Below are 72089 nucleotides of genomic sequence, written 5' to 3'. Positions count from 1 at the left end.
TTTTAGCATGCAAAACTCCAAGAAAGGTTTTCTATCTTTTCGACATGGAGTACCTTTATCTAAAGAGATGTCTGTTAAAACATCAAAGGAAATAGAGGACATGAAGGCAACTCCTTATGCTTCGACTGTAGGAAGCCTAATGTATGCGATTCTATGTACGAGACCAGATATCTGTTTTACCATGGGCATGGTTAACAGATATCAAAGTAACCCAGGACAAGGACATTGGACTGCCAGAAAGCATATATTAAAGTACCTAAAAAGGACTAGAGATTTTATGCTAGTTTACCAGGTAGATGATTTGCTCCCTGTGGGTTACACGGATTCAAACTTCCAATCAGAGAGGGGCAATAGTAAGTCGACCTCAGGGTATGTGTTTACTTTGGGAGGTGGAGTCATAGCATGGAGGAGTGTTAAGAAGAAATGCGTTTCAGACTCCACCATGGAAGCTGAGTATGTGGCAGCCTCTGAGACAGCCAAAGAAGCTGTATGGCTCAAAAACTTCTTGATAGACTTAGATGTTGTAACGCCCCAAATTTCCTCAATTAGAGTCCTAAAAGTAATTTAAAAATATTTAAAAATGCTATAGAAATATTCTAGAGATTTTTAGAAATTTTTAGAGTATTTTATGTAATTTTTGGAGGTCGTTTGGTATTTTTACAAAACGAAGGAAGTTTTGACAAAAAAAATGTCCAAGCCGAGAATTGAACCCATGACCTTTGACTCAGTCAAAACCCGGCTGACCAGGTGTGCAAACGGATTTTTCTGTTTAGAAAAGGTAGCGAATTTATTTAAGATAGTTAACAGAATATTGGATTATAAAAGGGATAAGTTGATCTTGGATTTGTTTGTTTAGAAAAGGTAGCGAATTTATTTAAGATAGTTAACAGAATATTATAAAAGGGATAAGTTGATGTTGGATTTGTTTGTTTAGAAAAAGTAACAAATTTATTTTAGATAATTAACAGAATATTGGATTATAAAAGGGATAAGTTGATGTTGGATTTGTTTGTTTAGAAAAAGTAGCAAATTTATTTAAGATAATTAACAGAATATTGGATTATAAAAGGGATAAGTTGATGCTCGCTTTGTTTGTGACTTAAACCATTCTCTCCTTCTCTTCTGTGTACGATGGCGGAGCTCAGGCAGAAAATGAAAGGGAGTTAGGGTATCATCTCCGGCGAGCGGCCAAGGTCCTAGATGCCCTTTTTGTTCGGTTGTGAGTCCAAGAATCAAGGTAAGTGCTTCTCACCTGCAGTAGGAGTAGTTTCGGACCTTTGTTCTTCTTGAATTCGAAGCATAAGAAGCGCTTATAGTGCAGATTTTTAATTAAGCTTATAGTGCAGATTTTAATTAAGCTTGTAGTGCAGATTTTTAATTAAGCCTATGGTGCAGATTTTAATTAAGCTTATAGTGCAGATTTTTATGTAGGCTTATAGTGCAGATTTCTTAGAGCTTAAAATGCAGATTTCTTTAGAGCTTGTAGTGCAGATTTTTGGTGGAATTTATAATGCAGATTTTTGGTGGAACTTGTAGTACAGATTTTTGGTGGAACTTATAGTACAGTTTTTAAAGAAAAAGATTATAGTGCAGTTTGGTTAAGTATTATAGTGCAGAATTTATGTTTGCATAGTATGCAGAAATAGTGTAGCATAGAATGTAGAATCTTGATTAGTATAGTATGCAGAATTTTGACTAGCATAGTATGCAGATTTTAGATAAGCTTAGTATGCAGATTTTAGATAAGCTTAGTATGCAGATTTTAGATAAGCTTAATAGGCAGATTTTAGTTAAGCTTAATATGCAGATTTCTATTTAAACTTGTATGCAGATTTTGTTTAAGCATTTCAGTGTTAGAATTTGTTTAAACATTTCAGTTTTGTAAGAAGCATTCTTTTAAAGAAAAGTATAAGAAAGATAAAGGAAAGAAAGAAAAGGCCGAGGCCTTAAGTAGATCCCAAAGTCAAGACTTTAGGGGTTTTAGGCACACAAGGTGCTAAAGAAAATGCCGAGGCATTATATAGAAGTATTAAAAGATAACAAGTATTTTACTTTTATCAGTGGCACTGTACTGGACTCTCTGTCCTTGGGCTGGGCTCCCATAGTCATCCCTAGGTTTAGATAACCTAGTAGTAACGACTCGGCCGACGGTCGACGGTCGACGACCATAGGGTCGCCAAATGGGCTGCCAAATGGGCCGCCGAATGGGTCGGGTCGTTACAAAAGTAAAAGCACAGTTGCCGGGCCCAAGAGAAGTTGATTATTATTTTGAAGTATTATAAGTATAAGTTTTTGAACAAGTAAAACGAGTTTTACATAAACATAAAGTATTAAAGATTAAGTTAGAACAAATGAAATAAGTTTCATATGGTTCTAAAAATCAGTAAGTTTAGTTCCTTATTCTACCATGTTTATCTAGTAGATGAGTAGTTTTCATGTTTACCTATTAGATGAGCAGCATGATTAACTATTAGAATTACATGAGTAGATTCCTTAGCTTTTCTTTGCTATTAGTTTGACATGAGCAGTTATGTTTATGCTTTATTTCTTTTTAGAGCATATAGTTTCTAGTTCTTTTCGTATACATGCACATTCGTGATTTTGTGAGTTAGATAGCGCTTACTAAGCAAATTTTGCTTATAGACTACACTTCCTCTTCCTGCAGATAAAGGAAAAGAAAAGATTTAGCAAGGAAGGCGATAAGGTGACGCAGATGGTGTGTGATGCCAGGACTATGGAAGCCTTGGGACTTAGTTTAAGAATTTATTAAGATTGCCATTTATTAAGAATGTATTAGATGAGTCATTTAGTCTTCCGCTGTTAGTTAATTGTATGTTTTTATTTTGTTTCTGCTATTCATTACTTGCATGATTTGATTTCATTAAACTGCGTGGTGATGTTATTCCTTTTGTGTGTTTGATATGTGTTCTAGCCGCCTGTGGCTGTGTATATTATGTTATGTATTAATGATTATGGCCACCGGTACAGGGGAGACTCTGCCGGAATTTTTTGGTAGGGTTTCCATGTGATTTTTAATCATACCGGTTAAGTAGAGTTAATAGTTAAGTAACGATCATCCTTAGAGAGTAGCAGTAGTAAGAAGGGTGGTCGTTACAGATGTGATTCCTAGTTTGCCCAAAATTATCATAATTTATTGTGATAATAGTGGTGCAGTAGCAAACTCGAAGGAACCATGAGCCCATAAGGCAAGTAAACACATTGAGCGCAAGTACCACCTGATACGAGACATCGTAAAGCGAGGAGAAGTTGTAGTCGCCAAGATTGCATCAGAAGATAACCTGGTAGATCCTTTCACTAAGGCCCTTCCGGCAAGAGATTTTGATGAGCATGTTGAGGGGATGGAGATCAGATGTATGGCAGCATATATGGCATCATAGTCTTTTAGTATAAGTGGGAGATTGTTAGAATGTATACTAAAAGTCTAGCTTTTTGTATAAATATTTATTTTGAAATGAGAATCACATTGGTCAAATATCTGCATTTAGTTAAATGTAGTTGTCCATTTAATTTATATTGTAGATAACATGGTGTGTGGTGCCACATAGAAGATCATGTTATCAGTTCCTTATAAATTATAAATAGAAGCTCACAACCAAGATGGATTGGAATAAACCATTAGAATGGTTGCAGTGTAATTTGGTATTAATTTATCTTGACTATAAAATTACACTAGCACACTATATGTGTATAGAGCAGGACCATTTGAGGTTATTCCTTTTATATTGATTACATTAAAGAACAGTACCTCTGTTATTATGGATGTGCGTACTCTTAATCCCGATATAATAACAAACACATGTACTTAGTATTTATTTCTTTAATTTATCAAAGGGTGAGATTTATTTATTAAATCAATAGGCCCGATAAGTTGGGAAATAATATTATTTATATGGTGTGTTGTTGATTATAGAAAAAATTGTGTCCTATTTATTAGGATGATGATGCCCCCTTGAGGAGCTCATAAGGATTGTCATGTAAACCATGCAGGTGGACTTAGTTCTGACATGACAATGAAGTTGAGTGGTACTACTCTTGGAGCTAGATGTTAATTAAGTGAGTTGTCAGTAGCCTCTATGTATAAAGCCTCGCATCCACCCAAGTCATCCTTATGGCCTGCCACATCCTTGCTTGGTGCCCAAGCAAGGGGTCGGCCACCCCTTGCTTGGTGTCCAAGCAAGGGGCCGACCAAGATGGGTTTAAAAGTGAGTTTTTAATTTTTTTTAAAATCTTTCTTTTTGTAGTCATCTACAATGTTTTAAAAGAGAGATTTTAAATTTTAAAAACTTTTCTTTTTTGAAGTCATCCACATAGTTTTAAAAGAGAGTTTTAAATTAAAAAAAAATTTCCTTTTGTAGCCATCTATAATGGTTTAAAAGGGAGATTTTATTTTTATTAAAACTTTCCTTTTTTGTAACCATGATTTAAAAGAGAGATTTTAATTTTAAAAATCTTTCCTTTTTGTAGCAATCTACAATGTTTAAAAGAGGGATTTTTAATTTTAAAACTTTTCTTTTGTAGTCATCCACAATAGGAAATTTAAAAGAGAGATTTTAATTGTTGTTAAAATCTTTTCTTTTTAGCCATTACCAAGGATTATAAAAGAGGATAGATGATACGTTAGAAATAATAATCATCTACACAATTTCTATTCCTCTTCTATTCTCCTTGTGGTCGACCCCCTCATATCCTTATTCTCCACTTGTTTCTCACCTAAGGCCGGCGGCATCAAGAGGCTTCAACCATCTTGTGGCCTACAGGTTGCAAGGAAGAAGGAAGAACAAGAGGTGGTGTTCCTAGCTTTGATCCCTTGGTGGCTTAAAGTCTTGGAAGAAAGGAGGACTTGGGTGGTTTTTGCATCTTGGTAGATCATCGCCCACACGACGTCCAAGAGGAGGAGAAGAATACAACAAAAGATCAAGAGGTCTTTAAGCTATAAAGAAAGGTATAACTAGTTAATTGTTTCCGCTGTGTACTAGTTTATTTTTCCTTTGTATGGATCCTAAAGTACTAACACAAGAGGCTAGCGATCTTGTGCTTTGATTGAGGTCTCTGTAGTTTAACCTAGGGTTTACTGTAAAGAGTTTAAATATTCAATTTCTTTGAAAGGCTTTGACTAGGAAGTGGTGGATGATCCTATACCCAAGAAGGTCGAGTGCCTCGCCAACGACCTAGAAGCCAATCCTTGAAATAGATATTTAATCAACTTCTGTAATATGGTTTAACTTCAGATGAGCACATGGGTTAAACTTAGATTATTAATGTTAAGTTTCGTTTATAATTCAAGTTTAACTTCTGAAAAGCACATGGGTTGCTAGGAAAAGTTCTGTGTGTATATAAATTTTTGTACAGGGGAAACAGAACGAAATTCCGAGTAGCATCAACAGGACTTACCCTTGCCTAACTAAGTTAAAACTTTTCCTTGCTAGTCATCTAGTCCTAATTAGACTTCTCTCTTCTAAACATCCAGTCCTATTTGATTCAACCCTTAGTCAAACTGACCAGACTTAGGTACATTATCAAACATCAAAACCTTGGAAGTTGATTGCACCGACAACTTTATCCTCTCCTGCTCTGTCCGATCCACATATTTATCAAAGCATTGTTAGAGCCTTACAATATGTCACTATCACACGATCTGATATTACCTTTGCAGTAAATCATTTTTGTCAATTTATGCATGCTTCAACTAAGCAAAATTGAAATAATGTAAAAAGAATACTTTGTTATCTCAAAGGTATTATTTTACATGGTCTTCTTTTATATCATCAATTGTCTCGAGATTTATATGCATATAGCGATGCATATTAGGCAAGCTCTCCTGAAGACAGATGATCTACAAGTGGATATGTAATATTTCTTGGATGAAATCTTATCTCATAGAATTTGAAAAAGTAACCTACGGTATCTCGTTCAAGCACTGAGGCTGAATATAATGCTATAGCTAGCCAATACAATGTTTGAAATTATTTCGCTTCAATCACTTTTTTCTGAACTTCATCTTGCATCAAATATTGAACCAAAAATTTGGTGAGACAATATTGGAGCAACATATCTTACAGCTAATCAAATTTTTTCATGCTCATACAAAACAAGTGGAAATTAATTTTTGTTTTGTTCGTGAACGTGTGATAACTTAACAGTTATTCGTCTATTATATTTCTACTAGAGATCAAATCGCTGATATCTTTACTAAGAAACAAGTTAGCAAGCAAATTTAATATAAAAGATCTCTCGCTAAGTTTGTAGAGGATAAAAGAGAATCACCAAGATTGACCGGATCAAATCACCAAATCAAATTAAATTAGTAAAATAATTCTATTATAATTATTAGAATAATTATGTTATTTATATTAATTGGTCAATTTAACAAGTACTTTTTAAATATTATATATTGTATTATTCTTTAGACAAATATCAATAAATAATAAAATTTATTATTACTCTCCCATTTTGTTTTTTTTTTGTCCTCTTCTGATTTTTCTTTTACATAGGAAGTTCTCTGGCCTCTATCTTGGTGGTAAAAAGATGACTACGTTCGCCCCCAGAGCCCCCGCTAATCTGTCCCAGGACCAACACGGAGGAGGGCCACGGGCTCTCTAGCCTCTCTCTTACGAAGAGGCATGGAGGTGGAGAATTATCCGCACACTACCGACAGGCTTTTCTGATCGGCGATCGAGAAGTGGGTGGAGAAGTATGGATACACCAGATGGAGGTTGACGTGGAATATGAAAGAAAGAAGAAAAGTCTTTTATATATATATATATAGAGAGAGAGAGAGAGAGAGAGAGAATTACTAGAATTGACCGGATCAAATCACCAAATCAAATCAAATTAGTATTTGGATTATTCTTATAATTCTATTATAATTATTAGAATAATTCTCAGAATTATTCTTATAATAATTCTGTTATTTATTAATTGGTCAATGATCAAGTACTTTTTGAACATTATATATTATATTGTCCTTAGGGCAAATATCAATGAACAATAGATCTTATTGCTTTCATATTATTTTTTGCTCTCTCCCTATTCTTCTTCTTACATGGTATCAGAGCCATCTCTTTTTATCTTCTCTCAACTTCTTGAGGCGAAGATCCAATAAACGGTGAACCCTTTTTAATTTTTTTTCCCCTCAGGCCTCTTCTTTTTTCCTACGTGTTTTAATTTTCTTATTCTTCTATATTTTTTCCCGCCGCCAACCCCTTTTTTTTTTTTCTTTCCTCTTCCTTAATCTCTGTGTTTCTCTAAAAAAGTTTCCTTAACGATTTTGTCTCTGTGGTTTTTCTCCCACAACTGTAGCCATAAGGCAGAAGCTCTTTCTTGTGACGCCATCCAACAACTACTGCCAGACAAGTTATTTTTACTTTAGATGTCAAATATTCAATGACATTAAAGAGGACAAAAGTAAAGTTCAAACCGATGTTAGATTTGTTACATCATTGGTCATATTGGAAATATATGCCCTAAAAGACTTGATTGGTCTCGGTTAAATATAAAATTTGTCCCGAAATTGGACATTTTGATATTCAATGTTCTAGTCCATTTAACTCAAATTTCATTGATAGTCCTACAGCCTCAAGACAACTATCTATTTCACAAGTATATCCTAAAGTCCTCTCATCTGTGCCTATTTGTGGTAAAAGCTCAAAGTTTTCATCTACTGATTGGTATATTGATACTGGAGCAACTCATCATGTCACATCATATTATAATATCCTTACAGACGTAATGTCATATTATGGCTCATATACGGTTCAAGTAGACGATGGTTCAGGTTTGCAAATTGCTAATCTTGGAACACATATGTTTATTTATCTAATCGAACTTTCACATGCGCAATGTCTTTCATGTTCTATCTATCACTAAAAATTTACTTTCTACATGTCAGTTTCGTCTTGATAACAATGTCATTTTTGAGTTTCATTTTAATCATTATCTTATAAAGGATAGAGGAACAAATGCTATTGTGTTTTATGGGAGAATAAAAAATGGCCTCTACTATCTTCAGAGTTCTTCAATCAAACATTTTATTGGTGAACGTGCAAATAAACCAGCTTGGCATGCTCGACTTGGTCATCCTTCCTTTCGTATTGTTCAGTCAATCACCAATAGGTATGGTTTACCTACTTCCATTACCTCCTCTCCATCTCATTCATGTAAGGCCTGCATGGAATCTAAAAGTCATAAACTACCTTTCTCTTCATCTGATCATGTTTCTAATTTTCCACTTGAAATAATATATTCTGATGTTTGGGGCCCTGCACCTATTTTGTCTAATCAAGGTTTCCAATATTATGTTATCTTCATTGATCATTTTAGTAAATATACTTGACTCTATCCTATGAGAAGGAAATCCGATTTATTTGATATATTCTGTAATTTTCAAATTCAAGTTGAACGATATTTTAATCGTAAAATACTCTATTTTCATTCTAATTGGGGAGGTGAATATCAAGCTCTCTATCGTCATCTTGTCTCTTGTAGAATTGTTCATCGAGTTTCTTGTCCTCACACTCTAGAACAAAATGGCTATGTTGAGAGAAAACATAAATATATAGTTGAAAATGCCTTTGCTCTTCTTCATCATGCATCAGTTCCACGTAAATTTTGGGATGAAGCTGTTAGCACTGCAGTATATCTCATAAATCGACTTCCTACTCCATCGCTCAATCATAAGTGTCCTTTTGAAAAACTTTATAATCAAACCCCTGATTACACTTTCCTTCGAATTTTTGGTTGCGCATGTTATCCATGGTTACACCCCTATTCTAAACACAAACTTGACTCTCGTTCACTACGATGTGTTTTTCTTGGTTATAGCAATTTGTACCATGGTTATCATTGCTTGCATATACCAACAGGACAAATTTATATTTCATGACATGTTGCTTTTGATGAGTCTCTATTCTCTTTTTCGATAGCTTCTTTGATCTCTTCTCCAGATACGAGTGGCACCTTCTTGATGCCACCTAATATTGTCAGAAGTGATGGCATCCTAGGTCCTGCTCCGGAACTCTCTAATAACTCCCCTATACCATCAGAATCACCTCAGGTTGCTGCTCCAATCGTGGAAGTCTCGTCGGTCGAAGATAATATGCTCTCTAGTTCTGGATCCTCGGATAATGCAAGTCCGTCATCTACATCGTCATGCCAGCCTACTTCCTTATCTCCATCAACAAGTGATTCAGATGATAATGCTCCTCTTCGCATGATTCCCGTTAGTGACATTTATAAACATTGCCCACCAAATGCAACTCGATATCCCCTTCCACAAGCTCTAGTGGTCTCTTCAAAATCTATTGAACCAACTTGTTTTACACAAGCAAGCAAGGATCTAAACTAGCGTAGTACAATGGCTACTGAATTTGATGCACTTCTTCGAAATGGAACATGGAATCTAGTTCTGTGCACTCCCTCAATGAATGTTGTGGGCTCTAAATGGTATTTCGTCTTAAGCATTGAGCTAATTGTTCTCTTGAACGACACAAAGCTCGACTTGTAGGTAAAAGATTTAGTCAACAACCAGGTATTGACACTTTTAGTCCAGACATCAAAATTACATATGTCAGACTATTATTATCAATAGTTGTTAGTACTAATTGGCCTGTACGACAATTGGATATTTCAAATGTGTTTCTCCATAGTCATCTTGAGGAAATTGTATTTATGGAGCAACCACCTGAGTTGATTCATCCACAATTTCCATCTCATGTTTGCCAACTTAAGAAATCCTTATATGGTCTTCTACAAGCTCCTCGTGCATGGTTTCATCGACTATCTAATTGGTTACAAGCTCAAAGATTTTCGGGATCAAAGATTGACTCGTCTCTATTTCACAAATATAATGATAGATCTATGATATTTTTTCTTATTTATGTGGAAGAAATTCTGATAATCGACAATGATCACAAGGGTATCACAACTTTATTAAGTCTTCTCAATCAAGAATTTCCTACTCGAGATTTGGATATTGCTTTTTTTTCTTGGTATTGAGCTTATTCCACATGAGGATGACTATTTCCTCTCTCAGAGCAAATATATTACTGGACTTCTTCAAAGAGCCAAAATGGATGGAGCATGTCCAGTCTTTACACCAATTGCTATAAACAACTCTCCAACTTCATGCTCTCATGCTTTGTCTAATCTACAGATTTATCGAAGTATTGTTGGAGCCTTACAATATGTCACTATCACATGCCCTCGTATTACTTTTGTGGTAAATCATGCTTGTCAATTCATGCATGCTCCAACTGAACAAAATTGGGATAATATAAAAAGAATACTTCACTATCTCAAAGGTATTATTCTACATGTTCTTCTTTTATATCGCCAATCGTTTCAAGATTTACATGCATATAGTGATGTGGATTGGGCAAGTTCTCCTGAAGATAGACGCTTTACTAGTGGATATGCAATATTTCTTGGATGAAATCTTATCTCATGGAATTCGAAAAAGCAACCTACAGTATCTCGTTCAAGCACTGAGGTAGAATATAAAGCTATAGCAAATACAACGTCAGAAATTATTTGACTTCAATCACTTCTCTCTAAACTTCATCTTGCATCAAATATTGCACCAAAAATTTGGTGTGACAATATTAGAGCAACATATCTCACAGCAAATCCAATCTTTCATGCTCGTACAAAACATGTGAAAATTAATTTTTATTTTGTTCATGAGACAACTCAGCAGTTATTCGTCTCTTATATTTCGAACGAAGATCAAATTGTTGATATCTTTACTAAGTCATTATCCAGACAACGTTTCAACAAGTTAGCAAGCAAACTTAACGTCAAAGATCTCCCGTTAAGTTTGTCGAGGGGTAAAAGAAATAAAAGAGAATTACTAGAATTGATCGAATCAAATCATTAAATCAAATCAAATTAATATTTGGATTATTCTAATAATTCTGTTATAATTATTAGAATAATTCTCAAAATTATTCTTAGAATAATTCTGTTATTTATTAATTGGTTAATGATCAAGTACTTTTTGAACATTATATATTGTATTGTGGCAAATATTAATGAACAATAGATTTTATTACTCTTATATTATTTATTGCTCTCTCCCTATTATTTTTGTTATATATATATATATATATATATATATATATATATATATATATATTACATTCATTATGGTATTTATCTTCCTCTATATTATGGGAATATGTTATGATATCTGAATAAGGTAATTCAATGCACAGTTGGGGGCCAGGCGACATCATTTGTTTTTACTGAACATCTTAGTGTTCACAAACATGATATTCGTTTATATATCTGTTCATGCGATTACTGAAAATTATTCAGTTCTATATCGGATACCATTGTTAGTTTAAATTGTATGAATACTTCGATAAATAAAATTCAAACACTTCGTCACAAGGAGGATTACGATGAACCACCCTGCCAAATCCCTTTCTTGCTCGAGCGTTCTTCTCTTCTCGAGAACCAAAGAGTTCTTCACCTCTCGATAATTTTTACTTGGACGTACTAAATAGATCTAAGGGTGAGTGGGAAGCTGCCACGGTAGGCAATTGCACTGCAGTTGCAACTGCAGCCTACTACCAACACCAACTGCCCGATAATATCAGTATACTGTCTAACGATTGTCGCCCTTGACCCTCCAATAACTTGAGAATGTCAGGTACTACGTAGAGACTCCCTTCCATCTTTTATATAAGAATCAACGGAGATAAGTTAAAGGATGATAGTTTCCTTCTCGTACATAGAGACAACTCTTCTCACTTTCTTTCCATCACTCTCTTTCTTTCTCTTCGCATCTTTGAAAGTCTCTCATTTCTCAACTTGGTGTTGACTTGAACATTAGAAGGGTCGTGCTGGTAACACCAACAAACCTTGACATACTTTGCTTTTCAAGTCATCGAATCAACGGAGGAGGTTGAGCAAGTGAAAAGGGCATCATCGGTAATACAAGCTAAGTTGTATCATCAATCATAAAATGAGAACAAAAATAAGAAAAAGGGATATATATATTTTTTGTTCTCATCTTTTGATTTATCATAAATCAAAAGATGAGAACAAAAATAATTTGTTTTTCTTAGCTATGCTTCTGTTTCAACTATTTCCGAATATTATATCTTAATTCTTTAATTGGTATCAGCTCTTTATTTTCAAAAAAAAAAATAATAACAAAGAATATTATTATTTATTATGATCTTCTTTTTTAATTATTATATTCCTTCTCCATCTGTAAATAATATATCTTAAGCATTGAGAGGGAAACTGATAATAAATTAGAAAGAATGGTAATTTATTAAATAGCACATCTACGTTTCTGAATTTATTTAAAAACATATACTACTTTTATAAAATTTATTTAAAAACATATACTATTTTGATATTTATCAAAGGGTGCATCTTTCAAATGTACTTCTCATTTTATCCTCCTGACAATTTAACTTTTTTTATCATTTTCTTTTCTCTACCATTTCTCTCTCTCGTCTCTTTCCTCTTTTTTACGAATGCAACTTCTCTTATTTTCCCTTTCATCATCTTCTCTTTCTTTTCTGTTTTTACATGTATGCATAACATATGGATAACATTTTATAAGGTTTAGTTGATTTTTTTATAACATTTTAATATATTTGGAGAAGCTGAAATAAATAATGGATAGCATATTTGAATTTCTTGTAACCTCAAAAATTTCCAGGAATAGAAATAGGTTCAATCGAAACATTTTAGGTTCATCAGTGAATTTGAGTTTAAACCTACTGATAGATCTAGAGATCTCAAATTACGCTCATTTTAGTTACTATAGATTTCTGAGGTTGCAAGAAATTCAAATATGTCATTCATTGTTTATTTCGTCTTCTCGAAAGTGTTAAAATGTAATAAAGAAGAGTCGACAAAAAATCTTCATATTAGGCTCACATTAGGTATGATTTCATATTAGGCCTAACGTGAAGATTTTTATCAATTCTTTATTATTATATTTTAACACTTTTGAGAAGCCGAAATAAACAATGGATAACATATTTGAACTCTTTGCAATTCCAAAAATCCATAGGAACTAAAATAGGTGCAATCTGAGATCTCTAGATCCATCAGTAGGTTTTGACCGATATCCACTAATGGACCTAGAGAGCTCTGATTGCATTTATTTCAATTCATATGGATTTCTGAGATTTCAAGGAGTTCAAATATATTATCCATTATTTATTTAAACTTTTCAAAGATTTTAAAATATATAAAGAAAAATTGCTAAAAACCTCCTCATTAGACCTGATATTATTCCATATCAGGTCCATGTTGAGCCTGATATGTCCATATCAGGCCCCACGTTGGGCCTAATATGATTCCATATTAGGTCAAATATAGAGATTTTTGTCGACTCAAGGGAATTTTAGCTTAAGTCAAGAATTTAGCTTAGAGACACATCATTTGGCACTGAAATAATTAAGGATCGAATTCAAGCTATTGGTGACCAAAAAATGCAATAGAAATTTGCACACTACTAATACATCAATTTATATTTCGTTCTATTTTCCCCCTTTATAGATTTGAATTGGTGTGACAAATGACACATGTTCCCTAACCTTCTTGAGGGTTATATTTACTTCACATAGGTAAAGATCTAAAATGTAACGCCCCGGTCCAGGCGGGCCCCACCTGGTCGAACCGGAAACTCTACCAGAATTGCCCATCGGTTGACGACTAGCTCCACATACCACCAAAGATCCTTTCAACGTGCTTTATCCTCACTCGCACACACTCTGGGAAACTTTCCAGGAGGTCACTCGTCCTATGATTTCTCCAAATCAAGCACGCTTAACTTTAGAGTTCTTAAGTTTGGGCTTCCGAAAAGGAATGTGCATCTTGGTGATATGGATAGTACCATCTAAGCTTTAAGTCATACTTAATCAGAATATCATAACTGGGATATTACAATCACCCCCACTTAAAGATACATCGTCCTCGTTGTGTAACCACGAATCACACCACAGATAAATCCTAGAATCTCCCTCGCTAGGTGGTGCCTTGGGTGCTCCTTCCACAAGCGCACTCACGGTCGTAAGGTCGCTCTGATACCATCTGTAACGCACCGGCCCGAGCGGGCCCCACCTGGCCGAACCGGGATCGCCATCAAAATTTCCCATCGGTTGACAACTAGCTCCACAGACCATCGAAGATCCTTTCAGCATGCTTTGTCCTCACTCGCACGCACGCTGGGAAACTTCCCAGGAGGTCACCCATCCTATGATTTCTCTAAACTAAGCACGTTTAACTTTAGAGTGTTGGTTGCTACTCGGAAAGCCTAGAGGTTCCACTGTACAAAAATTTTGTACAAAGGTCTGAACCTTTTCCTAGCTACCATGTGTTCTTTTAAATTAAATTTTGGATCGCCTGCGGAACTTAACACGTTTGATCCAAAACTTAATCTATTCGTTCTTTTAGGTTTTGACTTGGGTCTCCTGCGGAACTTAACACGTTCGACCCAAATCACCTTAAGTTATTAATTCCATTAAATATTAATTTCCATAATCGGTTCCCAGTACTGACGTGGCGAGGCACATGACCTTCTTGGATATGGGAGCAACCACCACCGACTAGACAAAACCTTTTATGGAAAGCTAATATTTAATTTCCTAAAATAACTTTAGGTTAACCAAAAAGAACAATCAAATCACAAGGGAAAGAAAAACAAAAGAACACTATATCGAAAACAAATTCGAAACTCTAGAATCGTATGCCTCTTGTATTTAGTATTATTTCCAAAAATAACTAGTATGATGCGGAAAGAAAAATTACTAGTTATACCTTTTAGAAAGACCTCTTGATCTTCTACCGTATTCCTCTTCTAACCTCGGACATTGTGTGGGCAACGATCTTCCGAGATGAGAACCACCAAGCACCTTCTTCTTCCTTGCAAGTTTCGGCCATCAAAACTTCTTCTAGGATGAAGAGGTTCGGCCACCACCACCATGCTCCAAGGATGTTAGAAAAGAGGCTTCTTTTCTCTCCTCCTTCTCCTTCTTAGATCCGGCCACCAAAGCTAACTCCACCATGAGAAACTTTCGGCCACACAAAGGAGAGGAAAGAAAAGAAAAGGGCCGGCCACACCCAAAGAAGAAAAGAGGGAGAAAAATAAATAGAGACATTCACCTTGAAGCCTCCTCTACCCCCTCTTTTATAATCCTTGGTCTTGGCAAATAAGGAAAATTTAATAAAAACTTCCTTAATTCTTTTGCCATTAAAAAGGAAAATTTATTTAATTAAAAATTTTTCTTTTCTATTTGTAATGGTCGGCCACCTTAATCCCTTTAATCAAGGAAATTTTAATTCACACAAGAATTAAAACTTCCTAATTTGCTTTGGAAATTTATAAAATTTCTCAAATAATTTTTCCCTTCATGGTGGTTAATAAAAGGAAATTTAATAAATTAAAATCTTTCTTTTAAACATGTGGATAAAAGAAAGTTATCTCTAAAAATTAAAATCTCTTAATCTACAAATAAGGAAAGATATCAAATCTTTTCTTAATCTTTTGTAGAAACTAATAAAAGAGAATTATTAATTTTTAAACTTTCTTTTAAATCATGAACATGATTAAAAGGAAAGTTTTCTTAAAATTTAAAATCCACCTTTTAATCAACAAATAAGGAAAGAATTCAAATTTTAAACTCTCTTTTAAACATGTAGATGATTTACAAATAAGGAAAGTTTTTGACAAAAATTAAAACCATCCTTTTAATCTACAAATAAGGAAAGAGATTAATCTCTTCTCTTAATCTTTTGTAGAAAGCTATAAAAGGAAATTTTTAATTTTTAAACTCTCTTTTAAAACAATGATATCCACATAAGAAATAATTTTAATAAAAATCCTTTTTAATATTCTAGTGGCCGGCCACCTAAGCTTGGGACCCAAGCTTTGGCCGGCCACCAACTTGGCTCATCCACTTGGTCTTGGCCGGCCCTAGCTTGGGTTCCAAGCTAGCTTGGCCGGCCCCATTGGATGGGTAAGAAGGTGGGTATGTGGTGGGTATAAATCTCTATATACAAGAGGCTACGATAGGGACCGAGAGGAGGAATTGGTTTTGGTCTCCCGATGAAATTAAGCATCCCGTGTTCGCCCCGAACACACAACTTAATTTCATCAATAATAATTCATTCCACTAAAGAACTATTATTGAACTACCGCACCAATCCCAAATTACATTTTGGGCTCCTTCTTATTATGAGTGTGTTAGTCTCCCTGTGTTTAAGATAACAAATGTCTACTAATTAAGTAAGTTACTGACAACTCACTTAATTAATATCTAGCTCCAAGAGTAGTACCACTCAACTTCATTGTCATGTCGGACTAAGTCCACCTGCAGGGTTTAACATGACAATCCTTATGAGCTCCTCTTGGGGACATTCTCAACCTAGATCACTAGGACACAGTTTCCTTCTATAATCAACAACACACACTATAAGTGATATCATTTCCCAACTTATCGGGCTTATTGATTCATCGAACTAAATCTCACCCATTGATAAATCAAAGAAATAAATATCAAATATATGTGCTTGTTATTATATTAGGATTAAGAGCACACACTTCCATAATAACTGAGGTCTTTGTTTCTTTATAAAGTCAGTATAAAAGAAACGACCTCTAATGGTCCTACTCAATACACTCTAAGTGTACTAGTGTAATTATATAGTTAAGATAAACTAATACCTAATTACACTACGACCTTCAAATGGTTTGTTCCTTTCCATCTTGGTCGTGAGCTACTGTTTATAATTTATAAGGTACTGATAACATGATCCTCTGTGTGTGACACCACACACCATGTTATCTACAATATAAATTAATTGAACAACTACATTTATCACAAATGTAGACATTTGACCAATGTGATTCTTATTTCTAGATAAATGTTTATACCAAAAGCTAGGCTTTTAGTATACACTCTAACAATCTCCCACTTATACTAAAAGACTAAGCTGCCATATCTGCTACCATACATCTGATTCCCATCCCTTCAACATGTCCATCAAAAGCTCTTGCCTTAAGGACCTTAGTGAAAGGATCTATAGGTCATCACCTGATGCAATCTAGGCGGCAACAACTTCTCCTCGTTTATACGATTCCTCGTATTGGGTGGTACTTGCGCTCTTATTGTGTTTACTTGCCTTATAGACTTATGGTTTCTTCGAGTTTGCTACTGCACCAACATTATTACAATAAATTGTAATAATTTTTGGACAAACCAGAAATCATATCTAAGTCTATCTTGAGGTTATTGAGTTATTCAGCTTTTATGGCTACCTCAGAGGCTTGCCATATACTAAGCTTCTATGGTGGAGTCCAGAAAAACACCTATGCTTATCACTCTTCCATAGTTATGACTTTACCTCCTAAAGTAAACACAAAAACCCCGAGGTTGACTTATTATTGTCCCTATCCGATTGGAAGTCAAAATCCATGCAACCCACAAGGACCAAATTAACTGCCTTGTAAGCTAGCATATAATCTCTAGTGCCTCTAAGGTACTTCAATATATGCTTTACTGCAGTCCACTGTCCTTGTCCTGGGTTACTTTGATATCTGCTAACTATGCCCTTGGCAAAACAAATTTCTGATTTCGTGCATAGCATACATTAGGCTTCCGACAGCCGAAGCATAAAGAACTGCCTTTACTTTATCTCCTTTGATGTCTACAGAGACATATCTTTAGATAAAGTTACTCCATCCTGAAAAGGTAAGAAACCTTTCTTGGAGTTTTGCATGCTTTAAAACGAGCAAGGATTTTTCCGATGTATGAAGTTTGGGATAAGTAAAATATTCTTTTCTTGCGATCCCTTATTACTTTGATCTCAAGAATATATACATTCTCCCAAGTCCTTTATATCGAATAGTTTGGACAACCATACCCTTACTTCTGACAACATTTTGATATTGTTTCCAACTACAAAAAATGTTATCTACGTATAGTACAAGAAATACCACCACGTTTCCATCACATCTTTTGTATACACAAGACTTATCCGTTTACTCAATAAATCCATAGGTCTGGATTACTTTGATAAACTGGATGTTCCAAGACCTTGAAGCTTTGTATCATTCCAAAGACTGATTGAGCTTGCACACAAGATGCTCTTAGCCCTTTGCAATGAACCCTTCTGGTTGCTTTATATGGATGCTTTCTTCAAGACTTCCATTAAGGAATGTTGTCTTGACATCCACTTACCAAATAGATAAAAGAATCCGGATAGACTTAAGCATGACTACCAGTGAAAAAGTTTCATTTTTCATTTAGCCTTGCTTTGAAAGTTTCTACCTTCCTGTCTATCCCTCTTTTCCTATTATAGACCTTTTTACACCCAACGGCTTTTACACCATTTGGTGATTTTACAAGCTTCCAGATTTTATTAGAATACATATATTCTAATTCTGTTATTCATTACTCTTTGCCAAGATGCTTGCATTTTTATCTTGGAGTACTTCATCATATGACCGGAGATCAGGTCCATGTCCTCTAGGGATCGAATCCAAAAACTCTCCCAAAACATGAACCTATTTAGGTTGCCTAGCTAACAACCCTCCCACTACGACAAGGCACTTTCTGCAATTTTGTATTATTTGTGATACGTGTTGCAGTTTTCTTGTGGTATCTCATCTTGTACAGTTGGTACTAGGTTAGACATGTCCTTTATTATTTCCTTAAGAACAAATTTACTTATGAGCACGTGGTTCATTATATAGTCCTTTTCTAAAAATCAGTCATTGATGCTAACAATGACCTTCTGATTTTTAAGACTATAAACCTTCTTTTGTTTATTTAGGATAACTTACAAACAAGTGAACTCCTATCCAACTTATCATTATCTCTCTTTAACATATGTGCTGGATTACCCGAATCCGAATATGCTTCAAAATAGGCTTATGCCTATTCAGCAATTCTATATGAGCAGAGAGTTATGACTTTGGAAGGTACTACATTCACTTCCGTTTCCAGAGCATATCCTTAAAACAAATTTGGTAATTTTTTGAATAACTCATCATCTATCTAATTATTCCATAAGAGTCCTATACCTTCTATCTACTACACCATTCTGTTGGGGTGTACCAGATGCAGTTAGTTGGGATTGAAATCCAACTTCTAATAAGTGACTCCTAAAATCTCTCAAGAGGTACTTGCCACTACGATCTTCCATAGTGTCTTGATACTTTTACCTTGACATTTCTCCACATCAGCCTCATACTCTTTGAACTAATCAAAGCACTTAGACTTGTGGCACATCAAGTAAATGTATCCGTATATCAAATAGTTGTCTATAAAATAGATGAAATATTTGAAACAACCTCTTGCTTGGATAGTCATAGGATCACACAAATCAGAATGAACCAATTTCAACATATCTTTGACTCCATACCCCTTAGACTTAAAAGCTTCTTGGTTATTTTTCCTTTCAAGTAAGACTCGTAGGTTGGAAAGATTTCCACTACTAATGAACACAAAAGTTCATCAGCTACCAATGAATCCTACTTAAGTTAATATAACCTAGCTTTAGATGCCAAAGATATAATTGGTTCATTTCCGAAGGTTGCTTTCTCTTAAAATTAGAAGATGTGTTACTAATTTCCATTTGTTGCATCGTGGGAGTTATTGGATTATAAATTGTCAACCATCATACCAGAATAGATAACTTTCCTATTTTTCTTGATAACAACTTTGTTATCAAAATAGACACAATATCTATAATAGTTTAGAAACTGAAATCAGGTTCTTTCTAAACTTGGTACGTAAAGACAATTACTTAAAATCCATATTTTATTCTTATCAAAGGATAAACATCTCCCACTGCAACAGCTACTTTTACAGTAGTGCCCATGTGGACGGTGATTTACCTTTCATTTAGTTGTCGGGTTTCCTGGAACCCTGCAATGAATTGCAGACATGATTAATGGCATCTTGTATCTACACTCCAGGTTCTGGTAGATAACACCACTAGACATGTTTCAACTAATGAATTAAATACACCTAAATTGTTCTTAGTTCTAAGAAGACAGTCTACCTTAATGTCCAAGTCCTATTTCCAATCATTACAATTGAGACTACTAAGTCTTTTTCTATAGTATGACTACTAGGGATTGACAAACATCCTAAGAATCACAAAAATATTTGGTCAAGATTAACTCCTTAAAATCTCCATGAATTTTGTGTATACAAAATCGAAGAGGAGATTTTATTCATTAATTTTATTATCTCATCAACTTGACGAATAAAATTAATAGTTGATTTGTCTTTGATCAAATATTTGGTCAAAACTCTTTGAATTTAAAATAACATTGATTCCTCAAACAATATTATTTAAATTCACCAACACCTCAGACACCGTGAATTTTGCATGCCACGTTAGTGTGGACGTATACAAATTCATCATTTGTAAGAGGAGGGTTTTACCCATTGACTATCTTGTTAATATAACTTTTTGACAAATAAAATTACCTCAAACACCATGAATCTTGTATGCCACGTTAGTGTGGACGTATACAAATTCAAACATTTGTAAGAGGGGTTTATTAATTTTATTATATTGCCAATCTAGTTTTATGACAAATCAATAGTTGGTTTCCCTTTGGTCACACAAGTGATAGTAGTGACTCCGTTGGGGAGGATACTATTAAATGTGTCTAAGTGTATACCATTACTTGACACTAAGTCCATTAATAAGATTATGCCCCTTCCGTTGGGGAAGATCACACGCTCTTAATTAACTTCCTATAGTCATCCAAAAATGGAAGTCTGTTCTAGTGATCCACAAACAAGCTCATCCGTTATGGAGGAAGGCACTCAGAGCCAACGCAAGCTTGTTTGCATCACTTACAAACCAGTAATGGAGACCATGGGATTTACTTAAAAATCCCTCTCCCACTTAGTTATTTATAAATGAGAAATTTTAACTATGCTAGCCTACTAAATATGTAAACCAACATGCACACACAGCACAATATAAAAGCAATAAATAGAAAATATAATTTTCAACTATTATGGCTTTTATCTCTAGTTGTCATCCGTGTGTTGTCATCCCAAGCTCTGCCATATTTGGCCACCGCCACCGGGTCTCGCATCCATCTTGCTCCTAGTTCCGCTGCGCCTCTGGTCCTTAGAAGGTTCCACGCTTTGCAAGATTCGATCCATGACATAAATAGAATTTTACAATTTTGATCCTATATTCCATAAAAGGAATGTACATGTATCTAGATCAAAATAAAATCCTAATAAAACTAAATACGACTCTGTGTATTTTATAATACAATCATGCACCCACATATAAATGCCCTTGACATGTCCAAGGGTCCAATCACACACATAATAACTAAAAGCCATAATAGTTGGATCCTGCATCCACAAAATTAGCACATCCTACTATTATCCTGCCTAAATTATGTATGACATGTGCATAATTAAACTAATACCAAATACACAGAGGCAAAACCCTAGCTCTGATACCAATTGTTGGTTGCTACTCGGAAAGCCTAGAGGTTCCACTGTACAAAAATTTTGTACAAAGGTCTGAACCTTTTCCTAGCTACCATGTGTTCTTTTAAATTAAATTTTGGATCGCCTGCGGAACTTAACACATTTGATCCAAAACTTAATCTATTCGTTCTTTTAGGTTTTGACTTGGGTCTCCTGCGGAACTTAACACGTTCGACCCAAATCACCTTAAGTTATTAATTCCATTAAATATTAATTTCCATAATCGATTCCCAGTACTGACGTGGCGAGGCACATGGCCTTCTTGGATATGGGAGCAACCACCACCGACTAGACAAAACCTTTTATGGAAAGCTAATATTTAATTGCCTAAAATAACTTTAGGTTAACCAAAAAGAACAATCAAATCACAAGGGAAAGAAAAACAAAAGAACACTATATCGAAAACAAATTCGAAACTCTAGAATCGTATGCCTCTTGTATTTAGTATTATTTCCAAAAATAACTAGTATGATGCGGAAAGAAAAATTACTAGTTATACCTTTTAGAAAGACCTCTTGATCTTCTACCGTATTCCTCTTCTAACCTCGGACATTGTGTGGGCAACGATCTTCCGAGATGAGAACCACCAAGCACCTTCTTCTTCCTTGCAAGTTTCGGCCATCAAAACTTCTTCTAGGATGAAGAGGTTTGGCCACCACCACCATGCTCCAAGGGATGCTAGAAAAGAGGCTTCTTTTCTCTCCTTCTTGTTAGGACCAAAAGTAGCTAGAGGGGGGGGGGGGGGTGAATAGCTCGTCGCGTGCTCGTTGCTCGGTGTTGCTTGTTTCTTCAAGAATGCGCAGCGGAAAATACAGAAACAAACACAAACACGCTAACACTAGGATTTTACTTGGTATCCACCTCACAAGAGGTGACTAATCCAAGGATCCACACCAACGCACACACCCTCCACTATGAATAACACTCCTTTATGGTAACTACCAAAGGCGGAGAAGCCCTACAACACTCTCAATACAAGAAGAAGAAAGGGAAATACAAGTTAAGCAAAAGCTTACAAGATGTGCCGTAAAAACCCTAACCCTAACTTCTTCCTCTTGCAATAGATCCGCCTCTTGACTTGGAAAGCCTCCAAGAACCTTCAAGAACTGGCGATCACGTGCTTGTAGAGAGCTGTGGAGGAGCTGGAATGAATCTGAGAAGAGCTCGTGAAGAGATGCCGAAGACCACGCTCGCTTGCGGCTTTAACGCCAGCGGTCGGATCCCGATCGATTCGAATGTTCCCAATCGATCGGGAGGCTTTGGATCGATCACGGATCGATCCAGAGCGCTGCGATAAGCGCTGGATCGATCCACGGATCGATCCGGCGCTATCGCGGCGACATCGTCCCGATCGATCGGTGATCGATCGGGACCTCTGATCGATCCACGGATCGATCCGAAGCTTCATTGGGAAGAATCTAGATCGATCCACCGATCGATCCACGGCTGGATTGATCCATGGATCGATCCGACGGATTTTGCCCAAAACCAAGTTCCAAACCTCCTAACCAACATCCGGTCAACCTTGACTGTTGGTACATCATGCCTCGCATCTGGTCACTCCCTTGACTGCCAGACTCTCCCCAAGTGTCCGGTCAATCCCTTTGACCCACTTGGACTTTTACTCGTCGTGCCAAGTATCCGGTCACTCCATTGACCTACTTGGACTTCCACCGGATGTTCGGTCAACCTTGACCCATCTGGACTTCCTTCCTTGCCAAGTATCCAATCCTTTGACCTACTTGGACTTCCCACCGGATGTCCGATCATCCTTGATCCATCTGGATTTTCCCTGGCTTCACTCACGGGGCTTTCACCTAGCTTCACTCACTAGGGTTTTCCATCGCCTAGCTTCACTCACTAGGACTTTCACGGCTTCACTCACCGGGGCTTTCACCTAGCTTCACTCACTAGGGTTTTCCATCCTAGCTTCACTCACTAGGACTTTCACCGGCTTCACTCACTTGGTTCCTGACTTCACTCACGGGACTTTCATTTTGCCTAACATCCCAGTTAGGACTTCCGATCAAGTATCCATCAACCTTGACCTACTTGACTCTTCTTCAATCAATATCTTATTGTCAAACATCTAAACCCAAACCAAGACTCGGCTTGGTTACCCAGGTCAACCTTGACCTGACCAACAATCTCCCCTTTGATGTTTGACAATACCACAATGACACTTACAATCCCATATGTAAGTTAGGCTAATCCCATAGCCTCCTTCTTCATGCCACTAGGTAATGAAAGCATAAATTAAGCTCTTCATTCTTCCCCTAAGAGGGCAAACTCCCTCTAGGTAATGAAAGCCTAACTTACTCCCTTTCATGAGTCCTTTCATTCTCCCCCTATGACCTTCCCATAGGTAATGAAGGACTAAGCTTAACCATACATTCTCCCCCTATTGGCACACATCAACCCATCGTTGGACACACATCAACCTATGCTCCAATTCTGGGCACACTTCAACAAATCCATTTGTTGAAGACTCTCCCCCTGAAGAGTTGCTCATCGTTGTTCACAACATCACTCGTTGTGATCAACACGATAATGAAGGTCCCATACCCTTCATTTATCCTTAACTTCTCCCTCAATGTAGACAACTACCCAACCTTGAGCATTATCTACCACATGAGTGTCCACTTGAAATAATGAGGATATCCACTCCCCATTTCTCCCCATTTCAAGTTTAAATGCTCAACCTTGAGCAAGTTCACAACAGAAGGTTAACCACCTTCCAAGGTTCATGAAAAATAATTTTCATGTCTTTAAAGAGTCCCTCCCCCTAAAGACATGGTGGTAACTTCTGTCATTGCACCAACAATGACTTGGAATCCCTAAACCATTAGGAAACCCAAATGTGGAAGTTTTGAGGTTCAAATATTCAAAATTTGAAACAACCTCAACCTAAACTTCTACTTAGTCTTCGTTAACCAATCCATCCTTGTTTTCAACATGAAAACACCCTTTGTATGTATACAAATGTATTTAAGGGTTTGGAATGGTTACCTAGACTCAAAGAGGTTCAAAGATGCTGAAATCGCCTTCCCACCAAAATCAGCAACTTGGATCGATTGGAGTTGGGTTCCAATCGATTGAACCTTTACGAATCGATCCACGGATCGATTCAGACTCCTGATCGATCGGCTGATCGATCCAGCGACCTTCTCGCGGGAATTGCCGTTTGAATCGATCCATGGATCGATTCATGGAACTCAATCGATCCATGGATCGATCGAGCTCGATAGTTGCTGAAATTCCATTTCGGTCAACTTCGAAACCCTAGAAAATTCTACAAAATCCAAAATTATGAAATTTCGTGTAGACATTATTTAGGGCATACTTAATCATAGAAAAATAGCTTTCTATGAAAATACATCATATTTTCAAAGATTGACACAAACTTGAAAACTTGCAAAAACTTTAGTGTTTTCTTCAAGTTTGTGTCTAACTATTCAATGGTGATTACTATCAAAGATAGCCTTCACCAAGGTTTTCCAAAACATTTTAAAAACATTTTCAAAACCAATATCCCATCATGTTCCTTGGGCATAATGCACATGACTTGTACATTAGCTTTCCCAATGATGGGAAAACACATAACTATGTGTTTTGATGAACCTAAAACTCAAAAGAATGCACTAAATCAACATCTTGAGTTTTGTTCATCATCCTAACATCTCACTTGTATCTAATGTGCACTAAAACACATATAAGTCACCTTATAGTCTTTGTGAGATGTAGATTTTGGTTTTGCCCTAATCTAGGGATCATGCATATCTATCTAGGCATTTTAGAGATATTAGACATCCACCTAGGATGTCACTTGTTAATAAGTGTTGTTAAATGCCATTCGTCCTTAATTACAAGGAATTAAACTTAATGCATGATTATGTTATGGCATACATCAAAATAAAATAGCTTTCAAAAGAAAGATTTCTATAACTACATGATGTATGTATGGCATGACATGGTATTTTTTGTATTTTTCATGATAAGTCATGAATGCAAAATCCAAATAAGATAAAATATGATGTCATGGCATATTATGAGCAAACAATCATGGCATGGTTTAGCATAAATAAAATATACCTAGATTACCTATCTAAGTATCATTAATCTTAGCTAATCCTAAAACTTAAACCCTAGATTGCCCTAAAGTGCTTCAAGAAAAAGCCAAAGCCTAAGTTTGCATTTCTTATTCCCTTGATTAATTTATGCCAATTAAAATAAACATGTCCTCAAATGTTGGCATATTCCATTTTTCCTCAAGAGTAGCACTTTTAAATTTAAGGCCCAGATTGCCTTAAATTGCCTAAGAACATACCACAAACCCAACTTGATAGTTCTTATTAATTTTCAATATGTGTCATTTAAGATAAAAGCAATACTTCTCCAATTTGGCACATTTACTCTTTCAAGGAGTAATCAATAATTCCATTTCATTTTCAAAGGTTAACAAAAACCTTGAAAATGCTCCTTGAGTGTCAATTTCCTCAAAGTTGGGTTAACTACCCTTCTAATCGGAGTTGACACTCTCTAACCCATCTATGGGGTAGAGAAGATGCTCCTAGGAACCCAACACCTATTGGTGCTCCTTGGATGCTCTAGGTACTCACTAGGGATAACTTCCCTAGATACCTTCCTAGTGCCCTTGTTGGGCTTCTTAGAAGCCTTGGTCACATTTTCTAGGTCAACTCTAGGGATAACCTCCCTTGTGACCTTGTTTGTGACTTTCTTAGACTTCTTAGAAGTCTTAGTCACATTTATTGCAAAAATACTCTTAGGGATGACTTCCCTAGTATTTTTGGCTTGACCACTAGACCTAGGGTTTGTTCCATAGCTATATGGAACTCTATGGTAAGAGGGCACATCCTTCTTAGCCTTTGGTTTGTATCCCAAACCTCTATGGCCATTAGATGACCTTTGTGCTCCTAGACCTAGGTTATGCTCATTTTGCCCTAATAGGATATTTTCCATCCTTTTTAGGGTCTTTTCCATTTTATCAAGTCTTGACCTCAAGACTTGATTTTCTCTCACTAAGTCCTTAGTATTTGACCCATGAGCATTTTTGTTTCTAGGCTTGTATCTAAAATCCTTAGAGTTTACGCCTAGATTTTTACCTACAATCCTAGCCTTAGGTGTAGTAGTTTTAGCATGAAAAGCTATATGTTTTCTTTAACACTATCATGCTTTCTATTTTCATGGTAAATAGCATTAAAATGATAAAGGTTAGAACCATCATGCTTTTACCATAATGTAAAGGGGTAGGCTCAATAAATGTTACCTTCTTCTTTACCTTGGAGGCTCCCCTTGCCTAGTGCCTCCTTGAGCCTTGACCACCTTCTTCCCCTTGGGGCATTGACTCGGTAATGCCCTTTTTGATTGCAAGAGAAGCATATGATATGCTCCTTGCTCTTCTTTGTCCCGGGGTGGTCTCCTTGGGCTTCTCCTTGCCCTTTTAGTCACTTGACCCTTCTTCTTGGCCAAGTTGGGACACTTGCTCTTGTAGTGCCCACTTTCCCTACACTCAAAACATATTATATGATTTTTATTTTTAATTGAAACATTTATACCTTCTTGTGTAGGGATGGCACTTGCTCCTCCATTTGCTATTTCTTGAATTTGGAGGTGGCACCATCTTCTTCTTCTTCACTTGACCCGGATGTAGAAGCTTCTCCTTCTTCTTGATCCGGCGTCACCAAGGATTGCTCCCCCTCAATCCTAGAGGTGGAGGCTTCATCATCTTGAATGTGAAACAAGGAGTATGCTCCCTCCTTGTTCCCTTCGTTGCATTCCCTTGAGGATGAAGCTTCTTGGATTTCCTCTTCTTCGGAGATTGAGTATCTCTCAACCTCGGGGTCCTCCTCTTGGTCTTGCTCCAAAGAGTCACCCTCTTTGGATTCTTCATGATCTTGTACAGTGGAGGGGATCTCTTCATGAAGCTTGGCCAATTTGCTCCAAAGCTCCTTGGCATCTTCGAATTCTCCAACTCGAGCCAAGATGTGGCTAGGCAATAAATTGACCAGAAGCTTGGTCACTTTGTCATTTGCCTCGCCCCTTTGAATTTGCTCTGAGCTCCATCTGCTTTTCTTTAGAAGCTTGCCCTTGGAGTTTGTTGGAGCTTTGAAGCCTTCCATTAGAGCAAACCATTGCTCTATCTCCATCATAAGAAAATTTTCGATTCTTGATTTCCAAGAATCGAAACTCGTAGAAGTGTATGGTGGAGCCACCCTTGTATCAAATCCAAGTCCATCTTGGAATTGCATCTTGAAGTTGAGCTTCTTGAATTCTTTGACTTTGATGAATTTGCTCCAACTTCTTCACCCTCTAGCTTTTGTTGTTATGCTTGACCCTTCCGGCGATGATTCCGATGAAGAGCGGCCTTGCTCTGATACCACTTGTTAGGACCAAAAGTAGCTAGAGGGGGGGGGGGGTGAATAGCTCGTCGCGTGCTCGTTGCTCGGTGTTGCTTGTTTCTTCAAGAATGCGCAGCGGAAAATACAGAAACAAACACAAACACGCTAACACTAGGATTTTACTTGGTATCCACCTCACAAGAGGTGACTAATCCAAGGATCCACACCAACGCACATACCCTCCACTATGAATAACACTCCTTTATGGTAACTACCAAAGGCGGAGAAGCCCTACAACACTCTCAATACAAGAAGAAGAAAGGGAAATACAAGTTAAGCAAAAGCTTACAAGATGTGCCGTAAAAACCCTAACCCTAACTTCTTCCTCTTGCAATAGATCCGCCTCTTGACTTGGAAAGCCTCCAAGAACCTTCAAGAACTGGCGATCACGTGCTTGTAGAGAGCTGTGGAGGAGCTGGAATGAATCTGAGAAGAGCTCGTGAAGAGATGCCGAAGACCATGCTCGCCTGCGGCTTTAAACCCGACGCAACGGTCGGATCCCGATCGATTCGAATGTTCCCAATCGATCGGGGAGGCTTTGGATCGATCCACGGATTGATCCAGAGCGCCCTCGATAAGCGCTGGATCGATCCACGGATCGATCCGGCGCTTATCGCGCGAAGAGCATCGTCCGCCGTGATCGAGCTCCTGATCGATCCACGGATCGATCCGAGCTTTTCAATCGATCTGGGATCGATCGACGATCACGCTGGATCGATCCATGGATCGATCCGACTTGGTTTTGCCCAAAACCAAGTTCCAACCTCTCTAACCAACATCCGGTCAACCTTGACTGTTGGTACATCATGCCTCGCATCCGGTCACTCCCTTGACTGCCAGACCACCAAGTGTCCGGTCAATCCCTTTGACCCACTTGGACTTTTACTCGTCGTGCCAAGTATCCGGTCACTCCATTGACCTACTTGGACTTCCACCAGATGTCTGGTCAACCTTGACCCATCTGGACTTCCTTCCTTGCCAAGTATCCAGTCAATCCTTTGACCTACTTGGACTTCCCAGCACCAGATGTCCGATCATCCTTGATCCATCTGGATTTTCCCTTGCCTGGCTTCACTCACCAGGGCTTTCACCTAGCTTCACTCACCAGGGCTTTCACCTAGCTTCACTCACTAGGGTTTTCCATCTGCCTAGCTTCACTCACTAGGACTTTCACCTGGCTTCACTCACCAGGGTTTTTCTTCTGCCTGACTTCACTCACCAGGACTTTCATTTTGCCTAACATCCCAGTTAGGACTTCCCAGTCAAGTATCCAGTCAACCTTGACCTACTTGACTCTTCTTCAATCAATATCTTATTGTCAAACATCTAAACCCAAACCAAGACTCAGCTTGGTTACCCAGGTCAACCTTGACCTGAGGGATATTGCACCAACACTTCTTCTCCTTTTTAGATCCGGCCACCAAAGCTAACTCCACCATGAGAAAGTTTCAGCCACACAAAGGAGAGGAAAGAAAAGAAAAGGGTCGGCTACACCCAAAGAAGAAAAGAGGGAGAAAAATAAATAGAGACATTCACCTTGAAGCCTCCTCTACCCCCTCTTTTATAATCCTTGGTCTTGGCAAATAAGGAAAATTTAATAAAAACTTCCTTAATTCTTTTGCCATTAAAAAGGAAAATTTATTTAATTAAAAAAAAAAATTCTTTTCTATTTGTAATGGCCGGCCACCTTAATCCCTTTAATCAAGGAAATTTTAATTCACACAAGAATTAAAACTTCCTAATTTGCTTTTGGAAATTTATAAAAATTTCTCAAATAATTTTTCCCTTCATGGTGGTTAATAAAAAGGAAATTTAATAAATTAAAATCTTTCTTTTAAACATGTGGATAAAAAGAAAGTTATCTCTAAAAAATTAAAATCTCTCTTAATCTACAAATAAGGAAAGATATCAAATCTTTTTTTAATCTTTTGTAGAAACTAATAAAAGAGAATTATTAATTTTTAAACTTTCTTTTAAATCATGAACATGATTAAAAAGGAAAGTTTTCTTAAAATTTAAAATCCTCCTTTAATCAACAAATAAGGAAAGATTTCAAATTTTAAACTCTCTTTTAAACATGTAGATGATTTACAAATAAGGAAAGTTTTTACCAAAAATTAAAACCATCCTTTTAATCTACAAATAAGGAAAGAGATTAATCTCTTCTCTTAATCTTTTGTAGAAAGCTATAAAGGAAATTTTTAATTTTAAACTCTCTTCATGATATCCACATAAGAAATAATTTTAATAAAAATCCTTTTTAATATTTTAGTGGCCGGCCACCTAAGCTTGGGACCCAAGCTTTGGCCGGCCACCAACTTGGCTCATCCACTTGGTCTTGGCCGGCCCTAGCTTGGGTTCCAAGCTAGCTTGGCCGGCCCCATTGGATGGGTAAGAAGGTGGGTATGTGGTGGGTATAAATCTCTATATACTAGAGGCTACGATAGGGACCGAGAGGAGGAATTGGTTTTGGTCTCCCGATGAAATTAAGCATCCCGTGTTCGCCCCAAACACACAACTTAATTTCATCAATAATAATTCATTCCACTAAAGAACTATTATTGAACTACCGCACCAATCCCAAATTATATTTTGGGCTCCTTCTTATTATGAGTGTGTTAGTCTCCCTGTGTTTAAGATGTCGAATGTCCACTAATTAAGTAAGTTACTGACAACTCACTTAATTAATATCTAGCTCTAAGAGTAGTACCACTCAACTTCATTGTCATGTCGGACTAAGTCCACCTACAGGGTTTAACATGACAATCCTTATGAGCTCCTCTTGGGGACATTCTCAACCTAGATCACTAGGTCACAGTTTCCTTCTATAATCAACAACACACACTATAAGTGATATCATTTCCCAACTTATCGGGCTTATTGATTCATCGAACTAAATCTCACCCATTGATAAATTAAAGAAATAAATATCAAATATATGTGCTTGCTATTATATTAGGATTAAGAGCACACACTTCCATAATAACTGAGGTCTTTGTTTCTTTATAAAGTCAGTATAAAAGAAACGACCTCTAATGGTCCTACTCAATACACTCTAAGTGTACTAGTGTAATTATATAGTTAAGATAAACTAATACCTAATTACACTACGACCTTCAAATGGTTTGTTCCTTTCCATCTTGTTCGTGAGCTACTGTTTATAATTTATAAGGTACTGATAACATGATCCTCTGTGTGTGACACCACACACCATGTTATCTACAATATAAATTAATTGAACAACTACATTTATCACAAATGTAGACATTTGACCAATGTGATTCTTATTTCTAGATAAATGTTTATACCAAAAGTTAGGCTTTTAGTATACACTCTAACATAGAGTTCTTAAGTTTGGGCTTCCAAAAAAGAATGTGCATCTTGGTGATATGAATAGTACCATCTAACCTTTAAGTCATACTTAATCAGAATCTCAGAACTGAGGTATTACATAAAATATGGTATATTAACATAAAGAGCAGTTCCCTGTATTCATATTTCTGAAGTACCATTTTTTAAATAAAGCCCAGCATAATTCCTTAGATGAATCTGAATGCCTTTAAGACAATAAAGAGTGAGTTCATTGGAATGATGAAATAGCAAATAATATTGCAAGACAAGAGCTCAATTTGGATCAGTTACTGCATAGGATTATTTTTACGAAGGCTTGGCACAAAACAGTTTAAACTTGATACAAGGGCTTTGTGCTGCTGCTCTACCCCATAAGCTAAAACAATATGTTGAGATGGTTATTATCGGTGTTTTGGACAATTTGGTAATTCAATTCCAAAGAATTATAAACCAACTTACTTGCTTTCAGTAGCCTTTTAGATATGAACTGCTGACCCCAACTACAGCAGCAGGGTTTATGCACAATTCCAATTCTATTGTTTTGAATTCTTCAGCTTCTGTTTCTAAAAATTCTCTACAGCATATCTATAATACATTCTCTAAGACTAACTTGCAAAACTTAAAACTCAAACCTTCACTCCTACTCTATCACAGTATCAATCTGTTATGACCTCCAATCCTTATAATAAATTCCTCATGTTTTTATTTCTCCTTTTTTTCAACACTACCTCAAAGATCAAATGGAAAACTCCATGAACCACAAGCATATGCACTCCTCCCCCATACTTTAAAATAAAATAAAGAATAATCGATAAAAACCTTCACGTTGGGCCTGATATGGAATCATATCAAGCCCAATATAGGTCTGATATCATTCCATATCAGGTCCATATTAGGCTTGATATGATTATCAGGCCAACATTGGACCTGATATGATTCCATATCATGTCTAACATGGAGATTTTTGTCGATTTTTCCTTATTACATTTTAACATTTCCGAGAAGTCGAAATAAACAATGGATAACATATTTGAATTCCTTATAACCTCAGAAATTCATAAGAACTGAAATAGCCACAATCTGAGATTTCTAGGTTCATCAGTAGGTTTTGTTCAAAATTTACTGATGGACCTAGAGAGCTCCAATTATACTTATTTCAGTTCGTATGGATTTCTGAGGTTGCAAAGAGTTCAAATATATTATCCATTATTTATTTTAATTTTTCCAAATATATTAACAAGTTATAAAAAATTAATTAAATCTTATAAAATGTTATCTATATGTCATGCATGTATGTAAAAAAGAGAAAAAAACATAGAGTAGAGGAAATATAAGAGAAGTTACATACACAAAAGAGAAACTAGAAGAGAGCGAAAATGACAAATTAAAAAAAATAAAAAAAGTCATATTGTCAATGATAAAATGAAATGAATACTTGAAAAGGTATGTCGTTTGATAAATTTAAAAATATCATGTATCTTTTGATAAATTTAGAAATGTAGATGTGTTGTTATGTAAATTGTTGAAGAAAGAAAGTTTTTTAAAAATATTGTATAAACATAGTGGATGGGTTGGCACAATGCTAAATAAATTGCATGCCAATTAACTGACAACTGGATAAATCGTCATGGGCATTATATTTTAATACTAAATGCTCAAAAACTTTCAAAGATTAGGTTAGATTGAAGTTTATTTTTAGACAAACAAATTGACATCCCAGCCGAAACATCACTTCATTTCTAGTACATATCAGCTATTTTGATTCTTCCTTATCCAAAGTTTCGAGCATTGATAATGTTCTATCATTGTCCACAAATCTCTAAATCCCTCCCTCTCTATCAGACCATCTGATGTTAAACAGAAGAACAGCACACTTATGTCCTAAGCCTACGGTGCAACGGAACGGAAGAGTCTTAAATTATCATATAGATATTCGTGATTTAATTATTAATTATTATATATTTATAGATTTTTTTAAAAAATAAGACATAATTACAGGATGTTGACCTTCTGAATACTATAAATACTTTTTATCCTAATCGCTATAAAAAAAAAATTTATTAGACGGGATTAATAGTTCGGCACAGCACAAAGGTAAAAAGGCAGAGCGAAGAATAACCCACGCAACAAAGATTTGATCTTCTCGTACAGCAGATCACATGTTCACAGTGCTGGTACTAACTACCGACGACGTTGGATCGCTGCGTCAAGAGCTTAGACTCCATTCAGCTTGATGGCGTAATTGTGATTCATGGCAAGGCGGCCAGCCCTCTGATAGTAAACATGGCATTAATAATGATGCCGTGTCTAATTGGTTGTCCCCACACATTGAACTTGTCCAGATATAATTCAGTGATCTTTCACAACCCAAGCCGCTTCCAAGGAGCAGCTATGGCAGCTGCGCTGGCTTCCGAGAGCATCGCGGTTGCTTCGGATGTCCCTCCGAAGATGAAGGCCTGGGTCTACGACGACTATGGACCTGTCAGTGTGCTGCGAGCCGACGACGGAGTCTTGGTCCCGGAAGTGGAGGACCAACAGGTACTCGTCAAGGTAGTAGCCGCCGCGCTTAACCCCGTGGATTTTAAGCGCAGGCAGGGGATGTTCAAGTCTGCTGATTCAGCTTTACCAGTGAGTTGACGTCCCTTCCTTGTTCTCTTCTCTGACTTGGCTCAAATTCATGACCTCTGATAGTAAGTACTCTCTTGCGCTCAATTAGACTGTTCCAGGTTACGATGTAGCTGGGATCGTCATTAAAGTAGGAAGCCAAGTGAAGAATTTCAAGGAAGGAGATGAAGTCTACGGTGACATAAACGAGAATGGTTTGACACACCCCAAGCGCTTCGGTTCCCTGGCGGAATACACAGCGGTGGAGGAGAAATTGCTAGCTTTGAAGCCCCAAAACCTAGACTTTGTTCAGGCTGCAGGTCTCCCGCTAGCTATCGAGACAGCCTACGAAGGCCTGGAGAGAGCAGGATTTTCTGCAGGAAAATCTATTCTTGTCCTCGGCGGCGCCGGTGGAGTTGGCTCCATAGTCATCCAGGTAGCAAAGCATGTTTTTGGCGCATCGAGAGTTGCCGCGACATCCAGCACGGGAAAACTGGAGCTGCTGAAGAGCCTCGGAGTTGATTTGGCAATTGACTACACCAAGGAGAACTTTGAAGATTTGGCAGAGAAGTTCGATGTGGTGTATGATTCTGTCGGTAAGTACTAAATCTCAAGCATCAAGGAGGATGCGCTTGATTGTTCTTGATTGTATGTGCAGGGCAGGGCGATAAAGCATTGAAGGCAGTGAAAGAAGGCGGCAGAGTCGTCGGCATTTGGGGCGCACTGTCTCCACCAGGCTTCGTATTTCTTCTCACCTCAAATGGCGGAATGTTGACCAAGTTGAATCCTTTCATAGAAGAAGGGAAGATTAAGCCACTGGTGGATCCAAAGGGGCCATTCCCTTTCTCTCAAGTGATTGAGGCATTCACTTATCTTGAATCTGGAAGGGCGACTGGAAAGGTTGTCATTTATCCAATTCCATGAATGGGACGAAGACAAACACTTCCATCTCACCAGAGTTGTGCTCTAAAGCTTAGTTTCTTTGGATGGTTTAGCAAGTTTCTATCAAAAATAAATTCGTCCACTGTATGAAATGAAAATTGGGTGTTCCTATTTTAATTTTCAAGAATTGCTCCATCTGTTGTCGGTCTTTGCAAATTATCAACAAAATGAATACATTTTTATTTTGAGACTAGTAGATTAACAGCAAAAGGTAATTCAAATCTCCCAAGTTTCAATGGTGCCAAGAACGAAGTTGTAGTATGCCCCAATCAATCTCAGTTTCTTCTTGTTCAGTCGCTCTTTCACGAAGGGATAGGTCTTCAAGTTTTGGAGAGACACATTCACAGCCTCCTGAGAAACGTCAGAGGTATGAATGACATTGATTAAATAAACGACTGTATCTGATAAAATGAGAGACAATTGATGGATGGATTACCTTTTCGCAAAGGGTCAGTTGATCCTCAGGAGGCAAGGCAGCGTGCTGGGTCTGTACCTTTTGCTTTGCATGCAAACAAATCTTCAACCATTCCTCTACGAAGCCACTGATTGCAGTCCATTAAAGAGCATCATTCATTTGCCAGAGTTAAGAAGATAAAAGGGAAATTCACAACAGAGCAACTCATTATTTGTTACCTGCTGGTTGTGCCATCTTCTTTGATGGACATAAGCTTATCAATTCCACCACACCTGCTATGCCCAACCACCACAATGTTCTCCACCTGTTCTAAGCACAAAGTGAAGGCCCTCAAGATCATTGAAATGTATCAATTTATAGCATGCTCTTTCTACCACATGAAACACATCAATGAGTTAAAGAAATATGCATTACTTTTGTCAAGGAATTGGGTCGTTACCTGGAGTTGTAGGACAGCAAATTCGATAGCAGCCCCAACGCCTGAGTATCTTGTCTGGAGAAATAGCAAAAGACATAATGAAGGGCACAAGAAGTCCCACCAAATGAAGAAAAGAACAGTTCAAAAAATTGCTACAAAAGAAGGCCCTTTTAATCACTACATTGTTGATCATACAAATATAGAAGGATCCTCCATAGAAATATAATTGTGCTGACAAAGGAGTAGAGACCTTATCTTGCGGCGGGACAATGTTGGCGATGTTACGGACAGTGAAGGCTTCCCCAGGCTGGAAGTTGAACACCACAGAAGGGCACACTCGGGAGTCTGCACAAGCAAACACCATGAATTTGGGTTGCTGACTACTTGCAAGTTGGGTGAACAAAGCATGGTTCTTCCTGTCAATTAAACAGATGAGCTATCAGTAGGCCTTCAATTTAAACATCAGAATTGAACAGGAAAGCTCTTTGAGGGGGTACTCACTCATACACCTCCTCCTTGAAGTGCTGGAATCCTGCGGCCAACCTTTCCACCGGATCACCAATCCCGGCTGGAGTCGTTCTATTTGGGAGATCAGCAACAGGAGGCGGCTGCCCGCCGTGTCGGCAGAATGATCTCTGGCAGGCAGAGGGAGCGGTGGAAGGCGTGGAGAAGATGAGGGCGGGTCTCAAAGCCACCCTCCACCTGTTCGCTCGATTCAACATCTTCCTCCTACGGAAGCTGAACAGACAGTTTGCTTCTTTTACTGCAATTCGAGCATCGTTGCTTATTAAGGCTTCCTACTTTTCATCAATGGTGATCTTGCATGGCAGTCCGATTGATCAATGGTCCATGATCGTTGCCGCTCCCAATTGTGCTACAATTGATGGCCTTATAAAAAGGTTATTGAGCGGAAGATAAGGCTTGTGAATCACCAAGTAAAGGATAAGGTGATAATAGAATATAAATATATATATATAATTGAGGAACGAGAAACGTTTGACCAACACCGTCACTCAAGGTAGGAATTAATGGAAGCTCTGCTCGGTTCAACCATTAGCACTACCTTCCCCTTCTCCTTCCCCATCGCAAGACCATCTTTAAGATCCTCCCCCTCTCTTCCCATCACGCCAACAAGAAGCCAACGTGCAGCAATAACCGCCGTTGCTCCAGGTAATTTCCGTCGGCCTCAGGCGAGCTCCGACCCCTCAGCTTCTTCTTCCACCGACACACTAGTTGCTTCTTCCGGGGAGCCTTCGAAGATGAAGGCCTGGGTCTACGACGAGTACGGTGACGTCAGTGTGCTGCGCGCGGAAGATGGGGTCTTGGTCCCTCAAGTGGAGGAGGACCAGGTCCTCGTCAAGGTCGTGGCGGCCGCGCTGAACCCCGTGGATTTTAAGCGTATGCAGGGAAAGTTTAAGGCCACTGATTCACCTTTACCGGTGCGTCGACGTTCCTCCCTCTCTTCTCTTCCTTCATCGAGATGGATGGCGCAGTTCCTAGTCACTTATTGGGTTTCTGTGCTCGATTAATTAGACTATTCCAGGTTATGATGTAGCTGGGATTGTCGTTAAAGTGGGGAGCCAGGTGAAGAACCTGAAGGAAGGAGATGAAGTGTACGGGGACATCAACGAGAAAGCTCTGGAGAACCCCAAGCAATCTGGATCGCTCGCAGAATTCACGGCCGTGGAGGAGAAATTGCTGGCTTTAAAGCCCCAAAAAATAGACTTTGCACAGGCTGCAGGTTTGCCACTGGCTATCGAAACAGCCTACGAAGGGCTCGAGAAAGCAGGGTTTTCGGCCGGTAAAACTATCCTCGTTCTTGGTGGTGCAGGTGGAGTTGGCTCTCTGGTTATCCAGGTCACCTACATACAGAATTGTCGTCTTGCATGATTTCTTTAACTTACCGAGCCAACTCTGCCGGATCCATCGTTCTTTTCAGGTAGCAAAGCAAGTTCTTGGAGCATCGAGAGTTGCTGCAACAGCCAGCACCGGAAAACTGGAGTTACTGAAAAGCCTAGGAGTTGATTTGGCAATTGACTATACAAAGGAGAACTTCGAAGACTTACCTGAGAAATTCGACGTCGTATTTGATACTGTCGGTAAGGATTGAAGCACGAAGGACCTCTGTTACTCTTGTTGTGGATATGGTTGGTAACTTCTTGAGCAGGTCAGGGAGATAGAGCAGTGAAGGCAGTGAAAGAAGGCGGCAGCGTGGTCGTGCTTACGGGCGCAGTGACACCGCCGGGCTTCAGGTTCGTTGTCACCTCTGATGGCGCTTCCTTGACCAAGTTGAATCCTTTCATTGAAGAAGGGAAAATTAAGCCAGTGGTGGATCCGAAGGGACCATTCCCTTTCTCTCAAGTGGTTGAGGCATTTACTTATCTTGAAACTGGGAGGGCAACAGGAAAGGTCGTCATTTACCCAATTCCATGAATGAGATTGAGGACCCTTTCAGTTGATCATTTCTGAAGGTTCTACTAATTTTTCTCCTCAAATATCTTCTAGAGGGTGTTTACTATTGGTTGCTACTCGAAATATTTTACTGTTCCCTTGTATAAAAATTTTATACAAGTCCCGAACCTTTCCTAACAACCTAATGTATTATTTAGAAATTAAATTTGTAATCGCAAACAGAACTTAACATTATTGATTCCAAATTCAACTTATCTGTTCTTAGAGGTTTAGACTTGGATCGCAAACGATGTTTAACATTATTAATCCAAGTCCACCCATGTTACAAAGATTAAATATTTATTTCAGAAATTGACTTCCATGTTAAACATGACGAGGCACTAAACCTTCTTGGGTATGGGATCATCCACCACTTCCTAGACAAAGTCTTTCAACGAAATTCAATATTTAATCTCCTTATAGTAACTCTATGTTTAACCACTAAGAACAATCGAATCACAAGATCGAAAAATAAAAGAAACACATAATCGAAACATGAAATCGATTGTCTAGAATCGTTAACCTCTTGTGTTTGATATTTCAAAAATTCGTACAAAGAAAAACTAGTATGATGCGGAATAAAGCAACTAATTATATCTTTCTTTGTTAACAAAAACCTCTTGACCTTCTATTGTATTCCTCTCATTCTCTTGGACGTCGTGTGAGCGATGATCTACCAAGAAGAAATCCACCAAAGCCTTCTTCTCTTCTTCCAAGCTCCGACCACCAAAGGGATCTAGACAAGAGGGTCTCCTTTCTCTTCTTCTTCTCCTCCTAGTAACCGGCCACCAAAACTCCTAGTAGACTTGATGCCGCCGGCCACAATGTGGAAAACAAAAGGAAAAGAGAGAAAGGAAGAGGGCTCGACCACCAAAGGAAAAGAGAGAGGAACAATAAAATAGAAGTTGTGTTCTATGAAGGTACCCTTTACCTCTTTTATAATCCTTAGTGAATCCAAAAGAGGAAAGTTTTATAAGAAAAATAAAACTTCCTTTTCTATACATGATATGCTTGTAAAACAACAAGAAAAGATTTTAAACAAAAATTAAAATCTCTCTTTAAAATATCCCTTTTGTGGTTAGCTATAAAAGGAATGTTTTATAAATTAAAATATCTCTCTTTTAAAACCTTTTATGGATATCTATAAAAGATAAGATTTAAAAATAAAACTTCTTTTATATCATGGTTACAAAAAAGAAGAGTTTTCTTAAAAATTAAAATATTTCTTTTAACATTATAAACATCTACAAATAAGGAAAGATATCTAATCTCTCTTTTAATCCTTTATAGAAAATCTATAAAATGATAGATTTTAAAATTAAAAACTCTCTTTAAAAATCATGTGGACAAAAACATAAAAGGAAAGATTTTATCAAAATTTTATTTTTAATAAAATTCCCTTTCCTTTCCTTACTTGGTTGGTCACTTGCTTGGTCACCAAGCAAGGCTTGGCCGGCCATAGCTTGAGCTCCAAGCTTGGCTTGGCCGGCCCCTTGCTTGGGCTCCAAGCAAGGATAGGGGTCGGCCCCTAGCATGGGTTAAGAGGCTAGGCTTTGGGTGGATATAAGACTATATATAAGAGGCTACAATAGGGACCGAGAAGAGCAATTGGTTTTGGTCTCCCGATGATTTTGAGCTTCCCGTGTTCGCCCCGAACACTCAACTCAAGTTCATCAATAATAACTCATATTACTAAAGAGTTACTATTGAACTACCGCACAAATCCCAAATTATATTATGGGATCCTTCTTATTATGAGTGTGTTAATCTCCCTGTGTTTAAGATATTGAATGTCCATTAATTAAATGAGTTACTAACACTCACTTAATTAATAACTAGCTCCAAGAGTAGTACCACTTAACCTTATTGTCATGTCGGACTAAGTCCACTTGCAGGGTTTACATGACAATCCTTATGAGTTCCTCAAGGGGGCATCATCAACCTAGATTACTAGGGCACAATTTCATTCTATAATCAACAACATACCATATAAATAATATCATTTCCCAATTTATCGAGCCTATTGATTTATCGAACTAAATTATACCCTTTGATAAATTAAAGAAATAAATATTAAGTATACGCGCTTGTTATTATATCATGATTAAGAGTACACACTTCCATAAAACAGAGGTCTTGTTCTTTTAAAGAGTCAGTATAAAAAAAAAACTACCTCAAATGGTCTTGCTCAATACACTCATAATGAACTAGTGTAATTTATTAGTCAAGATAAACTAATACTTAATTACACTACAACCACTCCAATGGTTTATCCCATTTCATCTTGGTTGTGAGCAACTATTTATAATTTATAAAGAACTGATAACATGAACTTCTGTGTGTCTCCTCACACCATGTTATCTACAATATAAATTAAATGGACAACTATACTTAGCATAAATGTAGACATTTGACCAATATGATTCTTATTTCAAAATAATTGTTTACCAAAAGTTTAGACTTTTTAGTATACACTCTAACAATCTCTCACTTATACTAAAAGACTATACTGTCATAAACGCTGTCATACATCTGATTCCCATCCCCTCAGCATGCTGATCGAAAGCTTTCGTCGGAAGGGCCTTAGTGAAAGGATCTGCCAGGTTATCTACTGATGCAATCTTGGCAACAACAACTTCTCCTCGCTTTACGATGTTTCGTATCAGGTGGTACTTGCGCTCAATGTGTTTACTTGCCTTATGGGCTCGTGGTTCCTTCGAGTTTGCTACTGCACCGCTATTATTACAATAAATTATGATGATTTTGGGCAAACTAGGAATCACATCTAAGTCTATCAAAAAGTTCTTGAGGCATACAACTTCTTTGGCTGTCTCGGAGGCTGCCACATACTCAGCTTCCATGGTTGAGTCTGAAACACATTTCTGCTTAACAGTCCTCCATGCAATGGTTCCACCTCCTAAAGTAAACACATAGCCTGATGTAGAATTACTATTGTCCCTATCTGATTGGAAGTCAGAATCCGTGTAACCCACAGGGAGCAGATCATCTGCTTGGTATACCAGCATATAATCTCTAGTCCTTCGCAGGCACTTTAATATATGCTTTACAGTAGTCCAATGTCCCTATCCTGGATTACTTTGATATCTGCTAGCCATGTCCACGACAAAATAGATATCCAGTCTCGTGCATAACATAGCATACATTAGGCTTCCTATAACTGAAGCATAAGGAACTACCTTCATTTCTTCTATCTCTTTTGATGTCTTCAGAGACATCTCTTTAGATAAAGATACTCCATACCTAAAAGGTATGAAACCTTTTTTGGAGTCTTGCATGCTAAAACGAGCTAGGATTGTATCGATATATGAAGCTTGGGATAAGTACAACATTCTTTTTCTTGCGATCCCTTATTACTTTGATCCCGAGAATATGTGTGCATTCTCCCAAGTCCTTCATATCGAATTGCTTGGACAACCATACCCTTACTTCTGACAACACTTTGATATTGTTTCCAACTAATAAAATGTCATCTACGTATAGTACAAGAAATACCAACACGTTTCCATCACACTTTTTGTATACACAAGACTCATCCGGACACTGAATAAATTCATATGACTGGATTACTTCATTAAACCGGATGTTCCAAGATCTTGAAGCTTGCTTCAGTCCATAAATCAACCGATTGATCTTACACACTAGATATTCTTTGCCCTTTGCAATAAACCCCTCTGGTTGCTTCATATGAATGTTTTCTTCAAGACTTCCGTTAAGGAAAGCTGTCTTAATATTCATTTGCCAAACCTCATAATCCATATGAGCAACAATGGATAAGAGTATCCGGATAGACTTAAGCATAGCTACTGGCGAAAAGATTTCCTCATAATCGATTCCCTCTTTCTGAGTATACTCATTCGCAACAAGCCTTACTTTGAAGATTTCCACCTTCTCATCTGTCCCTCTTTTTCTTTTGTAGATCCATTTACATCCAATAGCTTTTACACTATTTGATAGTTCTACTAGCTCCCAAATTTTGTTAGAATACATTGATTCTATTTCTGAATTCATTGCTCTTTGTCAAGATGTTGCATCTTTATCTTGGAGTGCTTCGTCATATGTTTGGGGATCAGGTTTATGTTTACCTAGGATCAAGTCCGAAGACTTTCCTAAAAACATGAATCTCTCAGGTTGCCTCACAACCCTCCCACTACGACGAGACACTGTCTGTAGTTGTGTATCATTTGTGATACGTGTTACAGTTTCTTGTGATATTTCATCTTGTACTCTTGGTACTAAAGTAGACGTGCCCTCTCTTATTTCTTCAAGAACAATTTCACTTATAGGCTTGTGATTTATTACATAGTCTTCTTCTAAAAATCGGGCATTCGTACTAACAATGACCTTCTGATCTTTAGGATTATAAAACAAATCACCTTTCGTTCCTTTGGAATAACATATAAACAGGCGAACTTCTGTACGAGATTCCAACTTATTAGTATCTCCCTTCAGCATATGTGCTGGACTACCCCATATCCGAATATGACTCAGACTAGGCTTACGCCCATTCCATAATTCCATGAGAGTAGAGGATACTGATTTAGAAGGTATCAGATTCAGAATGTACACTGCTGTTTCTAAACCATATCCCCAGAATGAATTTGGTAATACTGAATAACTCATCATCGATCTAACTATTTCCATAAGAGTCATATTCCTTCGTTCTGCCACACCATTCTGTTGGGGTGTACCAGGTGCAGACAATTAGGATTGAATCCCAACCTCTAATAAGTAATTCCTAAACTCTCCTGAGAGGTACTCGCCACCACGATCAGACCGTAGTGTCTTGATATTTTTACCGTGACATTTCTCCACATCAGCCTTGTACTTTTTGAACTTATCAAAGCACTCAGACTTGCGGCGCAACAAGTAAATGTACCCATATCTCGAATAGTCGTCTATAAAAGAGACAAAATATTCGAAACCACCTCTCACTTGGATAGTCATAGGTCCACACAAATCAGAATGAACCAATTTCAACACATCTTTTGCTCTATATCCCTTAGCCTTAAAATGTCTCTTGATCATTTTTCCTTCCAAGGAAAATTCACAAGTTGGAAAGTTTTCCAACACTAATGAACCCAAGAGTCCATCCGCTATTAGCCTTTGAATTCTACTCAAGTTAATATGGTCAAGTCTTAGATGCCAAAGATATGTTTGGTTCATATTTGAAGGTCTCTTTCTCTTATTAGAATTAGAGAATGTGTTATTAATTTTCATTTGTTGCCTTATGGAAGTTATCGGATTTAGAGTATAAAAAATTACCAACTAATGTACCAGAATAGATAATTACCTTATTTTTCTTGACAACAACTTTGTTATCAAAAGAAACAGTATATTCATCAAAAAACAGTTTAGAAACTGAAATTAAATTCTTTCTAAAACTTGGTACATAAAGATAATTTCTCAAAATCAAAGTTATATTCCTATCGAATGATAAGTAGACGTCTCTCACTACAACAGCCGCCACTTTCGTAGCATTACCCATGTAGACGGTTATCTCTCCCTCATATAGTCGTCGGGTTTCTGGAACCCCTGCAATGTATTGTAGACTTGATCAGTGGTTCCTGTATCTACACACCAGGTACTGGTAGATAACACCGCTAAACATGTCTCAACTACTAGAGAATAAGATGTTGGTGCAACCTTAGGTCAAAGTTGACCTGGTTGACCAGACTCGAGTTGACTTGACTCGAGTTATGTTTTGATGTTTGACGAGTTATGTTTGACGATGTTTAACGTGAACAGAAAAGTTGTATCTTGATGTTTGACAAGGAAACAAGCTTAGGAGATTGTGGGTGCAACTCGTGGTCAAGGTTGACCTGGTTGACCCGAGGTAAGTTGACCTGACTCGGAAAAGTCCAAGCAGGGAGCTTGGCACGGGAGAAAGTCCAAGTATGGAGACTTGGCACGGAGAAGTCCAAGTATGGAAGCTTGGCACATGGAAAGACGGAGAGGGCTCGGTAGCTCGTTCTCCGGACTGTGGTCAGAGAGGGCTCGGTAGCTCGTTCTCTGGACAGGAAGTCAAAGTCAAAGTCCTGGTGAGTGAAGCCAGGTGAAAATCTTAGCAAGTGAAGCTAGGTGAAAGTGAAAGTCAAAGTCCTGGTGAGTGAAGCCAGGCAGTTAGAAAGTCTTGATGAGTGAAGCTAGGCAGTTGGAAAAGTCCTGGTGAGTGAAGCCAGGCAGTTGGGAAATCCTGGTGAGTGAAGCCAGGCAGATTGGAAATCCTGGTGAGTGAAGCCAGGTGAAAACCCTAGTGAGTGAAGCTAGGTGAAAGTCCTGGGGAGTGAAGCCGGGCAAGGGAAAATCCAGATGGATCAAGGGTGATCGGACATCTGGTGATGGGAAGTCCAAGTAGGTCATAGGAGTGACCGGATACTTGGTACGGAGAGAAAAGTCTAAGTGGGTCAAAGGGATTGACCTGACACTTAGCGGGGAGTCCTAGCAGGTCAAGGGAGTGACTGGATGCTAGGCACAATGTACCAACAGGTCAAGATTGACCGGATGTTGGTTTGGACTTGGTTTGGGCGAAAACCATGAGCTGGATCGATCTGGTGATCGATCCAGTGATACCGCGAATATTCTGATCGGTTTGGTGACCGATCGGGCATGCTGAATATGTGTGATAACTGATCGATGCGGTGACCGATCAGTGAGATCCAGAGAGCGGGCGAGGCGAAGGGCTGATCGGTCTAGGGACCGATCAGCTTCCTGATCGGTCCCCGACCCGATCGTTTCCTGATCGGTCTATGGACCGATCGGGAGGTTCCCTGATCGGTCCCAGGGATCGAGCCATTGTGACGCAACGGCTAGATTTCTTCTGTGCTTCTTTCTCCGCAGGTATAAAAGGAGGCTGAGAGCTTCTACATTGGTGCTTCTTTTCCTTCTTCCTTGGATTGAAGCTTCTGCTCCTGTGCTCTGAGGTTCTGAGCTTTGTTGAGCCCGCTTCCGAAGCTTCGCGTGAGATTCCAGTCGTCGATCAGCTGCTGCAGTTGGGTTGTGAAGTTGCTGCTTCATCGCCTCCTGTCGACAGAGAAGGCAAGCGAGTGTTGCATTCATATTGTTGTTTGTATTTGCTTCTTGCTTTCCTTGTACTCCTTTCTTGTTGTTACAAGCATTGTGGCGAGGTTTCTCCACCCACAAGGAGCATTTATTAGCCGGTTCTCCGGGGACTCATCCACCGACGGATTGATAGGGTTCGTCCACCTTACGGACACGCCGAGGAGTAGGAGTTTATCTCCGAACCTCGTTACATCGGTTTGTTTGAGGTTTGTCTTCTTTCCCTTTCGTTTCTGTGTTTATTTTCAGCTGCGCTAACACGTTTTGTAGAAAGAAACGAAGATTTGGGGTCGGCTATTCACACCCCCCCTCTCTAGCCTCCGTACGAAGGATCCCAACAAGTGGTATCAGAGCAAGGTTGCTCTTCGTCGGATTAACACCCGGGGGAGCACAAGCTAGAGAATGGATCGACTCGGAGAAGACATCACGTTTCCACCATTCTACGAGTGTTGCGACTTCGCGTATTGGAAGGTAAGAATGAGGTATTTTCTTATGACTAACCTTGAAAATTGGAGTTGTGTTCAATTAGGTTTCAAGTCTCCGATGGACAAGAAAGGAGAAACCCTAGAGAAGAAGGAGTGGACCAAGGAGCAAATCCACCAATCAACCATCAATGATGAGGTAACGAAAATCATTGAATTTTCTTTACCTAATGACATTTTGTGTAGAATAGGTGGTTACAACAACGCCAAGGAGTTGTGGAATAACTTGGCCAAGTTTCATGAGGAGAGCTCCACTTCAAGCCATGAAGAGGAGTCAAGTGAGCCAAGTAGCTCACATCATGGAGGGAGCGAATTAGAAGTTGAGAGTCACTCAACGTCTAAGGAAGAAGAGGAGGTCTCTTCTTCAAGATCGGAGCAAGAAGAAGCATCTAACTCCGGAAGGGATGAGGAAGAGAGCCTTCATCCATCCTCAACCCTAGGTAACTCAAGCATCGTAATTTCAAATAAGTTACATATAATATGCTTTGAGTGTAGGGAATTTGGGCACTACAAGAGTAAGTGTCCAAGGAGGGTTAGGAAGACTCCACCGGCACCAAAGGTCAAGGGAGCTGGAGTCCCGACACGCAAAGGCAAGGGGCACGTGGTATGCTTCCAATGCAAGCGAAGGGGACATTATCGGAGTCAATGTCCAAGGGGGAGGCAACCTCACAAGGACAAGGGATGCACATCGATAGGGGGAGCTAAGGCAAACCCTAAGGTACCTTTTAAGGCACATTATTGCAATTCAAATAAGAAACTTGCTAGTAGTTTTATTGCTATTGCAAATAATGATGAGCATGTTAACAATAGAAAACCATATGTGTGCTTAGGTGCTAAACATGTTAGCTTAGATAAGGATAATACTAGAAATGTCAACCCTAGGATTAACTCATCTAAGGCTAAGGATAACCTAGGTAGAAACCCCAAGACAACTAGACATATGCCTAGGAACACCTCAAGAAAGAATGATAAATTAAAATTTGAGGTTTTAGAGAAAGAAAATCAAGTCTTGAGGTCAAGACTTGACACTCTAGAAAAGACCCTAAAGAATTTAGAGAAGTCAACTCTAGGGTCTAAGGGTCAAATTTCAAAGCCCAAGGACAAGAAAGGTTTGGGTCACAAACCTAAGTCCCAAATGGTCAAGCCCACCTATCATAATGTTCCATTCGATTATGGAACAGAACCTAGGGCTAGGAAGACCAACACCAAGGTCACAAGGGGAGTCACCCCTAGAGTTGATCTTGATGAGTCCCAAATGGTCAGGGCTTTAAAGCCTAAGAGGGTCATTAGGAGGGTTGTTAGGGAAGTTATCCCTAGTGAATATTTAGTGAACCCAATGAGCTCTAATAGGTATTGGGTTCCTAGGAGCATCTTCTCTACCCCATAGATGGGTTAGAAAGTGTCAACTCCAATTAGAAGGGTAGTTAACCCAACTTTGAGGAAATTGACACTCAAGGAACATTTTCAAGGTTTTGTGAACCTTTGAAAATGAAATGGATTTATCATTTACTTCTTGAAGAGTAAATTGTGTCATATTTGAAAAAAAAATTATATCGACTTTAATCTTTATTGGCACAAGTTAGGAAAACCTAGAGAAATACCAAGTTGGGGTCTTGGTACTCTCTTAGGAATTTAAGGCAATCTAGGCCTTAATTAAAAAGGTGCTATTCTTGAGGAAATATGAAATATGCCAATATTTGAGGATATACTTAATGTTAAGTGGCATAAATTAATCAAGAAAAATAGGAATGCCAACTTAGGTTTGGGCATTTTCTTGAAGCACTTTGAGCAATCTAGGTTTAGATTTTAAGTTAGCTAAGGTGTTAAAGATACTTAGATAGGTAATCTAGGTATTTTATTTGTGCTAACTTACCATGGTTTTTTGCCATATGCCATGTCATGACATCATGTTTAACTTATTATCATTCGAAATGTCATGATAATGCTTAGGCTAATTATATGTCATGCTTATTTTAAGTTTTTATACTTTATGCCATGACATTATGAAATTGGAACATGCTTCTATTTATGACATCATTTTATGCCATGTCATCATCTCTTGCATTAATAATCAATGAAATTGATTTAAGGATAAAAACACAATTTGATATTGAGATCAAATTGGTGTTTGGAAAATGCATGAGAACTTAGCCTAAGATAACCTAAACTCATATATCACATCAAAATTGACTTGGATGTGTTCGATACACTTTAGATGTGTGTGAGATTTTAGGATCATGAGTTAGGATCAAGGTACATAGTTCTTGTACCTAGATGAGCCTAATTCAAGAGATTGGAGGATCATAGGGAAAACTTGTGTACAAATCATGTACATATAGTCCTAAGATTATGGTCCTAAATTAAAGGGTTTAAAATCATTTTAAAATTGATTTGAAAAACCTTGATGAAGCTTTTCTAGTGATAGCATTCATCATTGAGCAAGATGATACAAAGATGAGTTAAACTTTGAACTATTTCAAAAGTTTTTGAACTTTGTATCAAGATTTGAAAATGAAAGTTATTTTCATCTAAAATTATTTTTCCATGATAGTATATGGTATGAGGAATGTATCCTCAAAATTTTACGATTTTTGGAATTTTCTGTAATTTTCTGTGAGTTTCTGAATTTCTCCCGGGGAGAAAATCAGAAATCTCTGATTTCAGAGGCTGGATCGGTCACCGGACCGATCCAGAGAAGTCCTGATCGGTCTGGTGACCGATCAGTGACGATCCAGAAAGCGAGGATCGATTTGGGAATCGATCCAAGGGGTTCCTGATCGGTCTGGGGACTGATCAGTGCGTGCCGAATTTTTGATTTTCAGCAGGTGTCTGAAATTTCAGTTTTTGGAAGTTGAGGTTCGGATCTCTAAAGGATTGAAACTCTCCAAGACATTGTTGGTGCAATGGTCAAGGGGGAGTTGGCCTTTAGGGAGATTTTTACCTGTTAGTCAAGGGGGAGTTTTTACTCCTTAAGACTTTTGAGGATTAGTGATATGGAATTGTCACTAAGTTGAGTGTTGAGTTTAGTATCAAGGGGGAAATTAAGGGTTTCAATGAAAGGTATGGGACTTTCATTTTGAAGAAACTCTTGACCTTGATTCCCTATTTTTGATGTGTGTCAAAAAGGGGGAGAGATGTCCCAAGGGGGAGAATGGGAGAATGTTTTGGAAAACCTAAGTTAGGTTATCGGGTTAACCTAACTTGTTTATGGGTTTTGTCAAACATAAAAAAGGGGGAGATTGTTGGTGCAACCTTAGGTCAAAGTTGACCTGGTTGACCAGACTCGAGTTGACTTGACTCAAGTTATGTTTTGATGTTTGACGAGTTATGTTTGACGATGTTTAACGTGAACAGAAAAGTTGTATCTTGATGTTTAACAAGGATACAAACTTGGGAGATTTTGGGTGCAACTCGTGGTCAAGGTTGACCTGGTTGACCCGAGGTAAGTTGACCTGACTCGGAAAAGTCCAAGCAGGGAGCTTGGCACGGGAGAAAGTCCAAGTATGGAGACTTGGCACGGAGAAGTCCAAGTATGGAAGCTTGGCACATGGAAAGACGGAGAGGGCTCGGTAGCTCGTTCTCCGGACTGTGGTCAGAGAGGGCTCGGTAGCTCGTTCTCTGGACAGGAAGTCAAAGTCAAAGTCCTGGTGAGTGAAGCCAGGTGAAAATCCTAGCAAGTGAAGCTAGGTGAAAGTGAAAGTCAAAGTCCTGGTGAGTGAAGCCAGGCAGTTAGAAAGTCCTAGTGAGTGAAGCTAGGCAGTTGGAAAAGTCCTGGTGAGTGAAGCCAGGCAGTTGGGAAATCCTGGTGAGTGAAGCCAGGCAGATTGGAAATCCTGGTGAGTGAAGCCAGGTGAAAACCCTAGTGAGTGAAGCTAGGTGAAAGTCCTGGGGAGTGAAGCCGGGCAAGGGAAAATCCAGATGGATCAAGGATGATCGGACATCTGGTGATGGGAAGTCCAAGTAGGTCATAGGAGTGACCGGATACTTGGTACGGAGAGAAAAGTCTAAGTGGGTCAAAGGGATTGACCTGACACTTAGCGGGGAGTCCTAGCAGGTCAAGGGAGTGACTGGATGCTAGGCACAATGTACCAACAGGTCAAGATTGACCGGATGTTGGTTTGGACTTGGTTTGGGCGAAAACCATGAGCTGGATCGATCCGGTGATCGATCCAGTGATCTGCATGAATATTCGATCGGTGCGGTGACCGATCGTACTTATCAGATAGCATCTTGTGTGATAAGCTGATCGATCGGTGGCCGATCGAGTCGATCGGCCGAGCAAGCGGGCGCAGAGGATGATCGATGCGGGGACCGATCGGCCCTGATCGGTCCCCGGACCGATCAGGAAGTTCCCGACGAGCGGTGGACCGATCAGTAGGTTCCCTGATCGGTCCACAGACCGATCAGGGCACTAGCCGTTGCGACGCAACGGCTAGATTTTCTCTCTGCTTCTTTCTCCGCAGGTATAAAAGGAGGCTGAGAGCTTCTACAGAAAACTTCTTCTTCTTCCTGGGATTGAAGCTTCTGCTTCTGTGCTCTGAGGTTCTGAGCTTTGTTGAGCTCGCTTCCGAAGCTTCGCGTGAGCTTCCAGTCGTCGATCAGCTGCTGCAGTTGGGTTGTGAAGTTGCTGCTTCATCGCCTCCGGTCGACAGAGAAGGCAAGCGAGTGTTGCATTCATATTGTTGTTTGTATTTGCTTCTTGCTTTCCTTGTACTCCTTTCTTGTTGTTACAAGCATTGTGGCGAGGTTTCTCCACCCACAAGGAGCATTTATTAGCCGGTTCTCCGGGGACTCATCCACCGACGGATTGATAGGCTTCGTCCACCTTACGGACACGCCGAGGAGTAGGAGTTTATCTCCGAACCTCGTTACATCGGTTTGTTTGAGGTTTGTCTTCTTTCCCTTTCATTTCTGTGTTTATTTTCAGCTGCGCTAACACGTTTTGTAGAAAGAAACGAAGATTTGGGGTCGGCTATTCACACCCCCCCTCTCTAGCCTCCGTACGAAGGATCCCAACATAAGATATACCTTTATTGTTCACTTTCCTACGAGGACAGTCCGCCTTCCAATGTCCAGACTGCTTACAAATGAAGCACTTGCCCTTCGGCTTCTTCACTTCTGCGTTTAGTCCAGTACCTAGAGATCGATTCACTTTCTTTGTCGAGCCAGCTTGTTTCTTTTTCTTCTTTTTGCCTTTCGACTTAGAAGTGGAAACATTTTCAACAAAGTGAATTTGAGAATTATGACGAAATAGTTCTTCTGTTGCCTGAAGTTCTGTCAGTAGTTCTGCCAATAAATAAATTCTTTTATTTATATTGTAGTTTAGGCGAAACTGCTCAAAACTTTTGGGTAGCGTTTGGAGAATAATATCGACTTTGGTCTCCCCATTGATTTCAGCTCCAAAGATTTGTATCTCGTTCAAGTAAGTCATCATCTTTAGGATATGATCCCTTACAGGTGTCCACTCAGACATGATGACTGTCATTAAATTTCTCATAGCCTCTTACCTAGCAATCCGATTCTGGTGTCCGAAGAGTTCCTTGAGATTGTACATCATGTTATAGGCAGTGGACATGAACTGATGCTGATGTTGCAGCACATTTGACATAGAAGCCAAAATGTAACACCGCGTCATCTCATCTACCTTGACCCATTTTTTATGATACTCAATCTCCTCTTCACTAGAATCACTATTAGGCTCATTATGGCAGACCTCTAACAGTACAAACTTATAGCCTTCAGCAGTTAGGACAATGTCCAGGTTTTTTTTCTAATCTATATAATTGGGACCAGTAAGTTTGTTCTCTTTTAGAATAATATCCAGTGGGTTGAAAATCATCCTAAGAATCACAAAATAAGTTTTGGTCAATACTTTAGAATTTAGAATAATATTGAGTCCTCAAACAATATTATTTAAATTCACCAACACCTCAAAATACCGCGAATTTTGTATGTCACGTTAGTGTGGACGTATATAAATTCAAACATTTGTAAAAGGAGGTTTTACCCATTAATTTTATTCTTGTCATCCTAACTTTATGACAAATAAAATTAATAATTGGTATTCCTTTAGTCACACAAATAATAGCAGTGACTCCGTTGGGGAGGATACTATTAAATGCGCTTAAGTGTATACCATTACTTGATACTTAGTTCATTAAATAGGATTGTGCCCCTTCAGTTGGAGTAGATCACACACTCCTAAATAATTTCCTATAATCATCCATAAAGGAAGTTTGATCTAGTGATCCGCAAACAAACTCATCCGATGTGGAGGGGGGACACTCAGAGCCAACGTGCAAGTTTGTTTGCATCACTTACAAACCAGTAATGGAGACCGTGGAATTTATTTATAAATCCCTCTCCCACTTAGTTATTTAAGATGAGGATTTTAGCATGCGCGCGCACACATCACAGTAAATAAAAGCAATAAATATGGAAAAAAATAATTTTTCAACTATTATGTCCTCTTCCATCACTGTCCTCTGTGTGCTGCAAACCCTAGTTGCTGCCATCTTTAGCCATCGCAATCAGGTCTAGTCGTCGCATCTATCTTGCTTCTTATTCCGTTGTGCCTTTGGTCCTCAAAAAGTACCACACCTCGCAAGCATCCGATCCGCGACAAAAATAGAATTTTACATTTATCGATCCTATATTCCACAAGGGAATGTACATGTAATCTAGATCGAAACAAAAATGTAAAATCCTAAAACTAATACAGCTCTTGCTGTATTTAATAAATACAATCATGCACACATATAAAAATGCCCTCGACATGTCTGAGGGTCCAATCACACACAAACACATTAGGGTCATAATAGTTGGATCTAGGATGCATGCAACCACAGAGTTGCACATCCTACTATTATCATGCTAAAATATGTATGACATGTGCATAATTAAACTGAAAAACCAAACACACAGAGGCAATATCCTAGCTGTGATACCAATTGTTGGTTGCTACTCAGAATATCGTACTGGTTCCCTTGTACAAAAATTTTGTACAAGTCTTGAACCTTTCCTAACAACATATTGTGTTCTTTAAAAATTAAATTTGGAATCGCAAACAGAACTTAACATTATTGATTCCAAATTCAACTTATATCTGTTCTTAGAAGTTTAGACTTAGATCGCAAACGATGTTTAACATTATTAATCCAAGCCCACCCATGTTACAAAGTTAATTAAATATTTATTTCAGAAATTGGCTTCCAGGTTAAACATGACGAGGCACTAGACCTTCTTGGGTATGGGATCATCCACCACTTCCTAGACAAAACCTTTCAACGAAATTCAATATTCAATCTCCTTATTGTAACCCTAGGTTTAACCACTAAGAACAATCGAATCACAAGATCAAAAAAATAAAAGAAACACATAATCGAAACATGAAATCGATTGCCTAGAATCGTTAACCTCTTGTGTTTGGTATTTCAAAAATTCGTACAAAGAAAAACTAGTATGAAGCGGAATAAAGCAACTAGTTATGTCTTTCTTTGTTAACAAAAACCTCTTGACCTTCTATTGTATTCATCTCCTTCTCTTGGACGTCGTGTGGGCGATGATCTACCAAGAAGAAATCCACCAAAGCATTCTTCTCTTCCTCCAAGCTCCGACCACCAAAGGGATCTAGACAAGAGGGCCTCCTTTCTCTTCTTCTCCTAGTAACCAGCCACCAAAACTCCTAGTAGACTTGATGCCGCCGACCACAATATGGAAAACAAAAGGAGAAGAGAGAAAGGAAGAAGGTCGACCATCAAAGGAAAAGAGAGAGGAACAATAGAATAGAAGTTGTGTTTCATGAAGGCACCCTTTACCTCTCTTTTATAATCCTTGGTGAATCCAAAAAAGGAAAGTTTTATAACAAAAATAAAACTTTCTTTTCTATACATGATATGGCCGGCCACCTCTTGTAAAACAAACAAGAAAAGATTTTAAACAAAAATTAAAATCTCTCTTTAAAATATCCTTTTTGTGCTTAGCTATAAAAGGAATATTTTATAAATTAAAATCTCTCTCTTTTAAATCCTTTTATGGATATCTATAAAAGATAAGATTTAAAAATAAAACTCCTTTTATATCATGATTTCAAAAAAGGAGAGTTTTCTTAAAAATTAAAATCTTTCTTTTAACATTATAGACATCTACAAATAAGGAAAGATATCTAATCTCTCTTTTAATCCTTTGTAGAAAATCTATAAAAGGAAAAATTTTAAAATTAAAAACTTTCTTTAAAAATCATGTGGACAAAAACATAAAAGGAAAGATTTTATCAAAATTTTATTTTTAATAAAATTCCCTTTCCTTTCCTTACTTGGTCGGCCACTTGCTTGGGCACCAAGCAAGGCTTGGTCGACCCTAGCTTGAGCTCCAAGCTTGGCTTGGCCGACTCCTTGTTTGGGCTCCAAGCAAGGATAGGGGTTGGCCCCTAGCATGAGCTAAGAGGCTAGGCTTTGGGTGGATATAAAACTATATATAAGAGGCTACAATAGGGACCGAGAGGAGCAATTGGTTTTGGTCTCCCGATGATCTTGAGCTTCCCGTATTCACCCCGAACACCCAACTTAAGTTCATCAATAATAACTCATACCACTAAAGAGCTACTATTGAACTACCGCATCAATTCCAAATTACATTATGGGCTCCTTCTTATTATGAGTATGTTAATCTCCCTGTGTTTAAGATATCGAATGTCTATTAATTAAATGAGTCACTGACACTCACTTAATTAATATCTAGCTCCAAGTGTAGTACCACTCAATCTTATTGTCATGTCGGACTAAGTCCACCTGCAGAGTTTACATGACAATCCTTATGAGCTCCTCAAGAGGACATCATCAACCTAGATTACTAGGGCATAGTTTCATTCTATAATTAACAACACACTATATAAGTAATATTATTTCCCAACTTATCGGGTCTATTGATTTATCGAACTAAATTACACCCTTTGATAAATTAAAGAAATAAATATTAAGTATACGTGCTTGTTATTATATCATGATTAAGAGTACACACTTCCATAATAACAGAGGTATTGTTCTTTTAAAGAGTCGGTATAAAAAGAAACTACCTCAAATGGTCCTGCTCAATACACTCATATTGTACTAGTATAATTTATTAGTCAAGATAAACTAATATCTAATTACATTATAACCACTCCAATGGTTTGTCCAATTCCATCTTTGTTGTGAGTAACTGTTTATAATTTATAAATAACTGATAACATGAACTTCTGTGTGTCTCTTCACACTATGTTATCTACAATATAAATTAAACGGATAACTACACTTAGCATAAATATAGACATTTGACCAATATGATTCTTATTTCAAAATAATTATTTATTTATCAAAAACTTAGACTTTTTAGTATACACTCTAACACTTACAAGTTCTTAATATAATGAAGCAAAGAGAAGAGAGGAGTGACATTATAATAGAGCTTAATTGATAAAGAATATATATTGTAAATGTTAGCTCAAACAATCCCTTTGCTCCTCTATATGTAAGCTTCAAACACCTTTGCTCAAGAATGATAGTGTTTCTTAGTGATCTGCTGTGATGACGTTGATTAGTCGAATGACATCTATGAATCAAATAGTTGTCGCTGACATTTTTCAAATCAACGACTTTCTCCAGCTTATTTTTTTTTAGCAATAGTCGACTAGATTTGGACATTAGTCGATTGAGCACCATTAGAATTTAGAAATGTCCATCAATCAATTAGATTGTCATTACAGTCATCTTAATGGTCAAGTCTCTGCATAAGTTAAAAATTATTTTCTTATAATGGTTGAGTCTCTGCATAAGTTAAAGACTATTTTCTTAAAAGTACAACCTTGCAACTCTTTTTAATCTGTCAACTCACGCAAAAGTTTACCTTGAACTCCATCATCATGAGCTTGTCTCCCATAAAATTTTGTGTCAACTGGAATACTTTAAGCCCTCAATTTACTCCACACGTTATCCTTCATACTCCACTTACATAGTTTATCTTCTATGTCTCAATTGCACTTTGATATTGAGTCTCCACATAAGTTAAAGACCATTTTCTCATAAGTACAACCTTTCAACTCATTTGAATCTCTCAACTCACATAAAAGTTTACCTTGAAACTCCATCATCGATCATGAGGTGTCTCCCATCAAAATTTTCATCCCTAGGATACTTTAAGCCCTCGATTCACTCCATGTCTTATCCTTCGTACTCTGTTTACATAGTTTATCTTCTATGTCTCAATTGCACTTTGATATTTCTTGTCTAACGGTCCCTAGGAAAATCTTAGTGAATTGAGTCGATCAGACACTAAGTAGACAAATAAAGTTAAAATAGATATGGAGGACTAGTTATTTTGCGGGTAAGTTAAGATAGACTCCTAGAGTTGAGTGGTGAGGTTATTCTCAGTTGAGACAAACCTTAGGCACTGATTTAACTAAAGAAATCAATAGGGGTTTCTAAGTTGAGATCAAGACAGTTGTAACTATCATATTCATACATTTATAGTATTGTCTAACTCTGTTTTACAAGACTACTATTATTATTATTTCTTCGTGTGCTAACTTTGTGTTGTAGATAAACAAAGTCCCGAGTTGACCAAGGGTTTAGTCGACTGAACATAAGGACTAGTCGATTGATCTAGCCAACATGGCATAGATCTTATCAAAGTTTGGCTAATATGGTAAACAGTAGGTTCTGTCAAACGATCAACGTGATCAATCGACTGAATTATAAAAGGAAATGACAGACGATCAGATTGAATCACACAATAAAAAAATACTCAGGGGTTCCATTGATGGATAAGCTAGATCAGTCAACTGAACGGTGAGATTTATGGGATTAGATAGATCAAATTGTGGCAAACAAGAAAGGGTGTGAAGATTAGTCAACGGATAGGAGGTTTTGTTGATGGAAATGTTTAGTCGACGGAATGTGGTTTCAGTCGATTGAATAGTGCCTATAAAAGAAGGCTTTGGAGTCTGCGTTGATTATCACTTCTCTGTTTGAAATCAATTTTGTCTGTGCTTTTGTTCATCTCTACTACTACTCGTGCAAGCTACTGCTACTATGATGCAAGAAGGCTCTACGACAATCTACACTTAATCTTCAATACTTTGTTGTCAGTATAGTTTTATTAGTGCTTGCATTATTATAAGGAGATATATTGTTGTTACTATCCTCCGATTTTTGTCTATATGATTCTACTTCTTTGGAAGAACTGTATTAGATTGTCTATCAGAAATGATCAAGGATCGTGAGCTTTGGAGTAGTAGGACTACGAATCAAGTAAAACTAAATCGTGTCCTTTACTTTATTTTCCGCTGCTATTACTTTACTTTGATTTTACTAGAAGAGACAAAAAAGAAAAGTTTTTAAATGAATGAGATTCAACCTCCTTTCTTATCTTCTGCAATCCTACAAATAACCTTTCTGATATAATACCCATTTTTTACTTCTTTTTATGTTAGATTCTATAAGTGTGATTAGATGTAGGGGCATAGCCAGGATCCAAATTTACTTGAGGCTAACCATCAACAATAATTAATATAATAAATTAATTAATTTAAAAATATAAACAAAAAAGTGTGAATATTAATTTTCTGAAACTATAGAATAAAAGTATTTAATATTCAATACATTCAAAAACATAGAGTAAAAAGTACTATTGAAGTCGTGCTCTTCGATTTTTTTTTAAAATCAAACTCATTCATTATTATATCATTATCTATTTTTTCAACCAACTCTCATTCAATGTAGATGACCATAGAATCTGCTAAAAACTCTTCTTCCATCTTATTACGAAGAGTTGATTTAACAAGTTTCATAGTTAAAAATGCTCATTCTATTGTTGTTATAGAAATTGGAAGAGTTAAAATAAGGTGAATTATATATATATATATATATATATAAATATATAGATTTGTTAAAATGCGGACACGAGCATGCGGACTTGTCCGCGACCCACAACAACCATATCATATTAATCTATTTGTTTAATATAATATTTTCTCTTTCATATTTTTTTTCTTCTTCGCCGCTATAACGAAGCCTCATCGCGCCTCGTCGCCGTTGCCCACCCGCCTGTCTGTCGCCGCTGACCATTGCCTCCGATCGTGGCCGGAGGCAGGTGGCCGAAATCCAAATGTGATAGCACGGCCGGAATCCAGACGCGATCGCGCCAGATTCCGAGCGCGATGGCGACGGAAACCTGACTCGATCGAGTTTGGATTCCGGCCGCGATGGCGTCGAAATCCTGACGCGATGGCACCGGAATCCGGATGCCATGTCTCTGGAATACGGTCGCCTGCCCAACACGTCCGCGATAGCGCTGGATCGCGGCTGGAATCAAGCTGAGAGAAGGAACCCAATCTAGCGCGATCGTGGCCGGATTCCGGGCGCTATCCCCGACGGGTTCACCTTTTGGTCTATAGTATGGGTGGGTCCAGGCGGCCGGAGGCCGCCGGCGGTGGGCAGATGGCCGGCGATCGGGCGAGTGGCGGGCGCGCAAGGAGGCGCGGTGAGCTATTTCGGTTCACCGAGAACGATGGGCAGGCGGCAGCAGCCGGAATCCGGACGCGATCGCTTTCCCATAGTTCAGCAGTGGTCAGACGGCCGGCGGCGGGGCGGGTGGCCAGCCGTGACGAGGTGCGGCGACGAGGCACGACAACGAGGTGACAAGCAACGCTGCAACGAGAATGAAGAAGCAGGAGAAATAAAAAAAGAAAGAGAAAATGTTATATTAAAATAATATGACATGGCAATGGTCCGTAACAATCTGCAGGATAGAGTCCGTAGTATAACAAACCTATATATATATATATATATATATATATAGATTGTAAGTATCCGTGGTAGTTTTGATGTGATCAACCAAGTCAGGTTAGGTCTTGTTATGTTTTGAGTAGAAAGAAACTTAGGAGCATAGGAAGTTGAATGAAAGGCGCAGCTAGTAAGAAGGACGACACGGGAGCGAGTCGGCGGGCTCGATGCGTCCAAGGGACAAGGTGCTGAGGAAGAGTACGCTGGCGGATGAGAAGGGAGCGCGTGGTGTTTCCGAGAGAAAAGAAGCTGAAGCGGAAGCGGAAGCGGAAGCGGAAGCGGAAGCTTGCTCGAGGAGAATGTCGGAAGATGAGCCCGGGTGAGTCTAATTCCGAATGGACGAAATCACCCAAGTGATCAGCGCAGCAGAAGAGCCAACAAGGAGTTGCGAAGCTGTTGGAAGCGCCCTCAATGTAGTTGGAGGTGCCTCCACACCTTTCTATGGGAATGAAGTCGCCTTCAACCACCCATGGAAGGCGTCTTCAACACTTTGAAGGCGCCTTAGATTAGGTAAAATTAACCGTTAGAAAAGATAAAACCTTATATTCGCTTGCCTCACTGGAGGCGCCTTTCAGCCTCAGATAAGATTTTCTAAAGACTATAAAAAGACCCCTAGACTTAGGAAATAGATAACAACTCAAGTATTCATTTCCTAGCTTATTCCTAAACGTTGAAAGAGTGTAAGAGGCTTCTCCGCTTTTAATGAAAGAAATTTTTAGTATTTTTTTTTACCTTGGATTAACAACCATTTAGTTTGTAACTAAGTAACTCTTTTACCTCTTTCTTTTTAAAGTTGTTTATTTAATTTGTTGTTATAACTGTGCTACTAATTAGAGTTGGAAGTCAAGAAATGTTTGTAACTGTTATACATGCAATTCACCTCCCTCTTACCAGTCTCCAAAGGACCAACAAGTGGTATCAGAGCAAGGATGCTGCAGAAGAACTAACCGTCGACGGAAGCAAAATCAATGGTCGAACCAAGAGTTATCCCACCAAAGTTTGAGGAGGAGTTCACACACTAGAAACGCCGAATGGAGGTATTCCTAAAAACTGACTTTGAAATTATTTTAATAATTAAGTATTGTTTTGCAGTTCCAAAAGATCAACAAGGCATAGAGAAAGAAGAGTACCTCTAGACAAAAAAAGAACAAAGTGATTTCATAGCCAACAACAGAGCAGAATATCACCTTTTAAGTGTATTACTGCCTTGAGAAGTAAATCACATCAGAAGTTATACATCGGCAAAAGATCTTTGGGAGAAGTTCCTGGAACTCCACGAAGGAACATCCGAAGCAAAGCTCGCATGATGGGACATTCATTGGAACAAACTGATGAACATTCATTTAGAAAAAGGTGAGAAGGTAGCCAAACTGCACGCGAAGATCAAGGAGCTGATCACCAGACTGGGCAACCTCATGAAACAGTAACCAACTGGGACTCGGTAACCTATGCACTAAACGCCTTTCCTAGAACCCCTGAATGAATTTCGATCGTAGACGCCTACTACATCTCGAAGGACCTAGAGGTAAGTACCCTAGAGGAATTGTTTTCAACTTTAGAATTACATGAGACTTGATGTGCAGGTACAATATTAGTAGAGTTAAGCCAGAATTGGCACTAAGAGCCACCAAAAAGGACGAACCCGAGTCAGATTTAGATCTAGAAGGAGACCAAGAAGTATACATGTTAAGAAAGTTTAAATTTTTTTTTAAGTCTAATAAATTTAAAGAATTGCATAATATAAAAAAAATCAAGGAAATAGAAGGAAGGTTCGACGCTACTAGTGTCAAAAAGAAGGACACATAAAGGAGGACTGCCCAGAGCTCAAAAAGAAAAAAGGCAAAGGCCCCAAGCAAAACAAGCACAAAAATCTCAAGGCCACTTGGAACGAAAGCTCATCATCTGAGTCAGAAACAGAAGCATACGCTAGACTAGCATTGATGGCTAGTCACAAAGAAGAAAACTCCTTAGAAGCCAACATCGATGAAGAGGGAGTGACATCAGACGAATGCAGTGAAGTAGGGGGAGAATCAATTTTCAGATCTGCAATGGTAAGTGAGATATGCCTCTTATCTCCTAATTAACTTTACTTTAGCATTAAATATATGACTAAATTAATGTGCACATTAAAAATCAAAAAGGAAAATTTAAAAAAGAAAACTTAGAAATAAAAAGAATCTTAGCAAAATCTTGCTTAATAAAGGAGCTTGATAAATTGAAAATTGGAAATTGGAAATTTAAAATTAAAAATGCTAATTTAAAGTAGCAAATAGAAAAATTTAAAAATTCTGCATGCTCATATTCTAGATATTATCAAAGATTCAATTGGTATTTTAGATACCATAAGGGTCAAATTAGAAAGTTATCACCAAAATATGTTCCTAAAAGATACTTAATCAATCCAGTAGAAAGAAACCTATATTGGGTTCCCAAATTCTGCTTAAATTAAATTATTTTTTTTAAAGTTACAATTTACAGAAAGAAAATTAAATATTTAATTTTTTTAAAAGGCTTTGTCTAGAAGTGGTTGTTGTTCCAATATCCAAGAAGACCTAGTGCCTCGTCACAACTTAGAAGTCAATTATTGAAATGAATATTTAATAGACTAACTGTTAAATAGTTAACTGTTATAAATTTTTTTCCAATCTAAAAATATTTGTTAATTACTCAAAAAAGTAGTTTTAAAAATTAATTTTTTTTTGGAATTTATTCTTTTGCTTAAGTTAACTCTTTTGTGTAAAATTTTATAGTTGCTTTATAATGTTTGTTCAACTCCTATTAAATTTTTTTAATTTTTTTAATACTTAAAAATATTTTTCAAATTATTTTTTTTTCAAAATTCATTTATACCTTATTAAAGTCCATATTTTGTCGAAATTTAAACTTTCATAATTTCATGAATAATCGTTATTATAGTATTTTCCCTTAGACTTTGTTTTGGACTGACTTCCAAGTCATTTTAAAGTATCCTATTTCTTTAATTTGATCAAAGGGGGAGAAGTAAGATTAAGCCTAGAGGGAGGATAAATTTATTTAATTTTTTGCACATTTTGTACTTGTAAAAATTATTACCTTATTGTTTTATTTACCCTAACTTAATTTGGGTTGCTCACATCAAAAAGAGGGAGATTGAAAGTATCTCGTGGTAGTTTTAATGTGATCAATCAAGTCAGGTTAGGTTCAGTTATGTTTTGATGCCATGTGTCTAAGTGTGCAGGAACTTAGGAGCACAAAAACTCGAGCGAAAGACGCAGCTAGCGAGAACAGTACAGGAGAGAGTTGACGAGCTCGGTGCGTCCGAGGGACGATGTATTGTGGAAGAGTACGTTGGTGGACGAGAAGGGAGCACACGGGGTTTCCGAGAGATGAGAAGCCGGAGCAGAAGCTTGCTCTAGGAGAAGGCCGGAAGATAAGTCCGGGTGAGCCCAATTCCAGATGGATGAAATCTCCCAGGCGATCGACGGAGCGGAACAGCCAACAGGGAGTTGCGGAGTTGCTGGAGGCGCCCTCAATATGGTTAGAGGTGTCTACGTGCCTTTCTGTGGGAAGCCCCCTTCAACAGGGTTAAAGGCGCCTTCAACAACCCATGGAAGGTGCCTTCAACACTTTGAATGCGCTTTAGACTGGGCAAAATTAACCATTAGCGAAGATAAAACCTTATCTTCACTTACCTTGCTGGAGGCACCTTCCACCTTGTTGGAGGCGCATTTTAGCCTAAGATAAGATTTTCTAGGAGCTATAAAAAAACCCCTAGACCTAGAAAATATATAACAACTCAAATATTCATTTCCTAGCTTATTCCTGAACGTTCAAATAGTGTAAGAGGCTTTCTCCGCTTTCAACGAAGAAGATTAACAACCATCTAGGCTATAACCAAGTAACTCTTTTGTCTCTTTCTTTTTAAAGTTGTTCATTTAATTTGTTGTTATAACTGTGCTACTAATTAGAGTTGGAAGTCAAGAAAGATTTGTAATTGTTATACAGGCAATTCACCCTTCTCTTGCCGGCCTCCAAGGGACCAACATATATAAGTAAATGATATAGTTATAATGTATAAACTATAACAAATGAGAAAAAATCACTTGTCAATCAAATTGTATGTTCCTGACTTATATCAAATCTTTGACATAATTTAAAAATAGTTGATAAATTCTGAAATCTTTCATGGCTAGCAGCATCAAACTTATAGTGATCTAATTGCATTCTAAAATGGTGCAAATCTTGTGTATCAAAATCAAGAGGATAGAATTTCTCAGCAAGTCGATAAATGTGATCAACATTAAGAAGATTAAATTTTTCTTTAGATTCTAAAGCACAACTAAGTTTAAGACGTTCTACTGCTTAATCCTTGAATCTACTATTAAGCTCTTCAACTTGAAAATCTATTATAGCAACAAGTACATCAAATTGATACTAGTGTTTAACTGTGATTGAGTCATTTTATTGACAAGAACTACCTATAACATACTTATAAAGAACTTCCATATGAGGTATCTCAATGTCATACTTGGCACAAACTTCTTTCACATAATTAAGCAGAATAACAAAACCTTATTCTCTCAAAATATGAAATAAAGTTTTAGTAGTTTAAATATAGTCCATTGCATTTAAAATATCTAGAGATTTCTCTTGCAATGCTCGACAAAGCATATTTGTTATCCCCATTATCTTTTGCATCAATTGTAATATGAATATGAAATCAAAAGACTCCATTGAAATCAACAAACCACTAGCTTCACTACGGATAGAATTAGAAGACCCATCAGCCACCAAGTTTTCAAACACGATAATCAAAGAGTTATATATATCAATTATGCAACAAATTGAGTCAAAATTAGAACTCTCTAATAAGTCTTTCCAGGTTGTAGTAAATTGTCAATTTGATTACATCCTCTACTAGTATCATGTTCATCAGTAGCTATTATATGCGCAACTTCAATTCTTTGAGCATAATGTAACTCAACATGACCTTAGGAGATGCATTAATGAGATTACAAATTGAATTCAATTTTAAAAAGAATAACCAAATGGATACTGTTGGGGTTGCAAGGTTCCAAACATAGTCCCATATTGAAAACACATGGGAAAAATCATGGATTTATAAGAGAAAGATATCTCCATTTGGCATGAGGCCTTTTGGGGAGAGGCCAAGAGCAAAACCATAAGGGTTTAGACTCAAAGTGTACAATATCATGCAATTATGGAGATATCTAAATTCTTTTCGATCCTACAATTGGTATCAGAGCCCGGACTGCCAGAAGGTTTAACCGTCGACTGTGCACAAGAGCTATGATCTGATTGAGCCATGTGAGTACAATATTGACCTCAAACAAAGAAAGTGGGGGCTCCTATGTTCGGATCAAGAGGACCAGACACCATGTAGGAAGTCCTAGTTGCGGCTAGGCAAGGAAGTCCTAGTAGGTCGGATAGACCGAGGGGAAGGAAAACCTGGTAGGTCGAGGATCGGACGTGGGAAGCCTATGGTCCTTTGTTTGAGGGGGGATTGTTGGGGTTGCAAGGTTCCAAACATAGTCCCACATTCAAAACACATAGGAAAGATCATGAGTTTATAAGAGAAAGATATCTCCATTTGGTATGAGACATTTTGGGGAGAGCCCAAGAGCAAAATCATGAGGGTTTAGGTCCAAAGTGGACAATATCATACAATTGTGGAGATATCTAAATTCTTTTCGATCCTACAGATACCTCTTTTTTTAGCAGCTGTAATTAAGGCTATATTACTAGCAACATCATATCATTGTCCTCATATGTTGTGAATATGGAAGTCATAACGACCAAGAGCATCAGATATTTCTGATCCGGTGGTCAAGGCAGGGGGCCCCATTGCGAGGGGTCAGCGCCATGTGGAGATCAAAGGGCCGGGGGTCCACCGGAGAAGGGTGAGCCGACCGGACTTGGGAGAAAAGAATAGACCGATCGGCTGACCGATGAGCATCCAACAGTAAAAGGTGCCCTGACAGGGGTCGGGGTTCCGACGCTCAGTTGAAACAATAGCTAAGAGCCGAGCGGAAGGCCTAAGAGAAGGTGACATACTGCTAACAGTCCTTATGTAGCACCCGCCCGGAAGTCTCCCCAGCATATCAATGCAAATGACAGGCGGGACGTGATGGGCGTGCCGCCCGGCCGACGCTGGGGATGAGGCCCTCCCGGACGGACGACGCTCTTCGTCCTGCCGGCCGGACGGACGTCCCGGCCGGTGGTGGCCAAAGAAGGACAGGAACATCTTCTGATAGCCGTCAAGTCCTATGGCTAGGCCATACTCCAAGTCTGACAACGAGGTGTTCTGTTGTCCCATCGAAGACATGACTGGACTGTAGCAGTATGGCGTCAGGTAAGCTTTCTGACAGACACATACCTAGGTATGGGCTGCGGACACGTACGCACCTCGGTGGACGTGTAGGAGCTCTTTCACCGCTCTATATAAACAGCCGCATACTTCGCCGGAGGTACGCGTTCAAGACCTTTGGAGCCACTCTTTTCACTGTTTGCTTGCCTGACTTGAGCGTCGGAGGGTCGCCGCCGGGAACCCTCTCCCTGCCCGACTTCTGTGCAGGTTCGCCGAAGCTTCGTGCCACCAGTTGAAGATCCACGTCAGCAGTCGGAGAGCACCCCGTGCCCAGCGTCCGCTGATTCAGCGTTCGGACAGGATCAATTTGGCGCCGTCTGTGGGAACGCTCCTGCATCCGAACGGAAACAATGGACGAGGCTGGACGACAACACACGGTGACGCTTTCCACGGAGGAACTCGACGCTCTGATCGAGTTGAGGGCCACCAAGCTTGTGGAGCAAAAACAGAAAGCAACAGCCGAGCGGCCTGAGCAGCGAGCAACGTCAGCGTCTGGTGGTCGAGCGGAAGCACCACCGACCAAGGCAAGGCCACCCGAGCGGACGCTTCTCCCGAGCGGAAGCACCGACTGCCACAGTTCCATTTCCCTCAAAAGCAGATACTTCATCTCCCGGATTCAACTTATAGCAAGCCCCTCCTTCTGGGACCTCAAGAGCGGGAGTTTGATGTCAGGCGATGGATCGACCACATACGAGGAAGCTGGGTGGACGAGCTGCCGAGCGGATGAAGATGGATTGGGACCTGGATCCACCATGAAGTACAAATTATCTCCAGCCTTTCCGGGACAGGGTGAAAGGTGCGCCAATGTAATGTATGCTGTGTATTTTCCGTTTGGCTGTATATTCGAAATGCAGGAAGCAAAATGTTAAAAAACGCAATTGGCATTATCGGCCGAGCAGCCTATCTCCATAATATATAAGATCTGAGCCACCGACTCAATGGCGAAGACCCTGTGTCGATCGGCCGGGCGTATAATTATACGGGCCAAATGCTCGAAGGCAAAGACCCCGTGCCGTTCGGCCGGGCGTATAAATTACACGAGTCGAAGGCTCGATAAGACCCCGTACCGTTCGGGCGGGGTGTATATTATTCGAAGCACGATCGAGGTCAAAGGTCCCGAGCCGTTCGGCCAAGGTATAGTATCCGAGCCAAGCGCTCGAAGACGAAGGCCCCAAGCCGTTCGGCCGGTATGATATTCGAGCCAAGCGCTCGCCGAAGAAGACCCCGAGCCATTCGGCCAGGAGTACGTTATCCGAGTTGGGTGAAAGGTGCGCTAAATGTAAATTTATATACATTTCGGTCGCTTGTGACCTTGTAATGCAGGAAGCAAAATTAATTCAAAGGATGACCAATGGGTTTGCCGAGCAGCAGTATTAAAGTTAGCCTTAAATAGGTCGTCGAGCTCCGACGTTAAATATCGAGAGACGAGCCGGCGTCTATAAACGTCCGAGCGGAAGACCATCGAGCTCCGACGTTAAATATCGAGAGACGAGCCGGCGTCTATAAACGTCCGAGCGGAAGACCGTCGAGCTCCGACGTTAAATATCGAGAGACGAGCCGGCGTCTATAAACGTCCGAGCGGAAGACCGTCGAGCTCCGACGTTAAATATCGAGAGACGAGCCGGCGTCTATAAACGTCCGAGCGGAAGACCGTCGAGCTCCGACGTTAAATATCGAGAGACGAGCCGGCGTCTATAAACGGTCGAGCGGAAGACCGTCGAGCTCCGACGTTAAATATCGAGAGACGAGCCGGCGTCTATAAACATCCGAGCGGAAGACCGTCGAGCTCCGACGTTAAATATCGAGAGACGAGCCGGCGTCTATAAATGGCCGAGCGGAAGACCGTCGAGCTCCGACGTTAAATATCGAGAGACGAGCCGGTGTCTATAAACGGCCGAGCGGAAGACCGTCGAGCTCCGACGTTAAATATCGAGAGACGAGCCGGCGTCTATAAATGTCCGAGCGGAAGACCGTCGAGCTCCGACATTAAATGTCGAGAGACGAGCTGACGTCTATAAATCCTCCGGTCAGGAGACTGTCGAAATATGACTCGGCGTTTATAAACCCACCGATCGGACAACAGTTAAGTTCCGACGGTAAAATTCGATAGGCGACTGAAGCCTATAGGGCCGCCGGATGGATGGTTTTCTGCGTAGCCCTCGGTGAGACCCGACGTAACAGCGTATGGCCGAGCGGCTCCTATATAAAATGTACTTGGGGCACAAAAAGCTCAAGACCAAGGCGAAAAACAAAAATCGGACGCAGGAAGAATGGGAAAATAACAAGATACAGTTCATTCACGCCGATCAGCGGATAGACAAAATTTCTAAAGTTTGCCCCGACCGGCACAGATATAGAAAATTTACAAAATAGCCTCACAGACAGATTCTTAGTCATCAAAATTAAAAAGCTGGTCAGGGATGGAGCCCATCATGGTCGCCAGGTCTTCGGCAGGGACGGACAGATCGGCAGGAGCATGGCCTTTGTTCTTCATGTATTCCACCGCCACTTTGATTGCCTCCTCAAAAGTCAAGGAGAGCTTGTCGGTAAATTTCTTGCCAAACTCGTCCAAGCGGACGAAGGCTTTGCGTACCTCCGCTGATCGACCGGGCTCTCCATCTTGGTAATCCTTGAGAGCAGTCTGGGAAGCATCCAGAGCAGCTTGAAGATCTTTCAATGCTCCTTTTGCTTGGGTCCGATCGGCGGAGCGACCCTCCCGCTCGGCAGTTAGTGAGGCGTCTAGCTCTTTCACCCGTTGTTCCAGCCCCCGGTTCTCCACCTTCATCAAGTCCATATCATCAATGGCCTTGAGCTTTCGAGCGGTCGCGGTCTTTACTTCTTTATCCCGCTGCTTGACTAAGGCTTCGAGGCGGGCAACCTCTCTTGTCAAGCCGGAAGTCTTACCCCGCTCAACTTCCAGCAACCTTTTGGCCTTCTCCAGAGCGGCCGTCGATTGTCTGCTGTCCCCCGCAGCCTTGAGCTTCTTCAGTTCGTCCTCCAGTTCAGCCAGGCGATTGCTGATGGCAATCTGCTCCACCCAGTTCTGCGAACGAATATGAGCAGGTTAGAAGCCCGATCCGAAATAACTAACAAGGCAAGACAACATACCCCGGTCGCCTGTTGTAGATTGCTGTCGCCGAGCTAACCAGGAGTCATCATGGTAATCCGAAGACGAGCATCCTCCCAAGCTTTGGCGAGGGGACCCGTGAGTGTGATTTGCTGCTCGGGGACGATAGGACGATCAGCGGCCGCCATGTATTCTTCAGACGGGAGGCGCAAGATGGTCTTTATCAATTTCGGACCGCTCGGATCACCTTTAGAAGCAGTAGCCTTGCCGGACGGCTCACCGGCGGAGGAGGAAGGATGGTCGCCCAATCGCTTAATACGTCGCAGCGTTCTTGGAGGATTGGAGGGCGGCACCTCATAGGTTGCCCTTGGAGAGCCGAGCGGCGTTAGGGTACTCTCAATCGAAACTGTCCCGGATAACACTGGAGCTTCGTAGCCCCGCTCAGATTGCGGTTCATCGGATGGACTTGGTTGAGAGGTGGCCTCCGGCTGTTTGCGCTTCCGAGTGGCCAAAGGAACATCATCGGCCGAACGACCCTCTACCTCGACTTGAGCGGAGGATTCTATGTCGCCCATAGCCTCATCGTGAGAGGCAGGAGCGGCTAAGGCTTCGGGGACATCCTGAGTCCCCTCACCTTCTTCGCCGGCCGGATCCGCGGGAGCAAGGCCCCGCTCGGCGACCTCCTTGTTCTTGGCTGCCTCGATCTCGGCGGCTCGCAGTTTCAGCCGCTCGGTAGCCTTGGCGCGCCACATAACTTCAGCTGCAGAAGCAAAAAATAAATCAGTTAGAACAAAATAAACAGGAAGATAAGGGAACTTACTCATGCTGCAGGGCAGATCGGCTGGGGTAGAAGACAAGCCGAATATGTACATTACTCCCGGAAGGAGCAGTTGGTCGATGTGATATCATTGGCCGACTAGCCGATCGACTGCATGAAGATAGGCTGCGTCGCCTCTAAATTTGCCGAGCTCCGGTTGCGCTGGCATTGCCGTCTGCCACTTGATACGGAAGGTCAGTGGCTCGGGAAAACGTACGTAGAAAAAATGCTCCTTCCAATGTTTGTTGGAGCTCGGCATGTTATCAAAGAGGACGAAACCTATCCTAGACTGGAAAATGAAAGTACCCCACTCGGCTTGCTTGGGGTAATAAAAGTAATGAAAAATTTTAGGGTCGAGGGGGATGCCGTTCAGTTTAAAGAGAATTATCACCCCGCTCAGCAGCCTAATGGAGTTAGGAACTATCTGGCCGAGCGGGATGCGGAAGTAATTGCAGACTTGCAAGATAAACTTATGGGGTGGGAAGCGTAGCCCGGCCAAAAATTGGTCTTGGAAGAAAAGAACAGTGCCGGGCCACGGTTCATGAGGCCGATCGGCCGGCGTGGCTAATACTATGTGGTGGTCGGGAGGAATGTCGTAAGTCCTAGCCAGACGCAACGCGTCCTCCTCGTCAAAACGGCTCTCCATGGTCGTGTACCACAAACCAGGAGCGCCGCCGGTTGACTGTGAGGTACTAGTCATGGTATAGGGCCAGGAATAAACGTGGAATGGATGGAAAAAGAAATAAAACTAGGGAAGATGGAAAGATGATGAAAAAGAGGCAGCAAGGGAAAGGAAGGCTTACGGGCAAAGGAGATGATCGAAAGGAGCTGTGGAGTCGTCGGAGAGATGAAACGCAAGGTCGCCGGCGAAAAGAGGAGCAGCGGGATGTCTGGAAACGAGAAGGTCGAAATACGGCGAAGAGCAGGGGTCGGGAGCTTTATAAGCGCGGCAGAGATCAATTTCCGCCGTCCGATCCAGGTCGTCGATAACGAGGTCATCATCCAGCCGTTCCTTTCAAACGGCGATTGTCCCATCGGATGTGACGCCACCGCCATACCCTGACAAGAGAAAGGCAGCCACGTGTCAACAAGTTATGGGTTAACGCACGTGGTTAACAGAAGCTTCGGCATAAATTCCAAGGCACGGGCAAGATATCGCCGAACGGCTGAGCACCCATTAGCCCGTTTGAGCGGACTAAGTTATCGGTCGTCACTCGATCAGATCGGCAGTCCAGTCAGTCGGACTTCTCCTCCTTCGACTAGACTTGAGGGGAAGGCAAGTGATCCGGTGGTCAAAGCAGGGGGGCCCATTGCGAGGGGTCAGCGCCACGTGGAGATCAAAGGGCCGGGGGTCCACTGGAGAAGGGTGAGCCGACCGGACTTGGGAGAAAAGAATAGACCGATCGGCCGACCGATGAGCATCCAACAGTAAAAGGTGCCCTGACAGGGGTCGGGGTTCCGACGCTCAGTTGAAACAATAGCTAAGAGCCGAGCGGAAGGCCTAAGAGAAGGTGACATACTGCTAACAGTCCTTACGTAGCACCCGCCCGGAAGTCTCCCCAGCATATCAATGCAAATGACAGACGGGACGTGATGGGCGTGCCGCCCGGCCGGCGCTGGGGATGAGGCCCTCCCGGACGGACGACGCTCTTCGTCCTGCCGGCCGGACGGACGTCCTGCCGGCCGGACGGATATCCTGGCCGGTGGTGGCCAAAGAAGGACAGGAACATCTTCTGACAGCCGTCAAGTCCTATGGCTAGGCCATACTCCAAGTCTGACAACGAGGTGTTCTGTTGTCCCATCGAAGACATGACTGGACTGTAGCAGTATGGCGTCAGGTAAGCTTTCTGACAGACACATACCTAGGTATGGGCTGCGGACACGTACGCGCCTCGGTGGATGTGTAGGATCTCTTTCACCGCTCTATATAAAGAGCCGCATACTTCGCCGGAGGTACGCGTTCAAGACCTTTGGAGCCACTCTTTTCACTGTTTGCTTGCCTGACTTGAGCGTCGGAGGGTCGCCGCCGGGAACCCTCTCCCGCCCCGACTTCTGTGCAGGTTCGCCGAAGCTTCGTGCCACCAGTCGAAGATCCACGTCAGCAGTCGGAGAGCGCTCCGTGCCCAGTGTCCGCTGATTCAGCGTTCGGACAGGATCAATTTCTTTTTTAAGCGTTGCAGCAATTGTATCAGTCAAATATACAATGAAAAAAAACCACTTTTGTAAAAAAAAAACCATTAATATCAACAAATCTCAATACTTCTTTACGAATCTTGGTTCTCACTTGGATGACAAGAATATTTAAAATATCTTTCTGAATATCTGGTGAAGTATACTTTGTATTTTTTGAAGATTTCTCTAAGGCGATGCTCCCAATACTCTCATTCATTTTCCCCATAAATTTCATCATCTCGATAAAATTTTCGCAATTATTAAAAGATGCAGATTCATCATGCCCTCTAAATGTAAATGCATGCAAAGTGAGCCATCGAATGCTTTCAATAATTGTTGTAAGCTACAATTTGTTCTGCTGCTTTTCTTATAAAGGTTATGCATTCATCACTTTGTCAATATGATGAGATATATTCATCAAATTATCAAGATATTCAATAGTATTGCATCCTCTCTCTCTCTCTCTCTCTATATATATATATATATATATATATCCCCATCATTAACTCGCTATCAATATTTGAATTCATCTATATATCCCCATCATTAACTCACTATCAATATTTGAATTCATCTATCATAAATGTAGGATTGCGAGGATGTTTATATTCAAATAAGAAGCATGGAAAGCGTAATGCAACATCTTTCAAAGAAGAGTACTCTACCTAAGTAAATTGTTTAAACCAATGACTTTGGAATTATCAATTTTAACTTCCGAATTTGGCCGATGAATACTTATTCTTAATAGGTTGATATGCCCCCAACTTAATATAAGCTCATCTAATTTCATTCCTTTAATTAACAAGATATTTCCATATTAGAATATGCAATGTCAGATTAGGTTCAAAAGAACTAACATGAATATCAATTTCAAGAGATTTGTTAGGTTATTGATCACTAGAACTTGAAATATCAGTATATTGGATGGAGAATGCCCTTGACTTGTCGATATCTATTTTTTTTGTTTAAAAAATGAGTTGATAGTTTTTATTTTCTTCGTTCTATATTAAAGTGAATAAATGGAAAAATTACCTAACTAGAAAAATCTAATGATTCAAAATATTTCCATGAAGTTTTATTTTCTAAATTTCACAATTATTTAAATTTTGGTTATTTCTAATTAAAAAAATCGCAATACAAGCCCAACGAAATTATGCAAGCATAT

The 72089-nt window shown here is 39.3% G+C and overlaps 3 protein-coding genes across 3 annotated transcripts; 2 read left to right on the top strand and 1 right to left on the bottom strand.

The window, feature by feature from the left end:
* The first annotated feature begins 33646 nt into the window (after positions 1-33646).
* On the top strand, positions 33647-34988 carry LOC121996355 (2-methylene-furan-3-one reductase-like). Its single transcript, XM_042550296.1, has 3 exons — positions 33647-33922; positions 34011-34494; positions 34557-34988. The coding sequence occupies exons 1-3, from the start codon at positions 33686-33688 to the stop codon at positions 34820-34822; spliced, it is 987 nt and encodes a 328-aa protein (XP_042406230.1). The 5' UTR covers positions 33647-33685; the 3' UTR covers positions 34823-34988.
* On the bottom strand, positions 34926-36550 carry LOC121996356 (carbonic anhydrase 2-like). The gene is made up of 6 exons (XM_042550297.1): positions 36175-36550; positions 35924-36089; positions 35695-35748; positions 35474-35559; positions 35277-35382; positions 34926-35191 (listed from the first exon to the last, which is right to left on the bottom strand). The coding sequence occupies exons 1-6, from the start codon at positions 36393-36395 to the stop codon at positions 35057-35059; spliced, it is 768 nt and encodes a 255-aa protein (XP_042406231.1). The 5' UTR covers positions 36396-36550; the 3' UTR covers positions 34926-35056.
* Positions 36551-36701: 151 nt separating this feature from the next.
* On the top strand, positions 36702-38228 carry LOC121996354 (2-methylene-furan-3-one reductase-like). Its single transcript, XM_042550295.1, has 4 exons — positions 36702-37112; positions 37207-37530; positions 37613-37772; positions 37841-38228. The coding sequence occupies exons 1-4, from the start codon at positions 36702-36704 to the stop codon at positions 38104-38106; spliced, it is 1161 nt and encodes a 386-aa protein (XP_042406229.1). The 3' UTR covers positions 38107-38228.
* The last annotated feature ends 33861 nt before the right edge of the window (positions 38229-72089 follow it).

Source organism: Zingiber officinale, chromosome 6A, assembly GCF_018446385.1.
Source record: "Zingiber officinale cultivar Zhangliang chromosome 6A, Zo_v1.1, whole genome shotgun sequence".
In the NCBI taxonomy this organism is placed as follows: Eukaryota; Viridiplantae; Streptophyta; class Magnoliopsida; order Zingiberales; family Zingiberaceae; genus Zingiber; species Zingiber officinale.
Note: the sequence above shows the minus strand (reverse complement) of the source record. Positions and strands in the feature narration are given on the sequence as shown.

Bases quoted from the DNA above. Each gene is read 5' to 3' on its own strand.
- LOC121996355 (XM_042550296.1), top strand. From the start codon at position 33,686: ATGGCAGCTGCGCTGGCTTCCGAGAGCATCGCGGTTGCTTCGGATGTC. The intron at 33,923-34,010 runs GTGAGTTGACGT...GCGCTCAATTAG, and splicing joins CTGCTGATTCAGCTTTACCA to ACTGTTCCAGGTTACGATGT. The intron at 34,495-34,556 runs GTAAGTACTAAA...TTGTATGTGCAG, and splicing joins TGTGGTGTATGATTCTGTCG to GGCAGGGCGATAAAGCATTG.
- LOC121996356 (XM_042550297.1), bottom strand. From the start codon at position 36,395: ATGTTGAATCGAGCGAACAGGTGGAGGGTGGCTTTGAGACCCGCCCTC. The intron at 36,090-36,174 runs GTGAGTACCCCC...TTTAATTGACAG, and splicing joins TTCAAGGAGGAGGTGTATGA to GAAGAACCATGCTTTGTTCA. The intron at 35,192-35,276 runs GTAATCCATCCA...GACGTTTCTCAG, and splicing joins AACTGACCCTTTGCGAAAAG to GAGGCTGTGAATGTGTCTCT.
- LOC121996354 (XM_042550295.1), top strand. From the start codon at position 36,702: ATGGAAGCTCTGCTCGGTTCAACCATTAGCACTACCTTCCCCTTCTCC. The intron at 37,113-37,206 runs GTGCGTCGACGT...TCGATTAATTAG, and splicing joins CCACTGATTCACCTTTACCG to ACTATTCCAGGTTATGATGT. The intron at 37,773-37,840 runs GTAAGGATTGAA...CTTCTTGAGCAG, and splicing joins CGTCGTATTTGATACTGTCG to GTCAGGGAGATAGAGCAGTG.